The 72,089-nt window shown below is 38.4% G+C and overlaps 1 protein-coding gene across 1 annotated transcript; it reads right to left on the bottom strand.

Moving 5' to 3' along the window:
- Positions 1 to 33,739: 33,739 nt before the first annotated feature.
- LOC101834373 (T-cell receptor-associated transmembrane adapter 1) lies at positions 33,740 to 68,380 on the bottom strand. The gene is made up of 6 exons (XM_021229919.2): positions 68,207 to 68,380; positions 56,955 to 57,065; positions 49,342 to 49,381; positions 42,859 to 42,920; positions 40,751 to 40,839; positions 33,740 to 36,356 (listed from the first exon to the last, which is right to left on the bottom strand). The coding sequence occupies exons 1-6, from the start codon at positions 68,211 to 68,213 to the stop codon at positions 36,099 to 36,101; spliced, it is 567 nt and encodes a 188-aa protein (XP_021085578.1). The 5' UTR covers positions 68,214 to 68,380; the 3' UTR covers positions 33,740 to 36,098.
- Positions 68,381 to 72,089: the final 3,709 nt, after the last annotated feature.

Raw genomic sequence — 72,089 nt, 5'->3', positions numbered from 1 at the left:
AAGCAAAGGCACTAGGTACTAGAAAATAAGGACATAATATAAAGGAAAGCATTTCTTTGAATGACTAACAAGAAAAACTAGGACTTCATACAGGAAAAAGATGTGAAAAACCATCAAGGTCAGAATGAATCACACTGGGAGGCTGTGAAGCAGCAGAGAGAAGGAATGGGCTTCCCCAGAGAAGCACCTGCAGCCATCAGAACCCGGAAAATGCTACTCTGTGCCTAGAGCGCCACCTTGCTGATGCATATAAAACTAAAGTCTTGAAATCTTCACCAGCACCCTCCATGGCTCCTGGCTCCTTCCAGATCCCATCTTGGCTAACTTCCCAGTCCCAGCACATGCTGTCTTAAAGCTCTTGTGAAACAAAATTGTAACTGAAAACAAAAACTTTCTTGAAAACTCAGGTGACTTCTTAAGAGTTCATGCGGGTGTGAGCTTTTGGGAGCAGATTTTTTTGTTTCATCATAAAAGGTGAAGATGCTGATGAGGAAAATGTATGATTCAGACATAAACTGAAATCAGTGGTCACAGGTAGCTGTCCTATTACCCATCATGCAGCTAGATCTAGAAGTCACTTGTAATTCACCAGATGGTCCAGCTCTGAAAGGGAAATATGGATTCATCACATGGTTCAACAAGGTAGATACCCACTATATACATATATGTATTTCAACATATAAAAATAAACTAATTCCTAAATTATATCATATATTGAAATGTACCTTCATCTATAAAACAAATAAGTAGTTAATAGCTACTGTGAGTCCTCCTGATCCTTCTTTCTGTCTCCCTCATTCCTTCCTTCCTTCCTTCCTTCCTTCCTTCCTTTCTTCCTTCTTCTCTCCCTTTCTCCCTCCCTCCCTCCCTCCCTTCCTTCCTTCATTCCTTCCTTCCTCCTTTTTAAGTCAGTGTCTCACTTAGTGAGGCTGGTTTCAAATCCACTGCATACCAAGAATGACCTTGAAATTTTTTTTAACTTTTATTTATTCTTTGTGGATTTTATGTCATGCATCCCTACTCTGCCCCCCGCCCACAAATCTGCTCTCTACCTTTGCAACTTCTGCCCCCAAACAAAACAAAATTTAAAAGAAAAAAACAAAAAACAAACCAAACAACAACAAAACAGAAAAACCAAAACCAAAAGAATGTCTCCATGGAAGCTACAGTGTGGTCCTTTGAGTCATGGTTTAGACGTCAGTCTTTTCGTCTTCATTTGCAGGTAAGTGTTCACTGCCTGTGTCATTGGTCTGGTGTGAGGCCTCTGATTCTGCTACGCCATTAGTCACTGGGGCTCCTCTTGAATGACCTGTTGTTGACCTGTATTGAGGGATCCAGCAATTTTGGATTTATAGGTTCATTCCCTTAACAAGCTCCAAGAGATCATAGATAAGGTGGATGTTGGGATGAGTCAACTCACAGCCCTGGTTCTGGGCCTGTGTGGTAGCTGGGCTTGTCAGCCCACCCACTTTCCCCAATTGTCACCACCTGGGTAAGCCCTGCAGCACTGTCCTAGCCAGCCTACCCGATGCATCAGGCAGCAAGGAACTTCATGGGAAAAGATCAAGATCGGCTGGAGACAGTCTCTAAGCTCTTCGGCCTCTCCCATAATGGGAGACAGCCAGATATCAAGGCCAACTGCTACAAACATCCAAGGCAGGATGAGCTGGACAATGGAACTGCAGTGGCTGTGAGACACCCTTGCATTCCCAGCTCTTAGAGAGCATGACATGTGCACGAGGGCTTCCCCAAGCACCAGCTGTTGGCCTCACTTTTTTTTCATCATAATTGAAGCAGTACTCTGAATGCAGCATTCATAGCTTCTACAAAGATTTTCACATATGAATCATTGCTTTTTGGTTTGTACATTATGCAGTTCTCTGCAGAATACAACAAGATCATTCAATTGAAAGTATATCTCCATACCCAAAGGTTCACAACAGGGCTTGTATGCATGTTCCCTTGCACACTTAATCTGTATCTTGAAATACAACTGCATTATCTGGAGAGTCTCCAGTGTTCAGCATTCTTGGATTAAGCATACTTTTGCGCAATGTGTTTGTTGTCCCCTGGTGACTGGATTCTGGTCTATGTGAGAATTTGTTTTTCTGCCCCGATTTCTCACTCCTTATGTGGAAGGCTGTCTTGAGTTTGTAGTAGTGTTTTGTTCCAAAGGAAAAGCGACTGTGTGGGAAGAAGGAGAGAATGGGCAGTGAGAATGTTTTTATCAGACTGCTTATGAGCCTGGGTCTAACCACACATGCAAACCTGTGTATCATCTGTAATTACTAAATCAGCCAGAGGTTTGAACAGGAGAGCAGACAGGCAGGCTGGGCAACAACAAGCACTTGACATTTTAAATGCTCCTGATATTATAGCACTGACATTTCATTTTTCATATCCTTTCCCTCCAAAATGAAATGATGAATGGGATTTCTTGCCGGGTTAGAACTTTTAAGTTTTGTGTCCTCTCTCACAAGCCCATTAGCTGTCTCTCAAAGAATAGCTTTCTTATGGAAACACCTCAGAGGCTTCCCAGACCATGTGTGAACCATCTTTGTGTCAAAGGCTTCCTGATTAGGCTTTCATATTCAAATGAGAGTTAAAGCACATCACTTGGGAAAACTGAAGAGACAGGCCTGGCCTGTCTTTTATACTACTGCCAATGCAGACAGAGATAAGGGTGGAGGTTTAAATGAGAGATAAGTGGCAGTAAAATGAACTATAAGGAACAGAAATATTTTAGAGATTTTCTTTCCTCAAATATCCTATGAAGATTCACTATGATGTCCATACTGTATAATAAAGTATGTCGACATGAAATGATCACAGGTAAAATAAAGTGAGGAAAATCACTGCAGCCATATGATGAGATTCTACTTGCTTTGTAAAAATGTAGGTTACTTGCTGGATTTTGTGCGTCCTGGCAGTGGAACTTAAAAGGGAAACACTATTATAAAAGGTAGACTACCATCAAGACAAACAATCACAGAAAGTCACCGTGTTGTCAGATTTCAGTGTCTCGAATAGTCTGGGGCTCCATGAATTCCAGAGATTTGCAAATACAGGGTTTTAGGTAATGTTAAAGTAGACAGTTTTATCTGTGGCAAGGAGACAGCCGACCACAGCGCAAATAGAGAGAAAAAAAATGGACTCAACCATCCTTGCTGGGCTGGGGCTGCTGAAGCCAGGTGGGCAGGAGCAGGAAGACACACCCCTCTGCCTGCACTGAGGAGTTTTCTTCAAGCACCCCTGTGCCCCTTGGGCTGAATGGGACAGGGAATGCCTGGCAAAGGAGAAATGTGAACAGATGCACCCAGGCCAGTCTCACAGGGTCAGTGTGGGAAGTAGGGCTGTGACTGAGAGTTTGTCCTGGGGTGGTGGGGTTGATCAAGTAGGTTCAGTAGAATCCTTTACACCCAGAGCTACAGACTAGCGGCATCTAAGCGTGCTTCAAGCCCAGTCTTCTGTCCACTTTGTGCGCTGAACCCTGGGTCCCAGTGCACCCTAGGCTCTAGCATCCATCCTAGCCCCTTGGGACCTATTCCCTTGGAATCATAACTGGCTCATGAATTTCACTGAGATTCCTTTCTGGTTTTCCTTAGGTGTCACCTCTTGGATTTCTGATGTCTATTTAGTGTGTAGTACTGAGGCTCACTGGGGGTCTTCATCTCCTCAACTGAGTTGAAGCCTCTGTGGAGGAGAGGCCAAGGGGTCCTCACTGTCTATCACAAAGAATAACTTCGTGTTGTCAGTGAGGAGGGCCAACACACTCCACATAGGACTCCTGCGCTGGCTTCCTAGCAAACTGCTTGAAAGAAGTTCCTAGGAGTTTGTCAAAACAAAAACAAAAAACAAACAAACAAAAAAAAAAACAAATCCACAAATTACGTCTATTTCGTAAGTCATCATGAGAGCAGGCCTAAGATAAGTTTGAAATTTATTTTACAAAACTCAAGTTAGTTCATGATTAGAGCAAGACTGCATCTCCCCCCACCCTATATCTCTTATGAATCTGCACACTCATCCCACCGCCTCCCACCTCCAGACACCACTCCACTCCCCTGTGCTCCAACCTGTGCCACACCACCCCATGCTGTCTGCAATTTAGCTTTGGGATACTGAGCCTAAGGAAACACCCTATAACTCCACGGGACTCCATGCTGCTTTAATGATCCAGGATCCCTTCATTATTTTCTTGTTGTGACCAGATGCTGGCAGGGAGCAACTAAGGAAGAAATGGCTTACAGTTTGAGAGGATCCGGATCATCATGGCAGAGAAGGCATGGTAGCCAGAAAAGGAGGTCACTGGTCACACTGTAATCACAGTATGTTTGCAGACACCAGACAGGAAGTAGGCCCTCCCACAGTGATTCATTTCCCTCAGAGGCTCTACTTCCTTAAGGTTCCACAACCTTCCAAAATAGCACCAATAACTTAGCACCAAGTGCTCAGGCACACGAGCCTATAAGAGACTTTTCACATTCAAAGCAGCACACATGCTTTACAGTGTTTTCCTCGCCTTCGGATTGTAAGCTTTGAGTAGAGCCTACTGCCCAGTGACTTAATGTTTATCTGGTGTTACGGTGCTTAATCGGAACTCTATGAACTTGCTTTCTTTATGGTTCTTGAGTGACAGCTTCACCAAGAGCTCCCATGTGTATGAAGGGCTCCTGGTGTAGGAAGAGTTCAAAGTGACCTTAATTACCTCTGGCCTCCATTTATCAAAGAGCAGTGACCCAATCAGAATCATGTCACCATCTGATAAGAACCTAGACTCTTCAATGTATTTGCTTGTTCTTTTCCCATAATTCATTGGTGTCTGCAGAGGAGATTATATTTGAAAAAGAGAAAAACGAAGATGGTGATATTAAGGGGTCTGATAACATTTGTTTTATGAAAATAATACTCTTAGAAAAAGCAATAACTGTATCTCTGAAGTTTCTATAGAGTTGAAGACACACAGGAATCAGATAGGCTGGTTCATTGGTCCAACAGGTAGAGAAATAAAGGAATAGAGATGGCAAAAATGAAGAGGCAGCTGGCATAAGATCAGGACAAGCAGTGATCCATTTTTCCCCACCCAGGTGTCTAATAACCAGTGGGCCCACAGTTAAGTCCTGACTCCTCCCAGCACCAACAAAGAACACTCCAAAACCAGAGTGGTATCTACTGCAGTTAGAACACTGAAAGTGATTTAGGTGGGGCCAATGCTGCATTGATTTTCCTTTCCAAAATGAATTGGGATAAAAGTAATTGGGGAAATATATAAGAAAAATATGCTTTGTTTAAAATAGAATTTATGGCTAACAAAACATAATTTAAAGAAATACGCAGTACATCAGAGAAATAACATAAGGGTTGGGTGAAGTGACTTTCCTCTTCCCCAAACTTATATTAGAATAACCTTTAAAAGTGAAAATGAAATACAGGAAAGCCCTGACATTTAAAACCAAGCTAGGGTTTCATGCTTGCTGGGGAAATCTAAATCATTAAAACCCAGTGGACAGGGAATAGATTTTTCAATACTCAGAGTTTGTTTCTGGGGACAGCTGTAACTAGACAAAACTAGATGCTCAAATTAAACCAACAGACAAAAAACTTTCTCAGTGAGAGGACTGACAACATTGGGAAAAGTACATAGGGAGGTAAAATTGCTGGAAAGCTCTGAACTTCAGGTCTGGGTTCTTCTGACCTTTGACCCTGAATGTTGATCTTCTTATTTCTAAAGTGAACTGGTCAACCAACCTCTGAGATTCCTCCTCCTCTGATAGTCTGATTCAATGAGACATTTACAGTGTAAGATATAATGCAAATTTAAGAACAATGCTTTGTTCATGTTTGAAAAAAAATTACAAAGCCAAAGTATTGGCTTTCATTTGGTTGTTTTTTTGTTTCTTTGTTAGTTTTGTTGTTGTTGTTGTTGTTTATTTGTTTTTAGAATCCTTTAGATTTTAATTAATCAATTGATTTTCATTTACCTATTCTTTATGAATTTCATACAGCTGTATCATTTTCTATCCCCCAGCTCTTTTCCTATTTCTTACCCACCCAACTTCATGTTATTTCTCTGTCTTAAAAAACAAAAACAAAAGAGAAAAGTTGTAAAAAATGTGGAGTCTGATTTGTGTTTGTCAATTACTCCTGAGAATAAGCCTGCTCTGGAGTGCAGCTGACATACCCAATGTCACTCCATTGAGGAAAACTGATTTTCCCTCGTAGCTGGACAAATTACAGTACACGGGATTAGGATGAAGTAAGTTAAATTTATTGAAGAGAAAATCACTTACATGAGAACTCAACATCCCAGGGTCAGCGCTCCGAGCACGCAGTATCAATTCTCTCTGAGACCCCCCTGGAACCCCAAGAGAGAGCACGGCCAGCCTCTCCTCCATTCTATATCACATCATGTACCCACCTGTGGCCACACCCAAATAGGCATGGTCCTCGTCATATGTACCTAGTAAGATCTCCCCCTACATCCCTCTCCTAGCAGATATTACTTGGGACTAGTTTCTTGCCTAGCTGTGGGGCTTAATGCCTGCTTCTCCTCCTCCACACTGCGATTTTGTCTGGATTTTCCTTGTTTAGGTCCCCTGCATGTTGTAGCAGTCTCTGTGAGCTCATATGTGAGCCTGCCCTGTTGTGTCTGGAAAATGCTGTCTTTCTACCTCTTTTTCTATACAGATCCCAAAGAATTATCTTATTGTTTTAGAATCTTGTGACCAATGACTCTTTGCTTCTTAAGATCTCTGTACCTGAAACTGCTAGTTGCTGTCTCTACACATAAGTCTGCTTTGTTCTTTATTGTATATGGAATGCTAAGTGACAGGTTGCCTACACAGAAGATACCTGGAAATCTTTTTCAAAATAAAAAGAACATGCATGGCCCCAATATGCAATGTGACTCCAATGTTTAGTCACCACATGTTCTTCATGACAGCCCTATCCTTTGGTTGCTATGGAAATGGCTACAGCACATCAACACTCTATCTCTTGGCATTGACCTTTAAAACACATTGAGACCATGGAGTCATGAATATTTCTTTTGCAAGATGCAGAAAAAAAATGACAGGTGTACTTGTTTGCATTTATCCCTACATGTATGACTATAGCTAAGTCACTTTTGCCAAGAAATGAACCTAAGTTTCCATGTGGATGAAGTCAAATTAAAATGGAATTACCGTGGAATCATGGTAAGGGTGGCATGAGATAATATATGTCTCCGTCAGCATGGGCTTGGCAGGCTGTCACTGTGTGCTTAATGAATGTCATATCCATCAATTTTAGGACCTTTAAGATCTCAACCAGATGAAGCTACAGGTGCTTCCTGGGGAACACTTCATCATCTGGGCAGAAGGCCATCTGCGGACTTGTCCCGGGCACTTTAGTCTCTTGTACTGAGCCATTTTAACTGGCCTGTAGGGAGCTTTGAGTAAACAACAACCTGGTAACTGTTGTCTGTGGATAGACATGTATGTATGTATGTATGTATGTATGTATGTATGTATGTATAAATGTAATGTGTTCATTAATTTTTATGTCTCCATAAGATGTATTTCTCCAGATGGGAGCATGGCCTTTTCTCTCATATCTTTCAAACTTTTGGTCAACTGTCACATTGTTAGTGAGGCTTTTCTTTCTTTTTTTCTTTTAATGCAAACCTTGTTAGGAGTTTCTTTACTAATCATTTTCTTGTGCAATTTGTTTTGGAAGAATTATAAAAAAATAAATAAATTCTTGCTGGAAAAACAAGACAAAACCCTCTAATACATTAAAACCTCATGAATGGAGTTTAACAGAACTATAATTTTAGCTTAATGTTTTCAAAGCAGTTTAAAAATTACATGACTGCAGTGAGGAGGCCTAGGTAATCTATTGAGCCTTGGGCAGCAGATCAGTACCCATCCCGAGTATACATACGGACTTTGGACTCCCATAGAACAATGTGAGGTGCACTCTCACCCTGGACTCTTGGGGAAGGGTCTAGGCCCTGCCCTATATGAAATGACAGACTATGCACACCCCCACGGAGGGCCTCACCCTCCCTGGGGAAATGAGGGGATAATGGGGGGGTTGGGGAGAGGGCACGGGAGGAGGGGAGGGAAAGGGAGAGGGACCTAGAACTGACTTGTGAAGCAACCTTGTTTCTTATCTAAATTTAAACTGAAAAATAAATAAATAAATAAAATTACATGACTGTATCAGTCAAATGAGAAAAGCAGGTGATGTTCCTTCACTAATGCTTCTGAAGGACCCTGGTTATTACTGACTCAGTAGCACAATGATAATTTGCAGCGATCCATTGACTTTCAATAAAAGGGCAAAGAACATGGATCAAGTTATCTCAGAGAGACTATGTGAGGCAGTACAAAAACCACACAAAAAAATGAAAGACATACAGTAAAATGTATGCAGTCTGCCCACTTCTATTCCCTAAGGAGGCACTAGCTTTTAGGATACCAGTGTACACTCACTCACTGTATTTCTTTTTTTTTCTGAAAGTTCACTTTAATTTTTTTTTCCTTTTTTAAAATTTAAATTAGAAACAATCTTATTTTATAAATCAACCCCAGTTTCCTCTCCCATGCTCCCCACCCACCCCCATCCCATCTCTCTTCAACTCCATAGAAAGGCTGAGACCTTTTATGGGGGAATCATCAAAGTCAGTCACATCATTTGGCACAAGGCCTAGCCCTCCCCCATGTGTCTAGACAGAGAGAGCATCCCTCTATGGGGAATGGGATCCCAATGTCCATTCATACACTAGGTATAAATGCTGTTCCATTACCAGGAGCACCAGACCTCCAACTGACACCCAGGTGCAGGGGGTCTGGTTCCATCCTATGCTGTTCCAAACTGTCAGTCTGGGATCCATGAGTTCCTCCTTGTTCAGGTCAGCTGTTTCTAGGGGTTTCTCCAGCCTGGTCTTGACCCCTTTGCTCATCACTCCTCACTCTCTGCAACTGGATTCCAGGAGTTCAGCTCAGTGTTTAGCTATGGGTGTCTGCTTCTGCTTCCATCAGCTACTGAATGAAGGCTCTATGATGGCATAAAAGGTAGTCATCAATCTCATTATAGGGGAAGAGCATTTAAGATAGCCTCTCTCCTATTATAGTCTTAGTTGGGGTCATCCTAGTATATCTCTGGACATTTCCCTAGTGCCAGATTTCTCTTTAAACCTATAATGGCTTCCTCTATTAAGGTATCTCTTTTATTGCTCTTCTGTATTCTTCTCTGGACTCAATCTTCCTTCTCTCTCCTCTTTTCCTTTCCTCTTTCTTCTAACTCCCCCCACCCCATGCTCCCAGTTTGCTCAGGAGATGTTGTCCCTTTTCCCTTCTTTGGAGGGCCATGTATGTCTTTATTACAGTCCTCTTTGTTTCCTAGCTTTTCTGGAGCTGTGGGTTATAGGCTGGTAATCCTTTGCTCTGTGTCTAATATTCATATATGAGTGAGTACACACCATGTTTGTCTTTTTGTAACTGGGTTACCTCACTCAGGATGGTTTCTTATAGTTGCATCCATTTGCCTTCGAATTTCAAGGTTCCATTGGTTTTTTTTCCCGCCGAATAGTACTTCATTGTGTAAATGTACCACATTTTCTCTATCCACTCTTCAGATGAGGGGCATCTAGGTTGCTTCCAGGTTCTGGCTATTATAAATAATGCTGCTATGAACATAGTTGAACAGATGTTCTTGTTGTATGAATTTTCATCCTTTAGGTATATGCCTAAGGGTGGAATTGCTTGATCTTGAGGTAGACTAATTCCCATTTTCCTGAGGAATCTCCATACTGATTTCTATAGTGGCTGTATGAGTTTGCACTCCCACAAGCAGTGGAGGATTGTTCCCCTTTCTCCACATCCTCTCTAACATAAACTGTCCTTGGTGGTTTTTTATTTTAGCCATTCTGACAGGTGCAAGATGGCATCTCCAAGTTGTTTCAATTTGCATTTTCCTAATGCCTAAGGATGTTGAGCACTTTCTTAAATGTCTTTCAGCCATTTTGGATTCTTTTGAGAATTCTCTATTTAGTTCTGTACCCCGCGTTTTAATTGGATTTTTTGGTGTTTTGGTAACTTGCTTCTTGAGTTCTTTGTATATTTTGGAAATCAACCCTCTGTCAGATGTGGGATTGGTAAAGATCTTTTCCCATTCTGTGGGCTGCCATTTTGTCTTTGACTGTGTCCTTTGCCTTATTGAAGCTTCTCAGTTTCAGAAGGTCCCATTTATTAATTGTTGATGACAATGTCTGTGCTATTGATGTTATGTTCAGGAAGCTGTCTCTTGTACTAAAATAATTCAAGGGTATCTCCCACTTTCTTTTCTAAGAGGTTCCATGTGCCTGGATTTATGTTGAGGTCTTTGATCCATTTGGACTTAAGTTTTGTGCATAACAATAGATATGGATCTATCTTCAGTCTTCTACATTCCAGTATCCAGCTATGCCAGTACCATTTGTTGAAGATGCTTTCATTTTTCCATTGTATAATTTTAGCTTCTTTGTTGAAATTCAGATGTTCCTAGGTGTGTGGGTTAATATCAGGTTTTTCAATTTGATTCCATTGGTCTACCTGTCTATTTTTATGCCAATATCAAGCCGTTTTCATGACTATAGCTCTGTAATAGAGCAAGTTAGGGATGCTGACGCCTCCAGAAGTTCCTTTGTTGAACAGCGTTGTTTTGGCTATCCTGGGTCTTTTGTTTTTCCATATAAAGTTGAGTATTGTTCTTTCAAGGTCTGTGAAGAATTGTGCCAGGAATTTGATGGGGATTTCATTGAATCTGTAGATTGCTTTTTGGCAAGATAACCATTTTAACTATGTTGATCCTACCTATCCAAAAACATGGGAGATCTTTCCATTTTCTGGTATCCTCTTTAATTTCTTTCTTTAAAGACTCAAAGTTCTTGCAATACAGGTCTTTCACTTGTTTGGTTAGTGTTACACCAAGATATTTTATGTTGTTTGTGGCTATTATAAAGCGTGATGTTTCTCTGATTTCTTTCTCAGCCCATTTATTATCTGCATATTATAGGGCTACTTATTTTTTTGAGTTAATCTTGTATCCTTCCACTTTGCTGAAGGTGTGTATCAGCTTTGGAGTTCCCAGGTGGAATTCTTTGGGTCACTTATGTAAACTATCATGTCATTTGCAAATAGTGGAAGTTTGACCTCTTCCTTTCCAATTTGTATCCCCTTGATGTCCTTTTGTTGTTGTATTGCTCTAGCTAGAGCTTGAAGAGATATGGAGAGAGTGGACAGCCTTGTCTTGTTCCTGATTTTAGAGGAATCTCATTGAGTTTCTCTCCATTTAGTTTGATGTTGGCTGTTGTATATTGCTTTTATTATGTTTAGGTATGTTCCTGTTATCCCTGATATCTCCAAGACCTTTATCATGAAGTGGTGTTGGATTTTGTCAAAGGCTTTTTTAGCATCTAGTGAGATGATCATGTGGTTTTTCTTTTTCCGTTTTTTTATATGTTGGATTGCATTGATGGATTTTTGTATGTTGAACCATCCCTGCATCCTCCATTCAGATCTTGCTTGTGTGGAGTCCTTAGACTCTGGTAGCATCATATTGATCTTTCTGTTGTTGAATGTGTTTTTATACTGGCATCTTCCATCCCTTCTTCTTGTGGGTGCCAGTGGGGTCTCTCCCTCTCCTGGTGTGTAAAGGTCCAAGGTTCTCTTCTGGTTGGTGCACCAGGTCTAATACTCTGATGGCTTGTCTCTTCCTGTGGATGGGGCTGGAACTAGCACTACAATGCCAGCAGATTCAGGATCGCCTGGTCTGTAGGGATGAATTTCCCTTTGTGCAGTCTCCAGGCCTCAGGAGGCTCCAAGCAGCTAGTAAGGCTTTTCTTAACCACATATTTTAAAATGTGCTTTTAATCAACTAGTTTGCTTGTATACTTCAAGATGATTATGTGGGTTTCATTTTATGGATATAGCATATCTCCCTTCAGGAAAAAATGTTGACAGTGCTTAGGCTGGGTGGGGGCTCAGCTTGTAAAAGTACTTGCTGTGTAATTCTGAAGACCTGAGTTTTATCCCAAGAACCCACAGCGGTAAGACAGAAAAGTGACTCCCAAAAGTTGTTTTTTGAACTTTGCCTACATGGTATACACCTGGAACTGGCTTCTCATATACATTAATATGAATAAAATAAAATAATATTTTAAAATGTTGAAAATTCTGGTGTAGAAGGAATATATCTCTAGATGGAACCCACTCCATGTAATCCAACTAATGGTGCTATTTACAATGATTTCTAAATTGGCATACGAAATAATGTTAATATTGTCTTCCAAGATGCTCTTTTTTGTTTTGCTTTGATTATGAATTTTCTCACCAAAATGTCATTTGTTCACCTGGTCACCAAACTTGACAGCAAATGATCTCTGACTATTTAAAGAAATCACAAACTGTTCTTAACAATAGAATGATGAGGCTGGAGAGATGCCTCGGAGGTTAAGAGTGCTTGATGCACTTTTAGAAAACTCAAATTTGGTTTCACAGTCATGTCAGAAGGCTCACAACTGCCTGTAATTTGAATTCCATGTGCTCCAACTCCATCTTTTGGCTTCTGTAGGCACCTGCACCCATATGTGTGTACATGTACACACACACACACACACACACACACACAACACACACACACACCATGAATAAAAATTAACTAAAAAAAAAAGAATGGCATGCTACCATTGAATGAATAATAGATAAAGACCCACTCATTAATACAAAGGAGAATCATTGATTTGAGTGTGTAGTTTTTATCTCTAAATGTTTTAAATTTAAATTAGAAACAATCCTAGTTCCCTCTCCCTCCTATCCTCCCATGCCCCCCCATCAACCCACCATCCAATCCCCCTTTTGCTCCCCAGGGAAGGTGAGGCCTTCCATGGGGGATCATCAAAGTCTGTCACATCATTTGGGGCAGGGCCTAAGCCCTCTCCTGTGTGTCTAGTCTGAGAGAGTATCCCTCTATGGTGAATGGGTTCCCAAAGTCCATTTGAATACTAGGGATAAATACTATTCCACTACCAGAGGCCCCATAGACTGCCCAGGCTTGAGTGTGTGTTTTAATCTGTTGCAAAACAAAATATCTTTGCCAGGAGATACTTTATAATTGCTCTATCCTATCTAAGTTTACATATAAAACTTGTTTTGAGAAAAACATTATAACACAATTAAATAGAACTTATATCAGTATAATATTAGCACAGTTAAATATAAAGGCCTAGGCAGATTTGTAAGCAAAATACCAAGACTTCAAAGATCAAAAGGGCAGAAAATTAGCAAAGGAAAAAGTAAAATTGATCTTCAAGGCCACAGATATTAGAAAAACAACACAAATTAAAACATAAAGATTATTTAATGTCAAATTTAAGGCTAAAAATAAGATTTGGCATTGGAGAAAGTGAGAAAGCAGATGTAAGAAATCCTTCATATCAGTTGTTCAGATTTCTGTAAGCCTAAAATTAGTTTCAGTGTTAACCAAAAGAATGAGTGCCTTGTTCAGTTCATAGTCTCCTCAGCTTGCTCCCCACCAGTGTTGTATATGTGATTACTACCATTGTCATAATCAGTCTTGGCATCTGTATTTGCATCTTCCTCATGATTTTCTTGGCTAGTCCTGATCTTTAATGTTTCTATACACAATGTAAAATCCATTTGTCAGTTTCCACAAGATTGCTGCTGGGATTTTCTGTTAGAACTCTACTGGATTGTAGATGAGTTTGAGAGAGCTAACAATGAAAGATGAGTATGTAGCTACAAAGTACTGCATATACTGCCCAATGTTAGCCACCATGCATACACAGTCTGTCCAGTTGGCACCAATGAGTAAGTTAGAGTGATCAGAGCTGGGATCCCCCATACTTACTGTCTATTCTAATACATGTCCAGTGTTTGCAATATCATTTCTGATAATATTATAATCTGCTGTAGAAATGAAACTCATAGGAACTGTCTTCTAGATTAAGTCCAACTTTAGCAGACATGTGTATGCTGGTTTGGAATTCATTGGTTACTTCTAAAAGCTCAGAACTCCAGGACAGGAATGCATTTCAGTGGAGTACTTAACTGCATGTAGCTCCAAGCAGCTTTAAGTAGAAATGAAAAAAAAATCTACTCCCTTATGTAACTGTCTGTTACCAGCTAGACATGAGTACTCATACAAGGGCTGATATCTCACCTTGCTGCATCTCCGATCCTATATGCCTCCCGGCATATTGACCATATTCTCCTCCAAGTCTTCCCTGAGGTACCAGGAAATCTAACAAAGTCAATTCTCTATTTAAAAAGAAGAGATTCCAGGTGGTGGTGGTACATGCCTTTAATCTCAGCACTTGAGAGGCAGAGACAGGCAGATCTATCTCTGAGTTCAAGGCCAGCCATGAGTACACAGAGAAACCCTGTCTCAAAAAACCCCACTTTTTCCTGAAGATGAATGGAGACTGCTTGTCCTGCTGGGCCTTGGCTGCCTGGGTCACTATACTCAGTGACAGAGGACACAACAAGCTTTGACCACATACCCACCCTGTTTTGTGTATATTCTGCAGTTGGAGTCAGGCCACCAAGAACCACCATTGGCCTCACCTGTATCTTAAGAATGGGTATTTCCCAGATGAGATGAGTTCTCTTTCCTGAAGGGGTGTGGGAGGAACTCATCAGACAGGAATAGCTCGTGTCACTGAAGTTACAGAATCTGGGGTATCGTTTCACACCTGTGATAGTGTCACCCATCTGCCCATTAGGGAGCCAAGGCAATGGATGGAGGCAATGTACCTCTCACGAAACACAGCAGAAGAAAAACTAAGAGAATCTATGTAAATATTAAGCATTATCAGAAAATATTTTCAAATGTGTGATATAAAATACTGTAGAAATTATTTCTTAGAATTGTCACAAGTATTTGTACATAGACAAATAAAATAAAATGATAAATATTTGAGGTATATATTTTGATAATTTGATATACATATACATTATTAACTTGTAATCACAATTAAGCCATTTCACTCATCCATCATCTTACATAGTCATAAGATTCCCTAGTCATTTTCACCACATAATACTGTATTATTAACTATAAAATAGAACTTTAGAATGTATTCATCTTATAATTTAAAGTTCCTACCCTTTAACCAATTTCTGTCCCCCCCACCATAAAGCTCCTAACTTTAATTATGCTTTCAGAAACTTGATTTTTTGCATGTCACACTTAATGAAGCCATGAAGTATTATTAGTCTTTTTGTGACTCGTTTAATTTGTCTAGCATTATATTATGTAAAGATTAAAAAAAAACAGTAAAACAACATATTTCTAAACTGAGACCTGAGCAAAATAAATGAACAGACCATATCACTAAACAAGATGAATAAATGGCAGACATGCACATGCAGAGGCAGTCATTGCTGTCAGATGCCAGGAAATGAAAACTCAAAACTACACGCAGAAGTTATATGTCTGTGGAAATGGCTGAAATGAAAAAGAATGACAACACCGGGACCGCGGAGAAGCTGGATCCCTTAAAGGTACAGTGGGACTGTGAATGTCCATATGGAAAACTAGTGTAGTGCAGTGGGAATGTGAATGCCCAAATGGAAAAGAGTAGGGTAGTATCTTTAAAAAATAAAAACAATAGCAACAAAAGCAAAACTAGAAACAGCAGCAACAACAAAACCCTTAAGTGTGTAGCTAGGCACAGTAATACGTGCCTGTAATTACTGAAGTAGGGAGGCTGAAGCGGGAGATTCATAAGCTGGGGGTCAGCCTTAGGTAGATAGTGAGTTGGAGGCCATACTAGGCAATTAAATAAGACCCATATACACTTTACCAAGGGATATGAATGTGTATCAGTGATAGAACCATGCCTAGCATGCAAAAACTCTGGGTTCCAGCTCCAATACCAAGGGAAACAAAACAAGTGTCATCCAATTACTTAAGCCATGGTTTCATGGGATTTTATAGTCACACTATTATAGATAGCAAAAAATAAGAAAACCATAGATGTCTTTCTTCTTTAGTGATTCAGTTTGAATGATGAAGCAAACTGTGGCAGATTCATTTTATGAAATACTATACAGTCAATAAGAGAAGCCAACTACTGACGCATGCAGTAACCGGGATAGTATCTCTAGAGAATCATGCTGAGTTTTAAAATGAAGTTACAAATGGTTACACTTTGTGTGGTTTTATTTATATAAGTTCTTGAAATGATACAAGTATAGACCTGGAGAACAATCTATAATCCTTATCAGGGATTAAGGGAAAGGCAGAAAAAGAGGAAAGAGAGTGTGAGTAAAGCAGAAACGTGAGGTGTGTGTGTGGTGATGGCAATGGTGGTGGTCTTGATTTGTCTAATCTATTTTGTGATTACACTGTAGACGAATTGTGGTTACCGTTAGAGATGTTGAATACAGGATTATTATATTTTATGACTCCTTTGTTTATGTGAATCTGCTATTATATAAAAATAAAATATCTAGTGAAGAATAAGCATGGTTGGGGTGGCATATACCTGTCATCCCAGCACTCAGAAACCTGTCAGAGGGCTGCTGAGATGGCCCAAGGGCAAAGGCCCCTGCATCCAAGCCTGATGCCCTTAGTTAGGTCCGGGGAACACATATGGTGGAAGAGAGACTGGACTCATGCAAAGTTTTCCTCTGTCCCTCAACCCCAACACACACACATATTTATATATAAATAAAGGTATAGATAGATGATAGAGATAGGTTAATACATAGATGATAGATAGGTACATGATAGATAAATAGGTAGAGATATGTAAATGGATGCAGACGTACATACATGCATACATACATACACACATACATACAGATGGATAGAAAGAAAGTGAATGATCTAGGATGCCTCTAATTTCTGAAACCATTTATTTCTAAGACAATGTAGAAGAAAGTTCTAAATGATTTTCAAAGCAGGAATTAAACAGTGTGTTTTTAATGGACAGTCTTGTCCTACTGAGGAGAAATATCATTTTCTTAACTTTAAGTAGAACTGAGGTTAGTGTGGAAGACTATCATTTCCTTGTGTACAGACACTAATTTCAGTGGTTGGACAGTCACTTACAATGTGAAAACTTCATATTTTCTTCAAAATAGAATTTGTGAGCAAAGAACATGAGGAACACTGTAGTGTCTCCATACAATAATTCTATTTCTTATGCAGGTGTTTAGTGTCCTCCAAGCCTTCCCTTTCTGCCTAACTGCCAATGACTCGCTTCCTCCCCAAGGCACTGACCTACTTTGAGTTCTAGCTGACCCCACACTAAACTGAAGAACCAATTTAAAAAAAAGCATTTAAGACTCAGGTCCTCAAAATTCATGGTTTGATCAAAATCTAACTTTAAAAAAATCTAAAGAGTCAAAATTATGTTTTGAAGTGAAATTATTGTGTTTTCAGTAAAATCCCTTTTAAAACTATTACTGAACAAATTGTCATATCTTACAAGCCTCATACTTTTTAATTAAGAAAAATATAAATGATCAGGAAAGCTGTTCCCTCCAAATGCTGTATTAGAAAAAGAATAAAGTGACAGATCTTTAATGTCGATGTTATGCCTTTTCAGCTGTAAATGAGCTATTTGCTAGGAATGTTCAGCATCTATACTTGTCTGTGGATTCTTGGCAATGCTGATTATGTTCTAAATAAAATGCCTATAAATAAAATATCAGCTTCATTTATTTGTTTTTGTCAATTCAAATAAACTGTAATGATTTCAGCACTAAGCTGTCCCTTAGCGTAGTCAACTTTGATTATAGCTGTGAGAAATGCTGAGGAAAGAGTGAGCTGTCCATGTCCAAATGGTTATCACCTGAAATGTTTTAGTTTCACTTCTTTTGTGGTCAAAATAATAAGCGTACACTATAAAGTAGTGCTACCAGAATGTCTAATATTTATTCTGGTCAGAATAAATAATATTCCCTGGATATTAGTCTTTGTGGTGGTTTGAAATAGGTATGGCCCCCATAGACTTATGTGTTTAAATGCTTGGTCCTAGGAAGTAGAGCTATTACGAGGTGTGGCCTTGTTGGAGTAGATTTGGCCTTGTTGGAGGAGGTGTGTCACTGTGGGCATAGGCTTTGAGGTCTCCTATATTCAAGCTATTTCCAGTGTGGTTCACAGTAGCTTCTGCTGTCTTTGGAGCAAGACAGAATTCTCAGCTCCTTCTCCAGCAACATGTCTGCCTGTACAATGCCATGAAGATAATAGACTAAATCTTTGACCCTGCAAGCCAGCTCCAATTAAATTAAACTCCTGTATAAGCGTTGCGGAAATCTCTTCACAGCAATAGAAACCCTAACTAAGACAATCCTGATGGGGTTTCTAAATATGTTGTTGAAAATATTATACTGAAAGTCAAAAGTCAGGAAAGTTTAATGGCTTAGATGTAACTATTCCTGATGTACATGAACAAGGAAGTTCTGCTTTGGTAGTATTTTGCAGCATCTAGTGTGGTGGTTAGCATTGGCTGTCATCTTAACAGAACTACACTCAAGCCTCTGAACATGCCTCAAAAGGATTGCATAGATTAGGTTACCAGAGACAGGAAGACCCACATGTCAACAGTACCAGTCCATGTGCTCAGCCAAGGCCCACACAAGAAGGAGAAACCTCACTGAACACAAATACTTATCGCTGTACTTTCTGACCGCCTGCACATTCCAGACAGCAGTTCCTGTGCGCCTGCCCCCATGGCACGCTCACTAGCTCGCTGTCATGTTTTCTCCACTGTCACGGAGTGACCCCCGCAAAATCCAAGCCCTGAAAACCTTGCCTTCCTCACATTATTTTTCAGGAGGTATTTTGTGGCAGCAATGTGTGGTAACTAACACACCCCACATGCTGAAACTGGGAAAAACTGCAAGGCAAAGGGTTTTTTTTAGAATGGCACCTGATCTGCAGATAGCCCACGCTTCAGAGAGCAAGAGCAAGAGAGTCTGTGATTATAAACTTTTGAGAACATCCAGCCAACTTGAATACTTGGTTATTGCATAAGAAAATTAGCTTCTATTTCCCCCTTAGTTGGTATGTTATTACATTAGCAAGATATACTTCAAATATCACAAAGGAGAATAGATGACATTTGATCGAGAGTAAAACTGTCACTGTGTTTTGCAAAAACTTTTTTTTTGTTTTATTTTGCAATTCATTTTGCAGTCTCTGACCCCAATCCTGAGACACAGCACTGCCTGGCAAATTCATGCTGCTCATTAAACAATGTCTGGGTGACCCTACAGGAAAATCATCACCACAGCCTGTAATTGGCCCTGAAGGAGAAAAAGAAGAAAAAGAAAACAAAAAACAACACAAACTTTCATCTATCTGCGTCTAGTGTTTTCTGGAAGCAGACGTTGCCATTAAAGGGGAAAGAAACAGGACACTAAAACGGGAAAGAGAAGGTCACCATGCACTAGCAGGCTTGGGTCTCGCTGCTTCCCACTGGGATGCTATGCCTATTCATTGATGCAAAAACTGTCTCTGTGCCTCACCCAATCGCCACAGGGACAAAAGGGGAGGGTAGACAATCTTACAAACAGTAAGTGGCTAGAAGAAAAACAGAAAAGGGAGTCTGTGAGGGAGCTTTGGGACACTTTTCCAAGAACAGTGTTCCCAAAGTGATAATAGCATCAGACAAATCAGAGAGAAAAAGCCAAAGCGGTTTCTGAGAAATACAGCCTGTGGTAAGCAGAAGTGTGGCAGAGACAAAGCGAAAGGTGGGCGACGTTTCCGGGATGGAAAAGAGTGTAAACTGAAGCTGGAGACAGAGTCAGGCAGCTGTGTGGAACCTGTGGAGCTGGGTACTAATGACCTCCTGCAGGGCTCTGAATTGCACTCACCTAAGCACTACCCTCCGATGTGCCACAGGGCTCAAGCACCTTCATTGGGAGATGGGACGAACTGATCAAAAGTTGATTGTCCACTCAGGGTGGCAGAAGAGCTACAGAAACCACAGTGGTCACAAAAACTCAAGTTTCCATTAGAAACCATGGTGTGGAGTTCTGCCTTTGGGCAGTTAGTGTGGTGAGCAGAGGAGAATGTCTGATGGAGGCCTGAGGGTAGTGATTCTATAGAGTGACTGGGTGCTTTGTGTTCCCTTTAGTTTAATATTCTCGGAAAATTCATTTCCATCCAGGGAAGTTCTGTAGTGACACCTTTCAAATCTTTGTAACCAGTTCCTAATGGAGCAATGCAAAGATAGGGTTGGACTTCAAGAAGACTGCTTTTGAACCTGAGCTGTTTGTGCAAAACCCAAAGGGATGGGCTTAGGTACCCAAGCAGGTATGGTGTATGAATACTGAAGTGAAAAAGAATTAATACATGTTCTATTCTCAGTGTCATTTATTATCTAGCAAATTCTCTCTTATTTAATCAGTAGGATTTGCAGCCCCAGTTAGTATCAAACAACAAACCAGACAAAAAATTGCTTTCTATTGCCAAAAGCCAAGACCAAAAAGACTTGAGAAGTTCAGACCATAAAATGCTCAAAATAATCTTCTCATTCTACAGGTGAGAATATATAAGACAACCTAGTCAACAGCACCCCTGTTAGATTCTTTAGGCTGAAGGAGGGGAGGGGAGATATTAGCAGATCTATTTCTGAAAATTATCTGCACTCTAACCATCTTTTTGTCTCTGTTACCTCTAACCTGGTTTGAAATGAAATGAAGCCTGATGTGAATGAGATGAATGGGTGATTGCAGAATGTTAATAGCCCTCTGATGGCTCCAGTGTGGGCTGCTCAGTGGAACCCATGAAGATGGGAGAACCATGGTCTTGTCGGTGTCCTAGGGAACAGAAGTGAATAATGAGTAAAAGATAATGAGTAGAAGAACGAGTAAAGATGCCTTACAAACAGAAATGGGGCAGGAGATGTGCATGGGATGGATGCATCGAGAACCTCCTGGATAAGGTACAGAATCCTGAAGGATTTTGGTTCCTTGATGGGGATAAAGTTGTGGCTTGTGTGAACCAGCACGTCCGTGGTGACTTTTCGTCACCACGAACTTTTTGAGGGCAGTAGTGCTAAAGCAGAGCTTGGTTTACCGTCTTTATTAGTTATTCTTTTTATTTCTGAGACATAAGGGAGGAAGGGCTTAGTTGACTTACCGTCCTGGGGGACGCAGTCCATCATGGCAGAAAGGCATGATGGCAGGAGCAGGATGGGGCCGATCACATTGTATCCACAGTCAGAAAGCAGAATGAGATAAACGATGCTTCTCAGTTTTCTTTTTTCCATTTTATTCCACTGGGGTCCCAGGTCATGGAATGCTGCCACCAACATCCCTGGCTTCCCATTTCAGCTAAGCCAGTAAACCAGAAGTATGCTCATGGAAAGTGCCTAGAGGTCTGTCTCCTAGGTGATTTAAATCTTGTCAAGTTGAAGATCAAGATTAGTCATCATGCCATCTAAAACAAAATGGTATGTTCCCTTAAGGATAGGAAGAATTAGTGATCTAAGAGCAGTAAATTTAAAGTATAAATTTTGAGATGTGAAAACCCAGGGCTGAACCAACTTAAGGAGTCTTTTGATAAGTGTCTTCTGGGTGCCAGGATGCAGTGAGGATGTTATTTATTTTACACAAAATTTCCATCAAAGTCATAGCCTAAGTCTCCTGGGTTTCTCAAAGTTAATGAGCTGCTCATCATTTAGAATGCCTTTAAGAAGTAGCCACCCCTCCCACTCCCACGCTACCCCCCCCCCCCCCCGCCGAAAGTGAATGTAGTAACTTTAACTCAGAGAACAGTGACAAGCTGTGCTTTTCCTCTGAGCCCAGCTGTCAGAACTTCTTTAACCTAAACACATTCCCAAAGCTGGTACACACATGTCTTCATTCACATCTGGTTGGCTCTCATGCGTACTTCCGGTTTTTATATTTGTTGTCTTGTGGTTAAGTACTAGGGGAGGAAGCATGGGGAAAACCTGTATGGATTCAAATGTTTGGTGAGATAGCCAGCCCCAATTAAATGTTTTCCTTTATAAGAATTGCTGTGGTCATGGTGTCTATTTACAGAAATAGAAAGCCAAAGACATCCTTTTTACTTCTCTTGGGGTGGGAGCCAGAAGGAAAAACTAGTAGAAGGCTCTATGAAACCTTCATCTCCAACAAAGCAGTCCTTATGGTCTAAGATCTTAAAATCCCTAGTTCTTAATCACATTGACAACACCTAAATTTTGAAGGGCATCCATTCAAACCATGGTGGTAGTGAAAATCAGCTCAATTTCTAGCAGATCAATGAGCCTGCAAATAAGAATAAATGGATAGATAAGGACAATTCTGTCCTCAGAGATTGGCATCCAAAGAAAACTCAGGAACTTGAAATTGAACTATGCCCATTAAGTTCAAGATTGTACCAAAATATCATTTTACATGGCTTTTCATTTCTTTAAAATGTATTCATCATCCATACGTGTGCATATGTGTTTCAAACCTCAGTTCAGCTAACAGCATACGGAGGGTTCTTTTAGAAAATCCTGGCATAACCTGTATCATCTCTTTTATGCCTTGCATTTACAATAAGAATCAGTATTTATTCCCTCCAGCACCCAGATTGAAATTTTCAACCCTATTAGTGTTGTAAAGTGGTCAGGAATAAGCCTTCCACATCACTGAGAATGTTGCAGTGACACATGAAAAGCTTAGCAAGAAAAAAATCAGGAAGTCCTGGAGGAGTGCCTCAGTGCAGCTCCAAGTATTCTAGGCCATCCGACAAGGTTGGGAATACAAAGAAAGAAATTGTAAAAGAATATGCTGAAGTGGAAGAGTGGTTGAAGTAGTTGCTATATGTGCATGAAATCAGGAATCCAGATCTACAGTGACCATGTAAAAATCAGGTACTTTTCTGTAAAGAAAACTATGAACAAGGGCAACTGTATGTTGTGTGTATGTGAGTGTATGTGCGTGCGTACGTGTGTGTGTGTGTGTGCGCGCGCGCGCGCGCGTCCATTCCAACCCACAGTCAGATTATAAGGAATCACAAGCCAGTCTGTCTAGTCAATGGTGAGCTCCAGAATCAGTAAGAGAACCTGTCTCAAAAAGATAAGGTGGAAAGAGATGAGAAAGAGAAAGATACCTGATGGTGACCCCTAGATTGCAACAAAAAATGATTGAAAGAAAAAGCAACCCATTCTTGTTCATTAAGATGAGGCTAGTCCCTCCTGGTACTATGTTCCCTGAAGAGTCACATTCTGAAGGGGGATGCACGAGTCAGGAATTAAGGCTACACACATCTGGTGGTTAAATCCACTGCACTTTATGTTGTCTGCATCTTACCTGCTTTTAAACTTTGCCCCAGTCCTTGTATTTTGTGGTTTTGCTTGTTTGCCATAAGTTTGGTTGATTTTACTGTGCAACTTTGCAGAACATTCAGCTTTACAGAGATAAGAGATCACTGTCATTCTCTAGGTTTGGTGGGAAGCAACTTCTGAGACAGAAGTTCCAGTGTAGAATGCTTACTTGCTACAGGAGCTCTTTGCCAACAATGAAAGGGAGAGGAGAAAAGCAAAGGGAAGGGAATGGAAGGGGAGGAGAGGAGAGGGAAGGGAAGGGGAGGAAAGAGAGCAGAGTAGAGACAAACATCATGACAGAGGCTGAACATCCTCAGCTGACCTCATTGGTCACTAGAGTATCCAATATTGCTTTAAAATGTCTAGCATCTTGATAAATTATTAAATGTAGGTCACTGACTTCTGACACTTTGTATGACCTTATGCAAAGCAGTCCTTTGAAATTGAAGCAGTTCAGAAAGGGCTAAGAGTTGAATGTTGTCTACTGACAAGAGATCAAAGAATTGTTCTGTAAAAAAGTATTCAGAACCAACATCTTCAAGTCTACATTACCTTGATTTCATGTAAATCTGGAGCCATTAATAATTCTTTGACTTGTATATCCTTTAAGTGTTTTCTCTAGAATTGGGTTGATTTGCCATTTTCTTTGTGTTTGTGTGCATAGATATGAATGTAACAATGGAATTTTACAATAGTTTTCATACCAAAATTATTTCAGCTGCCAATACATCTAGGAGATGTTTCTAGTTAATTATTTCATATCTAGCATATTCTTTCTTTAGCATGTGTAAATATACAATGCATGAGTGGGTGTATATCTGCCACAATGTACCCAATTCTGATGTTTGGTCTGAGATAAGTCCCTACAAAGTAAAAGGATAGTTATGTGTTTAGAAGAGATGATAGCACAGGGTGGATGTTCTCAAAGGCAAAAACTGGAGCATAGAAAGAAGGGTTTCAACTGAAGCAAGCATAAAACTGTGCAGGAAAGAACACCAATCCTATAGCTCCTTATCTGATGTTGGGAGGCATGGTAGGAGTTCAAAGGCAACAGGAAATGGTCTCATAGACTGAGTGAAGCTTAAGCATAGGAAAACTCAAAGTTCACCCCTACAGTGACACACTTCCTCCAACAAAGCCATAAGTACTCCAACAAAGCCACACCTCCTACTAGTGCCATTCAGTATGACCTTATGGGGACCAATTACATTCAAACTGTCACAGCAGCTCTTAGTGAAAAATATAGTCTAGGGGTACTTGCCTATCAAGAGAAGGTCTTTCATATGAATTTACACTTTTATACCCTTGACTTTGTGATTGGTGGTGACTCCATGTGTCCTCAAAGCATCTTTCCTATTATCCTAAAGCAAAGTACCTGGCTTCCTTTGAATGATACTAACCTGTTTATGAAGCCCTTCTCATACTGAACTTTAAGCATGCTCCTTTACTAACCAATCTGCAAGATTTTCTAATCCTTGCACTCTGCCCTTTTTTGCTCCCAATTCTCAATGTAAGTCAGATTAAAAGCAGACAGCAATACTCATGCCATAGACCGAATGCTGAGCCACCTTTAAATTTCACCTATCAATTAGTCTATAACCTTTAAAAATTTATCCTCACACAAATTCTTGGAAAAGGTACAAAAGACTTCAACACAATTGGTCTCTGGTACAATTGCCAGTAGGGTACGTGCTTCCTTCTGAAACCTAATGAGTAGTTTTTTACTCTCCCCATTTGTGTTACCCATCATCTTCTATACTTCCAGGATAATTTCCAATTAAAGTCTTCTGGCAGCATTCCAAATCTTTATACGTTACATCTCCAGACATTTAAAAAATCTTCCTGCCTACCACCTCAAGGATTTAGGAACCACATGGTGAGTGCTACAAGGATTCCCCTTTTCAATGCTGATTTTACTGTGTCAGTTTTTGGTCAACACAGCAAAGTACCCAAGGAAAGTAGTTTAAAAGGAAGAAGCACATTTTATATCATGGTTTCAGTGAGTCATCTGTGTTTGGCTGGCTGCTATGCTAATGGGTCTGTTGTGAGGCAGAGAATGATAGCAATGGGAGCATGTTGCAGGTGGGGACACTGTAAGAGACAGCAAGTTGACTACAAGCATGTATTTATTCTTTCATGTAATGAGTGAGTAAATGTGTTATGACTTAGACTATAGGAGGCAGGATACAAAGGATGTATTTGAGGAACTTATTGAACTAAATACCTTTTAACAGTACCTAGTTTCCAATTTCTTCATTTAAAGAGTAAATTATAATAAAGTCTTCATCACATAGCTTCAAGCACCAGACAGATAATGAATTTTAAAAATGACTTTTGAAAAATGAATCTGATTGTCCAACAAATTATCACAAAGCTTTGACTTGACAGATTACATCATAAGCCTATAGTCAGTGAGGATGCATCATCAGACCAGGCGTGGCCACTTCTGCAGGACAATTGTCTACAACAGTTCTATCAGAAGCAGCGGGTAGACAGGGAAATGAACTAAAGAACATGGGAATCACCTCTAATATGCTAAATAGCTCTGTAGACTAAGAAAACAGTTTATAAATTTAAAAATAAAATAATCAAATCCTTCCTTTAACTTCCATTAATATGTGTAGATGCTAATGAGCATATACCTCAGAAAATAGATTTGTGGTTCAACACAACAAAAAGGGTCCCTGGTCTTTTAGACATTCTGGCCAGAGAAGGCTGTAGGTCCCTGAAGAAGTCACAAATAAATATGATGTTATTTTGCATCTTACATAACAGGAAAACAGTTTGATTTAATTCAACTTTTATTTTTAAAATGAAACTGAATTTTAATATAGAGCAAGTGGAAGGGCTTTCCTCTGGGGTTTAATGTCTTGTCAGAAACGTTACAAAGCCCCTTGCCTTGAAACATACTCTTGAGGGACCGCATAAGGCTCTAAAGAGTCCTTGGGTGGCAGGATTTGTTCCAGCTTCACTACGGAGCTGTTCTGAGATTTTTGGAAGTATCTGAGAATAAGGGGGAAATGTCAGAGTAACTGCTGTCCAGTATGACTGATCTGCATCATAAATTCTGATAGGAATTCTCTGCCTCGTCATATTGACTGAGAGAAGAACTGTTTGCAACATGCTGAGCATGATTAAGCTCATTGTGTAATCTCTCTTTCTTATGTAATGTGGTAAATACATCATAAATAGATTGTTCAGTGACAAGAAGCTTTCAAGACACACACACACAAATGAGAAAAATAACATTACTTGTATTTTATTCCTTAGGAAATTTAGGGAATAACCACAGCTGTTTGTTATTATGCAATTTGGAGGGCTCCTTCCTCCCTTCCCAAATCTACAGATGAAAGTGAGGGAAAAGCTATTATAAATAAACTGTGATTGAAATACTAAAGTCCAGAGACCCAGTAGAATGATTTATTGTGAGTACATTTAATTTTGGAGGAGTGGAATGAATTTTAAATTTCAGCATAATCTTTTTCTGCACTTTTCTTCAGCATGGGTCCTTTCTCTGTTCAGAACACAAAGTATTGATCATCACACAACATTTAATTTCCTTTCATTTGAATTCCCATGAAAGTAGTGTTAGAGTGGGCCTCTTGTTGCTGACATATGTGCAGGTGCTATTGAACAAAATCCACATGTGAATAGCTGAGGTTCTTGTGTTCTGTCTTTTGGAAGCTTCCTTTATAATCGAGTAGGCGTTTAATTTCCCTGATTAGAGTAGGACATTACCCAAATTGAAAGGAAGTAGATTAAATGGTAGCATCAGAACCAGATGAATTATCAGTTGATGAGAACACAATGACAAGTGATTAGCATGCTTTTTTCATCTTAATTTGCCCAATTATCTTTATTTGTTTAGTTATCCTGGGTAGAAAATGAAGCCAATAAAAATTTCAAGACAGAAATGTGCATCATTTTAGTGGAGCTAATATGGGCAAACAGCAGCCAATAAAATAATCAAGACACAATGTCAGCATCCACTAGGTCGGTTTGGATGCAGGGCTTGGGTAACAGTGCCCTTACTGCTGCAGCCACAGGAGCACCCCAGACAGGCATTAATCCAAAGACTTGACAGGAATTTTGACTTCCTTCCCCACTCTAATTGCAATCTCACCCAGGGCTCTAAATTTCTGAGAATGAAACACAAAGTTGACCAGTGGCCACATCACAAAAGACATAGCTCTGTTAAAGCCTGCTAAAAAGATTGCCAGGAGGTTCTGTAACACTATGAAGTGGTTCAGAGTGATGGGTCTGTAAGGAATCCAGAGCTCTTTCAGGACACAGGCCATGCCTCTCTCCTCTTCTAAAACTCAGGATTTAGGACTGTGCCTGCCACAATATAGGTAAACAATTATGCTTTGGTAAATTTCCTAAACACTTGTATAGGAATGAATGAGCGTTCTCATTCCACACTGTGTATTCATTCACTAAGTATGCTATTCTAACACCTTTCCTCCATCAAGAAAGACTCATACAAGTGCTTCAGTATAAAATAGGAGGCTGGAAAGCCAAGTAGACTTGCCAAAGTACGTGGAGGAATTTATTTCAGTTGGAAAGACCTTGCTTATTCAGTAGGATGTTATACATAGACAAGAGAGTCTTAGGTGCCAATCTCAGCAGTAATGGGTAACAGCTATTATACATGTTCTTGAATAAGATGCTAACCTCTCTCATGCTCAGGTTTCTTGTATGAACATTCCAAAGTAAGGATGACCTTCAAATAAGAAGAGATAAAATCAAACAGTTACTGAAAATGTTAATTTACCATTGTCATGTACTAGATATGAGGTTTTTTGTGACACTTTGCTCTAAGTAATTCTACATGGCTTTATTTGTGCAAATCAAATTAATTCTGTTTCATGCCCTCACCTGTCAAGCTTGAGGGTGATATCCAATTATGAGTGTGTTTTAGGAGACCATTCCATCTTTTTAGGTTGTCTATTATGGGGCCCAAAAGATGAGGGTCAAGAAAAAGAGCCAGTGAGGTCATAGCTTGAAAGATGAAAGGAGGGCCCTGTGTAGGAATAAAAACAAAATTAGATGCTATTATTAAGAGAAATCAAGAAAGACAGTCAAAATGGGTCCTGGGCTGGTTAAGACACTAGAATAATGATTAACACAGGGTAGGTTTCTGGAAGTATTTGCTAGAAAAATACCTTATGAAGCCATTTTGAAAATCTCAGCATTCCCCCTTTTGCATAGTGCTTCCTTCTACATTTATTGCCTTGTCTGATCCCCTTAATAGCCCTACATGTAGATTTAAACAGGTATTTTCTGGATAAATTAGACCTCAATCTACTTGTTTTAACAAGAGAAGCTGCAGTTGTGGACTTTAACTTTTCCTCCTTTGCCTATAAAAGAAGAACAAAAAGTGCCAAAGAGTCTTTTCTGGTTAACTTACTAATATTGCAAGTATTTATATTGTCTAAGAGCAATGGGTCAATTATAATAATAATGTCAGGTCTAGTAAGATAAGCAGAAAGAACTGCATACTTCCCTGGGTTTTATCAGGGGGAATGGCAAGAATCTTGAGTCTTGTAAGTCTTTGAGACTTCCAAGGACAAATTTATATTAGCAAAGAGACAGGAAGGAGCTGGCAGTGGTTATGAATATTCACACGGGTCTCCTTGTTGTGCAGGAAACAAGATTGATATTCTTGTGAACGTTCTCAATTTAAAACCTTAGCAAATCAGACCATCTGAATCTGTTTCACGATGCAGAAAGCTTTATCTTCTAAGTTAAGGAGAGTGGGGACATCACTCCAGCTTTCTTAGATTCCTTTGTTAATTGTGAAGACTTTCTTTTTTTTTTTTTAAGCCCCGGCTTGGGAAATTCTGTAACTAAGCATGAAAAGGTGAATAAAAATCAGGCCCAAGAATTCATTTGTATTTGCAGATGTAGAATAAGGAGTGAGTAGGATTTTCCATATTAATAGTGAAAGGAGGCATATGTGGCATTAATCTTGGACACATTCTGGTTATCCAATGCAGAATGTGTCATTATCACAGAATGGCAAATTTTGTGAAAGAAAGAGCTGTCAATAGTTACAGGTAGGATTACATCTTTCCTAAGGTAATGGAACATTCAGAAAATGAGTATTGGACAGCAACTTAGCAGGGAAGATGCACATGCCTACCAGATAGCAAGCATTTCCTCTCCCAAACCCTACAGCTCCTGCCTCCCAGCTAAAACCTATATCCCTGACCCCTTTTTGTTTGTAAATGTATGTGTGCATGTGTGGAGGCCAGAGGTCAGCCTCTGGTGTTGTTCCTCCTATGTTACCAGGCACATTTTTTATTTGTTTTTTATTTTGTTGTTTGGGTTTTGTTTTGTTTGCTTTGTTTTTGAAATAGGATTTCTTCATCTGTTGATTAGGTTAGACCAGCTGGCCACCAGCTCCCTTATCTATCTCCCCATCCCTGGGAATACAAGTACTCACTATCACGCCAAGCTCTTTCATGTGGTTCTAGTGAGTGAGCCCAGGTAGGTCTTCATGCTTGCCAGGCAATCAGTTCACAGACTGAGCCATTTCCCCAGCCACTGGTACTCTCCATACCTCATGAGAGATGAGTCCATTATTAACATTTCTGCTGGAGTCTTGTCTTCCAAAGCCTGCTGGATTTCTGTGAATTATGGCAGATCAATAGCAATTTGGTAACTAAATATCCAGAAAGTGAAATTGTTCTCAGAAATATTTCCTCCATCAAGGCCTCACCTCTTGAAGTTCCCATTATTCCCCAGCCTTTAAACAGTGCCACCAACTGGAATCAAGGGTTCAAATATCTGATCCTATGAGGGACATTTCTGATCCAAATCACCATAGAGATTAAAACAATTATAAACAATTCAGGAGAACATACCTCACTAAATTTACATTCTAGATCTCCTGCCTCTAAATTTTCATCTTCTCTGCTTTGTATGTCTTAATATAAGTTGCCTGTCTTATTAATCAAATGAAAACAAAACTTCACAGAGAAAGACTTAAACTATGTGCCTAAATTAATCCCTCTGCCTTTATTCTCCCAGAAATAAGCTATTAAATACTTCAAGGAAATAAACAACTGATATTTGAGTTGGACTCTTTTTTTCTTCTTTTAAGATAGTATCAGTTAATGTATAGCAACTTCCTTTGAACTGAAACACTCCCTCCAGTGGGGAGGGAGTAGACGCATGAGGCTCAGGAAGTAAACTGATAGTAGAAGCCTAGGAAAGCTGAGCCTGGCAAGAGCCAGGAAAGCCCCTCCCCAGACTTATGAAGCACTAAAGAACAGCCAGGAAGAGGACTCAACCCAGTCAGTGGCTGAGAAGAAATTGAACCCAGTTAGCTGCCTGCGAGTCATGCACAGAGCTTAGTGCTGCAGCTTCTGAGAGACTTCATCCATGTTCTGCTGGGCTTTACAGTGATGAAACTGTAACCTAACAAGAACTCACTGGTTCTGCAAGTTGGCCTTTTCCTACAATCGTCACTTTGGTTTGTCATTGGCTCACTATTTGAGGTAACTAGATGTGTATATTGTGTCACCCCAAGAAAAGGTTCTCCAGCAACATCAGTGAGAAACTCAAATGTTTAAAAAGTCATCTGTTTCCTTCTGTTGATTTTCTCTTTGCCTTTCTCTGTACATTTCAGCAGAAATGGGAGCATTTACAATGATACTCCTTTTGGAATATAAATTCTTCAAGCTTTCCCAGGTGAAGTAGTCCCCTAATTATTGCCTGACGACTACTGACTCAAAGCTTATCATCATGCCCAAGAACGAGACTAAAATATATGTATACTGTAGAATTACAGTAATGTGACGTGAGTGCTTTGGCATCTTGTTGTGAAGATGAAATAACATATAAAACTTGCCATCTATTTTAGATGAAGAGCTAAACTCCAGACAAAATAAGTAAATCAATGGAACTTAAGGTGTTGAACATTAAGCAATGAAGGACAATGATCCAGGAATATGGAAAACAAAAACTTTGAACCATGTTTCTACATTATTGTCTAGGGTATGTTTTTAGATATTTTCATAGTTGGAGGAAGCTTAAGCATCATGAGAAATAAGGAAACATGTCAAAATGGAAAAATGTTGTATGAGAGAGTGTATAGTGTAAGTCCTAGAGATATGTAAAGGATATTTCTCAAATACTGAATACTAACCACAAAATGCAAATAAGAAAATGGTCTTTCTACAAATTCTTGTTCAGGGATGTTCCAGAAGACTCCAAAACAACATAGGCTATTGCCATAATCTTGGTTTCCCATGGTAACCATGTAAAAGACCTCTACAATAAAAGCTTTAAGACACCAAAGGCAGAAATTTAAAAGACACCAGAAGATGGAAAGACAGTCCTTGATCATGACTTTACAGAATTAATATTGTGAGAAGAGTTATATTGCCAAAAACTGTCTTTCATATCAAACACAATCTCTATCAGAATTTCAATGTCATTCTTCACAGAACAACAGCAAAAAAGAACAACAAAAACAGAAAACAATTCTGTTATACACGTGGAAGCACAAAACCCAAATAGGTAGACATCCTTAGCAGAAAGAACAATACTAGAGATATCACAATACCTGATTTTAGAGTATATTACAGAGCCACAGTAACAAAGCAGTATGGTCCTGGCACAAAATCAGACATAGATAATAGAATGGAATAGAGGACTTGTAAATAAACCCTCACAGCTATAGCCACATCATTCTGGACAAAGGTTAAAGAAAGAAAGAAGAAAGAGACTCTCTAAACTGGGAAAACTGAATTTACACACATAGATATCTATCTCTCACACTATATGACAATAAATTCAAAGTGGATCAAAGAACTTATTGTAAGACCTGAAACTTCAAAATAAACAAAACACCTTCAGATAGAGGCATAGGCAAGAACACAGGGCAGGAAATAAGAATTAAGTGATGGGAGTAGATGATGCTACAAGTTTCTGCATGGTAAAGGAAATAACCTTCTACCTGAAGTGGGTAGGAAATGGTCTTTGCCAACCACATATGAGAGAAGCGATTAATATCCAGAATATACAAAGAACTGCAAACAAGTTAATAAAAAATGAAATCATCTAGGTAACGATGGAGTAGTGAACTGAATAGACAGTCCTCAAAAGGAGAAATGAAAATGGACAATAAATATTCATCTTACCTGTGAGGAAAATGCAAATGAAAACTGCCTTGAGAATCCATTTCACTCTGATTGGAATGGCTATCATCAAGAAAACAAATGGCCTCAAATACTAGAGACAATCTTCACTCTGGTAGGCCTGTAAACTTGTGTATCCATTATGGAAATCAGTATAGATGTTATAAAAAATTAAAATTGGAACTAACATATGAGACAGCTATTTCTCTCAGGGGGATATACCCAAAGGATGCTACATCATTATACCTTAGAGATACTTGTGAATCCATGTTTAATGCCAGATCATTCACAGTACACAGGAAATGGAGCCAGCCTACTTGTCCATAAACAAATGAAAATGTGGTACATATACAGAGTTTTATGTCACAAAGGAAAATGAAATCATGACATTTGCAAGAATCATTAGGCAAGATAAACCAAACTCAGAAAAATGCTGCATGCTTTTTCTATTATGCAGAATCTAGATTTATAATCATATATTCATGTGGCTCTGTGTGTGTGTGTGTGTGTGAAGGTCATGAAGTAAGAATTTCTAAGGAAGTCAGGGGAAAGATGGTAATGGCACACATGTAACATGTAAACAGAAAAGGGAACTATCTAGGGGAAGGAAGAGAATCAAACCACAGTGGGTAGGTGATATAGAGTAAGGTAGTAGGGGGAAGGAATAAATTAGAGCAAAGTATAATCACACAGGCATGCAAGCATACATACACACACACACACACACACACAATGTCATAGAAAAACTCGTTACTCTGTGTGATAACTAAACAGTTAATAGAAAGGATCAAATTATGGTCAAATAACTTGACTTTATAAAAAATGTTCAAAATAGTTTAAAAATAACCATCATTAAGTAAAATACAATTCACAGTATCTCTTACTGAATAAAAATATTATCTTTCAGCAGAAAGCTCCTTTTTTGCCACACCTACTATGAGAATGAAGACCATTCTCAACAGTCAGACTGTCAATGTTTCAGAAAACGCTGACATTACTCTGAGGGGGAACACAGGTACCGTGAAGGGCCCCAGAGGAACCCTCTGGAAAGACTAACCAAATCAGTGTAGAGGTGAGTCTCCTTGAAAAGAAAGAGACCGGTTCCAGGTTGACAAATGGTAGGGAAGCAGAAAGGAACTGGCCCCCTGCCTGAACTGTCTATAGTCAGGTTCACAGCATGTTCACAAGTTTATCACAGTGGGTCTCCATGATGAAGTCTGTGAGTGCACACTTCCCCATCAACGCTGTTATTCAGGAGAGTCTCCCATTGAAATTCACTATTTATTAGGTGAGAAATAAATCCATGTGTTCAGATGGGGACACGTACTGTTTGTTCTGCTTGTCAAATCTAGAAGGATGATTTAACCTTGAAAGAAAATTATACTCAAAATGATATTTCAAACCCAGCAGCTTTGATTTGGGAAGCCACACAGTTTAAAACCAAGGGTATAAGGAAATTTTTGGATGGCATCCATGTGCCCAAACAAGGAACAGTACAGATTGTTCAAAGAAGCATAGTCAACCCAACCTTGGGACTTATTTACCCAGAGACAATATCTCTAAAGATTTAAACAATGGCCTTTTTCAGATGCACAACATGCGGAGGAAGCTTTTTCACTCATTGGCCTGGACTGCAAAAATAGCTCAAGAAGTCCTTTAAGCTGGAATGTAGGGTACCAGACAGAATTCTGCATTGATACAAAGAATGGCAGAAGTCTAGACATTCTAATTACATGGAAAATTATGAACGCACTTTTTATTATTTTAATTTTTAAATGGTAATTTAAATAAAAGTGTGTGACATCAGAGAGTCTCCACCTATGAAGTCTCCTCAACATAACTAGCTAAACAAGATCTGAACAATGAGGATGCCAATGGACATACCAACATGGAGGGAGCAAAAGCTTGCAGGACCTCAACTCTAGACAAAGAACTATCAGCATCTGGGGAATGTACAGAGTAGGAGAAATGGTCTTCTCCACATAGCACTTTCCCATTATACAATACATATATGTAACAACAATTAAAGAAAAAGAGGTCACTGACAGAAAGCAAGAAGGAACACATGGGAAGGTTTTAGAAAAGGGAAAGGGCAATTATATAACTATATCAAAAACAGCCATAAAGAAAACAACAACAACAAAAAAACAACACAAGTTACTCTGCCGAAGTAGCCTTTTAAAATACATATAATGATAAGTTAAATATGCTTATTATAAACTACCAATAAGCTTCCTTTCTCAAAGGAGGACAGCAGAAGTTATTTTATTTCTGATAGTTTTCTTTTTTGAAACATGTTTTCACTTTTAGCTCAAGATGATAAGAAATTCTCTCCTCAGGACCAGAAGGCCTGGAAATCATAGGGCTCTTCCTGCCTCCATCTCCTGCATACTGTGATCACAGCTGAGCATCTTCACCCTAAGCTGGAATTTACTGAGTTAACTGTTTAGGAGACAATGTGGGATAATCCTCTAGAATTTAAACTGTATGTGTATTTTTGACCGGAATTCTGGCCTTTTGGAGATCTGTCTCCTGGAGATTAATAATATGAACACATCTCTTTAAATATTTAATTTCCTTTCAGGCACTTAACACAAAGAAGAAACTAGAGAAGTACCCAGATATGTCTTGGAATATCCTCATTAAAATATTATTTATGAACACATAAAATAGAAACTTGAATGAATTTAAGTAGTCTACAGAATTATTTAGACAGACTCTGATTTAATCATGAACGAGATACAATGAAGGCATTAAAGTTATGAGATAGAACTTGGGAGGAAGCTCAGTGGTAGAACACTTGCCTTTCATGTGAAAGATCCTATGTTTGTTCCCCAGCATCACCAAAGACAAAACAATATATTTGATATAGTTAAATGTAATAGAAATAAAGCCATAGTATCTTGATACATGAAGAAAATTTAAATAACATCTGTAATCCTCTACTTTTAAGTTAAAAAAGAAAGAAGGAACAACTGGTATATATACCTGGTTATGTCCAGTAAAATATCCTCAAATGCATGCAGAAAGTTATTCATATTAATTATCTCTGGCAGTAGAATTTCTAAGCTTTTTTTGTATTGTTGTAAGGAGCATGTATTTATTTTTATAGTAATTTTAAAACTAATTTTGCTATTTACATCTTGGAAAAATACTCCTCAAGATTATTCTGCTTTTCTTTGCAATGTACATTCAATTATTAGAAATTATTGAAACTTCTAATTATTTCACATTGATGAAAGAGGAAATGTTTGATTAATATTTTAAGTCATTGGCTTTTATCTTCCATTCAACATGTTCTAGGGCACATATGCACTTTACATTTTTTAAAAATTCCTAGGTATTACTATATATTTTGACTTTGTTATCAAGTAATTTAATTTGTAAACTGGATTTTCTTGTTTTACTTTTTCTACTTGGGTATTATTAAACTGAATTCATGTAGCTAATTTTAATGGTATTAGGTTTAGTGTGTGGAGGTACAATTTCTGGAGAAAAAGGAAGATACCATCCCATCGACGAATAAGCAGACTGTTATCCTGCCAGTCATTGTTCGTCACATGAGGATCCTGTTTTCTTAACCATCTCTGATAGGGGCATTATCAGTGAGCTGGGTCATCATCCAGCTAGACTGCAGGCTCTCTCTTGGCACGGATCAATCCAAACAGTCTTGCAGGATCATCATGAACACTTTCCTCTACCGCCTGGTTATCTGGTGGGAAACTTGCTACAGAATTGATCTGAGTAATGTTGGCATCCATTGCACAAACTTGTGCATCCTCCTCCCTGTCGGAAAAATTAGCATTCTGTTTCCTGGGCCTTCTGCGTTTCCCCTTGAAGCTGTGATCCAGTGTGGCATAGCACATCTGATTTTCAACAGGTACCTGAAAAGAAAAGTATATTAGTTATTCTTTACTTCCCAAGACTTCTATGAATTTCCATGGCCTATGAGAAAAAAAATTATTTTCTGCCTTTAGTTACCTTATTTTTTCAAAGTTGACAGTTAAAGATGACAACAACCAATCAATAGTTAGTACAACTTTTGAGTTGAAAAAGAAAAGTATTTAGATGAAGCTTCATGGATTGCTTTCCCCATACTCAAAATTTATACGAACACATTAAACCATTTCTCACCTGCTTCTATCCTCACCTTTACCCCAACAGTTACTACCTTACATCATGTCTACCAAGAAACTGTACCTTCATTTGTTTAGGAGGGAAAACACATGTGATAGGGAGGAATTTAACAAATATAAGATGTGCTTTACATATGCTTAATAAATGGTAATTTAGTGACTTAAAGGGACCCACAAATCCTTCCTCTGCCTCTTTACACTTTTAAAGATTCGTAAGAATAAAGCAAACAGATCTCCTTGCACAACTGACATCTAAGACAGAATGGAAGCTTCTGTCCTAGAGCTGGGTCAATGTAACAGTGGGGATAGTAGACTAAGGTAACATGGGGAAAACAAGGTCTGAAGCCCAGATCTTGAATGCATTGTTGGAAACTCCCCATTAAGTCTCAGTTGTATTATGTACACCTTGGGCAACATGGGCTTAGGCAGCTTCTTGAAAACCATACTGAGTCTCAGTATTCTTGCTTTTCAAATGAAAGTGGTAGTATTTCTCTCACAGTGTTGACATGATTGGTAAACAGAGAAAATTCCTACTGAAGCTGTAGTTGTTTAATAGCAGATGATATTATGATTAGTGTATCTATCTATGTTCAGGATTTTCTTCTAAGACCAGGCAAAAATCATATCTATCAGTGGGACCAGACATTAAGGAAGTAACATTTGGGTGAAAAAACTTCCCATACCTGGGCAAGTATCTTCCTATTGGTATAAAGTAAATGTCTTGGGTTTTGTTTCAGGCAGAAGAGATGGCTCCATTTATATGCTCTTTAGTTTCTTTATCAGACTTGCTATTGTTTAATCATTTTTCACAGAACTGCAGTATCTGTCTAACTGACATTTTCATCTTTTCCCTCTACATTCATGCCATATACTGTTTCAAATTTTCATTGTAAGCTACAGCCCTTGTATTTTACTATCTGTCCTTCAGAATCACAGCCTATGGACTAAAGACTGGATTTCATGTCCTGCCCTTCAAGGTTTTCTATTTGTTGCTCAGTACTCCCCTCCTCTGCTCTCTATCTAGCAAACTTGGAAATTAACTGTTGCACATATTTAGTATTGTCATCTGCCTCAAAATTCGTTAGACTGCTGAAAAGCTGTCAAAGTTCACTTAGGACCACAGAGCAGTGGTTATTTGTTGGTCTTTTGGGAATTTGTTGAACTCTCTTATCTTCTTTGGCAGATTCTGCCCTACCCTGTTCTAGGGACTTGGATTGCTTACCCAAGGTCAGCAAGACTAAGCAACTGACCTATGCTGAACCAAGCACCTATTGTCTCCAATCTTCTTGGCAACAGGGCCCAAGAGAGTGGCTCAGGAATGGGCATATTTGGTGGCATTTTAAAGCTGATATTTATTATGAAGAATAGAAAAGGTATCTTTTCCCTTGAGTTGAAAAGAAAAATGTGCAAGCCCTCAGTGACTTGTCCAGCCTCACTTGAGGAGTCTGCTGATAACAGGAGAGAAAGAAGCACAGAGAAGAGAATGAGGAGTGCTTCTCTATGCAATCATATCAAAAGCAAAATGCATTCTTATCTCTGTCTATCATATGAGGCAATAATGTCCCTTTAGTACAAAAGTGGTTGGAATTTGATTTCTGCAATTATAGAGAATTACTTCAAATGATATGTGGCAATAATACTGCATTTTATCAGGTAGTGCCAGGGTAAAACAATATGAGTCCCAAGAAAGGACCATGGCTGTACATTAAATATTCACTTCAGACTCCCAGTGTGCTGGCTTAGTTGAGAGAATTGGTGGTGCATAGAGGAAAGGATAAGGAATGTGCTTCACTAGAAAGAAACACAAACCACAGGGGATGGGAAGAATGCACCCAATTTCCACCTAGTTCAGAAATCAGAGGGAAAAAGAGAGCAAAGGAAGTTTTTGTTGTTCTGTTTATTTTGTTTTGTTTTAATAGAGATCATTTGCATATATGCTAGGCAAAGGATCATGGTCATATCCAGAAAGAAAAAGAAAATTAGTAAGTTGTAAGATCCTGAAGGACTCGGGATAAATAGTGTAGAACATAATTAGTGTTGGTCTTAGAAGGAGGAGCATGCTCTCGATAGAGTAAGGACATTGATCCAAGATCAACAAATAAATAAAAGGAACATCCCATGTGTATATCCTTACTTATAGGATATGGGAATACTTGTGGAATAATCTTATTTCTAGGTTTTCTGAAGAACTCTTAAGACTTAATTTTTTGATGGTAGATCAAAATACTCAAATTACAGTCTCTGAACCACACACATCGTTTTCAAAGGGCAAAGAAATGACCCATATGTTTTTTAGCAAACACTTTCTTCCTTCAGCATATGCATGTTGTTGCAGATTTCCTGTGGGTCTGTGACCAATCAGTGCATGAGTATTAGGGTAGCAAATGGGGCAGGTCGTGACTATGTTGATAAAGTGACTAAGATGACTTCCAATGTGTGACACTAGATTTATAAGAACATAGTAGAATAGAGACTAGTTTTCTGAATACTATCTTTAAATAAATAATTCATGAAAGAGTGGGTTCAAGATGTTACATGACTTCATATCATTTCCACTTGAGTAAAAACCAGATGCAGCTCAAACAAAGATACCCATGCAATTCCCATGTGCTTACTCATAGTTTATATTCACAATTCTTGGTATATTTACAGCTACAATGGTGTAGGTCTCTATATTTATGGATGGTGTAATTACACCTTAATCTCCTTCCGAAGTTCTTCTTTTATTGTCATGCATTTAACAGGAGATATTGTGTCATGTAGTTTTTCCTAATTAATAAAATTAAAGTGTTTTATGTGTATATGTGTCTGCACGTGTATGTGTGTATGTGTGTGTGTGTGTGTGTGTGTGTGTGTGTGTGTACATAAGCCTACAGCATGCAAAGAGGATGTCAGATCCCCTGGAGCTTAAATTACCGGTGATTGTTGACTGTTAAGTGTGGGTTCTAGGGACTGAACCCCAGTCTTACATAAAACAAGTGTTCTTAACCACTGAGGCATCTCTCCAGTTCCAAAAGCATATTTTATAATTAACCAAATATCTGATTGTATATGTTGTTATGCTGGTCTACCCCTGTCACCTGGCAGAATGCACTCAGGCAGTACCCTGGTCAGCCCAGGGTTCCATGACCACTAGTCTGCATGCAGGGGCAAAGGACCCCTTTAAAAAGAAAGACCTCTGCCCACCAACACTCTTTTTGCTCTCCCCCTCTTCCTCTCTCTCTTTCCCGCTGTTCCCCTGGAGCAGACAGGACTTTTCCTGTCTCCCTCTTCTCTTCTGTTCTCTCTGTGTCTATTTACCTCTTCCCCAGACTTTCCCTTTCTAGTAAAACTTCTCACTAAGCTCCGTGTATCTGGAATGTTTGTCTCTCTGCCTCAGTCACCCTTGCCTGCCATGGAATCTACCAAGGTCCCCCACGTGCTTTATCATATCTGGTGTCTTTTTCCCCTTAGATACCATTACATTTTTATTTCTTAATAAAATTGTTAAGAACTTTGATTTTTTTTTACAAAATTCGTGTCATGAAAAGGAAAAAAATTCTACCACAATGGGAAATTCCCAAACTGTGACTTATTTTAGAATAAGAATATTGTGTCTTCTCACAGTGTCTGGGTGCTCCAGGATAAGCTTTTCTTTCTTTGTAAGTTTTTATAAAATGGGAATTTTAATGCTGTCTCCTTCATGCCTCCTCTAAGCAGGGAATGCATATGGGACACATGAAACAAAACCTACATGATTACCCAGAAACTGTCATCCCCATAATTAGTCTAGGCAGTAGTGAAAAGATATAAGAGAATAGATTTTGGAGACAAAAGAATAAAACTTTAACAGAACTTTTTGATGGTTTCAGAGCACTATGCAAATCTGTTGCTGTACATGTATATATGTGTATGCATGCATGCACAGATAGGGTCTATTGTTCCTTGAACTATGCCTAATTTTGAGTCTTCTGGTTATGTTTGAGATTTGCTCTCACTTCTGTATCTCCCTGTAGAGCTCTTCTCAGAACTTGACGTGTGATAGTTGCTGCAACAAATTTTAACAGGCTGCTCCAAATACGTATCAGAAAACACTCTTTGTGCTCTTGAAACATATCCAGGGGCTTTGAACTAGACAACTTCACATGCACAGAAAACTTCACCTGTGCAGACGCAGTGGCTTCCTGCATGTCACCTGCAGATTTTTGTGGTCTGGCTTTCATTTGTTCATAGCAGTCCTCGTCCTTTGGTTCTTGGGAGTAGAGGTGATGGAGATTTCCGTGGAAAAATGAAAAGTGCTGGTATAAATAAAATGTATGATCCAAACAATATTTAGCTAAGAATACATAGCCTCAAGAATTATTTAAGTAGTCTCTTAGATAGACATGCAAAGAAGTTACGGAAGCACAAACTGTTAACCTGCAGATGTGACACAGAAGTCGTGCCCACAATATTATTGACAGACAATAAGAAGCTCAAGATGTAGACTGTATCCCAAGGATTTTCGGTACCACAGTAGCATGTGTAAGTCTCATCTAGACTACTGTTTAAAATGATCTAGAGATCTAATGGAGTTAAAGGGCTGCCTGTGTTATGTACTACATGGGTGTGACTGCACATGTGCACCATGGCATAAAGCATGGTGCTTGCAAAGTCCATCATTGATTAAAGTTTTGAAATTCATTCCAGAAACACTTAAAATACATCATTCTAATTTTGAATAAAGTAGCTTAGATTCTGATTTGTGTCCCATCATTCAGAGGCATCTCAGTCAGCTGGGACTGTCTTAAACCCTTATGATTGTCCATTACTTTTCTAAGGAACTTTTGTGCAGTGTCTAAAAGCCTACAGACACGTACCCACTACATTCTTCATGCTAGTAAGCCATCCTATTCTGTATCTTTATTATTCCAAATACATGACTACTTAGGGTGGCTAGTTACCTGGCCAAAATGTACAATGCATCAATTTACCTCAGGGAAGAAGATTTATTTACTGTACCAAAAGGTACCTAATAATCTTTATACCTATCTGAAATACAACATGGGAAACACACCATAGAGTGGTGTTTCTCAAATCATGATCCATGGAATACTAGAATCAGAATCTTGTACTTGCTTGTTAAGTAGCAGATTTCTAAACCCAATCCAGAGCAGTCGGAATCCGGGAATAAACCCCTGGCATATTTTATTTTAGAAGTATAGATATGATGGGCTCTGGACCATCAGAATTTATAAGGATTTAAATATGAGGTATGAGATCATAATTCTGCCACATGAAACAGAAGGGACATTTTTTGCAGTGTCTTCTCTTTTTTTGACATTTTAAAAAATTTTTCAGTTTAAATTTAGATAAGAAACAAGGTTGCTTCACAAGTCAGTTCCAGGTCCAGAAGGGACATATTTTAATATATTATTTCTGGCATATTACAGTGCAGAAGTTAGAAGATTTTAATAATGGAAAGAAAGATAGTTAAATCTTTCAATCATTATGTAATTCCCACATCTCTAACTTTATAGTGCTATATTGCTTTGGGTATGTAGATATTATGGTGTGTTTAGATCACAGAAAACCTTTGTGTTGGAGACAGATCTGCAAGCAGAATAAACTCAGGGACTCTGCTCATGAACAGAGGGACGGCTCATAGAGGAGTGGCAGCTTCTCTCATCAGCCATGGAATCAGATCACAGCTGCTTGCTCTGAGGACTTTAGAGTGTTTTGTTTGGAGAGAAGGTTCAAGTGACGAGCACTTGCAGAAGAATAAAAGCACAAACCACTTAGCGATGACTTGGTTTTGCTCTCTCCCCACTTGCTATCAATCCAGCCCCAGGTTCTCCACTTAGAGAGAACAGGCTAAAACACAGGAAACAAGAGAAAGTGTTCATTGGTTTGGCCATTAAGCCTGTACACAGCCTTATACATACGGATCACAAAATGCTGTATCAGTGGATCATATTCTGTTCTAGAAATGGCCTTATTTCATAGAATTCTCTGTGTCAAAATTCGTGGGAATAGAACCTTCTATTGCTGTTCTACTGGTGGTGTATTGTTGTTGCTACAGGAGTGAAATGAAGCACACAGAAAAATGGGAGCTGCAGGCTTGCACTGATAAGTGCAATGTACACTGTGACCCTTGCAAACATAACCTATGCAATATAGTATTTATAACTTATGGCTTTTAGATTACCTAACTGTGGTTGTTTTCAAAATGACACCTCAAATTGTTCGTGGGTTTTTTTGACATGGCTAACTAGGGAAAAATAAAACTTACCTGGGATTATATTATTTAAGTTACCATAAATTGGAGTATCTTCGACATAATATTCATCAACTCTGTAACAGGGGAAAATAATTTTCTTTATTAGATAAAATCCACTTTATGCTTATAAAATATAATTATTAGGTAATAATTGGTCAACTAATAGCTAATTTTTCAGCTAACTACAATATCTAGTAAAGTATCATATGTTCTTGTTCAGCCTCAGACTCCTATGGTAGAAGTGATCATATATGAATGAGAGAACGCATAAATCATGCATTCGTATGTGGGAGTGTCCACGTGTGCATCTATCTGTGTATGTGCAAATTAAAAGTTGAGGTTAGAATCTTCTTTCAGGAGTGTGTTAGGAACTTTCTGAAGCACATTTAATATATTTTGTTTGTTTTTTATTGGTTTAATTCTCAAAGCAATTGCAACAGACTAGGACTATATCACCTTGATTTCATAGATAAGAAACATGAGCCGGGCGGTGGTGGTGCACGCCTTTAATCCCAGCACTTGGGAGGCAGAGGCAGGCGGATCTCTGTGAGTTCGAGGCTGGGCTGGACCGATAGCCTCCAAAAAAACAATACAGAGAAACCCTGTCTCGAAAAACCAAAAAGAAAAAAAAAAAGGAACATGAAGTGCACAAATGTTACAGGACTTCTCTATTTCAAGGTCACAAGGTCAAAAAAGTAGAAAAGAGCAGAGCTAGGATTAGAATTCAGGTTGTCTGTGTTCTTAGCTCTACTACCTGTTTGCTTGCTACCAGTACAGCTCTGAAAGACCTTTTGAAGCTACATTTGTTAAGTAAATTCTATATATTCAGGGTAGTAGATGGAATATAATGATTGACAATGTACTACACTTATAATGCAACTATGGGCATGAGAAGCCTGAGACTCAGACTGGTTAATTTATTAACTTAGTTTTATGAGAAATATAAGAAATAATTATCAATTATGAGAATTTCCCACTCTGTCAAGGTTTATTAAACCATTGGGCCAGCCCTATAGAAGGGTATTATTCCCTGTATTGTACACACGAGGTATCTACAATACATAGGAGTTAAGTATCCAGACACACAGTCAGTAATTGTAGAGCTGGGGTCACAAGTAAATTTGATTGCAAAGTCCTATGCTCTACCCATATCCTAAAAAATCATGGAGAAAGATACTAAATATAAAGGTGTTAGGGAAAGTCCAGAAGATCATATAAAGACCATAGTTTCCTGCCCTTCTATTCAAAAGAACTAACAGGGATACATGAATATTGGTTTCTGTTAAATTTCCTTCTTGGTTTATGTGAATAATGCTATTGTCACAGTAAATACCTTACCAATGTCACCAAACTATCCTATTGATATCACTCTTAAGACAATGGCCCTACTGGCTAAATTTTACATTGGCAGGGTAGGGACAGAGGAACATATCACTTGGTAAATAAAATTTTATGAAATAGAACCAACTGCTTTCACTTTGAGATTACATGTCACAGAGAGCTGTAAGGAATTATAACCAAAGAAAAAGGGAGTCATCCCAAGGCATGACACCAATAGCGCTTCCCATACTTTTTAAAGAAGACAGAGTATATATAAATACTAAATAGGTCTCCTTAAACAACAATTCAAAATGTGGCCCTACAAAATGGTTTGAAAAGCCCACATTTCACTTATCTGATAGTGAAAGAACTCAGCTACAATATACCTTCCATCGAGTACACCTTAGTACTGGAGCCAATGGTCTTGATTCTAGCTTTCCTCTGAATATGCAGAAAATATTATAGCAAAAGTTGAAGACTTTTAATAAGATGAGCCATCCATTTTCCTAGCCCATAGAGATAGCAGATACAGCCTGCAAATGATAAATCATGTCCAAAAATGAATATCACTCTATTCCCTATGAATGAAAATAAGATGTGATTTATAATGCAGTGCCCATGTCTTCAGGCTGGTCTCAAGTGATTAATCACCTCAAATAAACTATTATTCAGAAGCAGCTGCTTAACGAACAAATTAAAAAACGTGTTTTTACTTAGCAATGCCAAATAGCTGAAGCTTATTGCAGACATGTAATAAACATCAACAATCAATGTTTGGCAATGTTTTATGTGGAAGATTACAATAATTGCTGCTTTTTTTCTTCTGCAATGCTTAGAATCAAATGTCAGGTCTTGTGCATGCTAAGTAGGTATCCTTCCTCTGAGTTACATACCCAACTCATACAGTGATTGCTTTTTAAAAATTAATAACTGAGTTCATAACTGAGAGAATAATATACCCTGAGTTTGGGGTCAAGTCAGACTCTCAGTGTGGGCATGTCTAAAGAGGGACTCTAGCCATTAGGTACATTTGAGGTCGTCTATACTCCAGCTAGGCCTAGTGTGGCAGTCTCATTCTTCTGTCTGTGGATCCAGGTGTAGAATTCTCAGCTTTTTCTCCAGCACCATATCTGTCTGCACACTACCATGTCCTGTTATGGTGATAATGGACTAACTCCCGCAGCGACACATTTCTTCAAACAAGTCCACGCCTATTCCAACAAGGCCACACCTCCTAATAGTGCCACTCCCTATGGGTCAAACATTCAAACACTGGAGTCTGTGGGGAGGGGCATTCCTATTCAAACCACTACAGAAAGCAAAACCAAAAGGGTCTCTTGGTGACTCAGAGCCAGAAAAATGAGCATTTCAAGTAGGAAATGCCAGGGTCCCCAGGGCTCTACAGATAGGCCAGCAAAACAAAATTAAGACTGATCCTATGAAATTCATTGGTCACCTTGGCAGGGGCTGATTCAGTGAATTGGAGACCCAAAGACTGAATGACATAGATTCAAGACTTCCAAAGAGAAGGGGAAGCCAGCAAATATGATCAGAGCACAGCTGTAAAAGGTGTATAGTAGACAAGCAGCTATGTAGCATCAGGCCAGCATTTCTCATTTGTAATTTTTTAAAGCATGGGCAATACAGTCTACTTATGGATTAAGGCAAGGATACAAGTGAAGCAGATAGAAAAGTGAAGCAGAAGAGAAAGAGCAAGATGCTATGGGTGTTCCTGAATGTGTGATTGCTGAACTGTGCCGAACTGTGAGACAGGCATTAATATCCTGGAGTGGGAGAGGGAGGACCCCAAAGAGAAAGCCCTGATCCAGAAGAAGCATGTAAACCACGTAATCCAACAGTATCAGAGGTTTTATCCATTACCCTTGAAAGTAAAAATATCACCATATTTTTTAGATGCTAAACCTGAAGTTTACAGATGCTGAATATTTTCCCCAAGGGTGCAAATGGAATTCCCACTAAGTTTCAGAATTCTTTGGATCTCAGACCAATAATACATCCACCATGCAGCTTCCTTACACAAAGAGGAAAGACGTAAGGATTATATATAATTTATTTCAAGAAAAAATGAGGCAGTCCAAGAATAAATAACATGGTGCGTGAATTTCATTTTCTGACCTGTAAATTCAGATGTTATGCTGTCTTTGGATTGAACATATTTCTGATCATCTGGTACAGAAAGAGCAGGGGCTTGGGCAAGCAGGAAGAGCAGAGAAGAAATTTCTTTCCCTCTAGCTTACCTTCCCAGCTTAGCAGATGCTGCGGAGCCAGGTAGAGTGAAAAGACTGAAGAAGCTTCGGTAATTCTAGCCCCACCTCAAAGAAACTGGTTTCTACTTGTTTTCTGTTGATGTTTTTACATTTTAGTGAGTGAAGATAATGGTAATTTTGTTTTTCTGAGTCTCAATGTCTCTTGCAAAGTTTTTTGATCTTCAATCCACACAATCAAGCAAAGTGGACTAGTTATATGTTCAAAAGTTTAGGAATTAAGGTAGTTTCTGTAGGTAGCATCTGCATTGTATATTCAATTTGTGCCTAAATGGGGAATTATTACAATAGACAATAGGTATTTAAGGCATTTATTATCAGGCAATAGATGATTAAATCTTTGAGGAAAAGATTATGCCTTTCCATTTTGTAGTTTTATTTTTGGAAGACTGTTCTCCAGGTAACTTTGGAACATCCCTGTCTCATTTGTAATGCTCAAGGGTAACCAGAGTATTAAATAGTGGATGCAACACCATCAGATGAAGAACTGGTTGGAAAAGCCCAGGCTTGGCTCCGGTCTCCATAGAGACAGGAGCTTTAACAGATTTAGCTGTCACTTTGTCTCTGGGGTACAAAAGCCAATGCTGGCTGATTTCTGATTTTGCTCACTTACAATGCAAGTAAGACACATGCAAGTGAGATGCTGTGCCCCAGGCACATCCAGGCAGCATCTGTCCTAGCCTCAGAAACAATTCATGATGAATGTGAGGTCTCTTTGTTACTCACTGCATAATTGTAAATTATAAACTTTCCATGCAACACATTGTGTGCATTAGTGTCTTCCTCACTAGACACAGCAGATAGAAAGGTGAGCTCAAGATGCAAAGCATTTAAACTCCTATATCTGATGGTTGGCATTGATGATGGTCTTTGTTTTCCTTCACATAGGGCAAGTTTACTCTTTGAGAATCAGTGCTCTTACTTTATAATTTTCTAGTGTAGTACTTATTCTTGAGGGATTATTTGCTAGATGAATGAATATTACATAAGAACCAGCCTTATTCCCATATCTATAGTATAGACAAAAGCTTATTTACTTTGAGATGTGTATTGTACCAATTTTCCTTTTCAACTTTTCTCATGGCAATTCCAAAACCACCAACTTAGTCTTTATCTAAACAATAAAATTGAAAAACTTTTTAAAGCACTGTATCTTTTTGTTGTTTTTTTATCTTTTTTTTAATTTTAAGATAGGCTCTCTTTATGCAACCCACGCTAGCCAGAAGCTCAGAATAGACTTTCCTGTCTTGCCTTCCTAGTGCTAGGAATACAGATTAATGCCACCACTACACCTGGCACGTCGTATCTTAATTGCCCTTCAAATGTCAAGAATCAAGTTAATCAGAAAAGAGATGAGTGTTCTCTTGTTTGTTGTTAGCAAGTCATTCTTGATGGCCTGAAATTATCTCACACTGAAGATTCCAGTATGAAGAATAGTCACAAAAATTTGTATGCTGAGAATCTATGTGCAACTGTAGCTTGGATTTGTAAGAGACATTTTTAAATAGAGCAGAAATTATTATCAGAAGTCCTCTAAGAGTCCAAGAGCCTGTCTTGCCCTGCCCATCCAGTTACAAAGTTCATCCAAATATTTCTCAGTCCACCATTTTGGAAGATTTGAAGAACCCTACAGGAAATGCTCCTTATTTGGATGTTTATTCCTAAAATGGAATATCAAATATAATGATACATTTGGGTTATAATATGCTATTTAGAAAAATGAAATTTCATTACTATGATTCATGCTTTAGACTTTCTTTTAGTACATGAATGGACTTTGGGAGCCATAGAGGGATACTCTCTCAGCCTAGATACACCTGGGAGAGTCTAGGCTCCTGCTTCAAATGATATAACAGACTTTGAAGATCCCCCATGGAACGCCTCACCCTCCCTGGGGAGCAGAAAGGGGATGGGATAGGGAGTTTGTGGGGGATAGGGGAGGAGAGGGAGAGGGAACTGGGATTGACATGTAAAAGAAGCTTGTTTCTAATTTAAATTACAAAAAAGGAAAACATATATTGTACAAACTGGGTATGGTGGCACACATCTTTAATTCAAGTACTTGAGAGGCAGAGGCAGGAGGATCTCTATGAATCTGAAGCTAGTTTGGTCAACATACTGAGTTTCAAGACATTCAGAGAGACCCTTTCTCAAAACAAAAAATTAAAAAATATATGCTATACACTTTCTCTATAACTAAGCCAGGAAGTATTAAAGATATGAATTTAAGTATTATTTTAGAGTATAAATTCATCATATTTCACTATCGATTGAAATCATCTTTAGAAATAACAAGCCACTAACCAAGTGTGTGTGGGGGGTGGGGGAGTGCCTGTATTTTTTCTATTTGTTTTGTTTGCTTTTTGAGACAAAGTCCCCATATATCCCAGGTGGACTCAAAGTTCACTATGTAGCCAAGGCTGGCCATAAACTTGTATTCTTTTCTGTCTTGCCCTCTCCATTGCTGGTTTTACTGGCATGGACCACCTGGCCTTGTAACTTATCCTAAGTCCTATGGTGTTTTATAGATTTCCTTCTACTCTATATTCTGAAGTGTCATAAAATCCTATATAAAATTAGACTGTACTCTAAAAGTTTCATCTTAGTTGTGATATAGATATCTGTATCAGATATTAATGAGAGTTTTTTAGATGTCAGGTTAGACTCTCTTTTACTCCTTGCTCAGCTCTTTGATTGATTTGATGTATTAATAACTGGATGATAATATTATGGCTCCTAATTTGCAGATGAGAGTAAAGCAATTATAATTTACTTTTCAATTTCTTTCAGATCAAGTGGTAACATTTCAGAGGCAAATCCATAAGCAATATAGTATTTGTTACTTTTCATATTAGTTGGAAGTCATATTGCATTATTCATTTTAACATACCTTGGAATGTAGTCATCAGGGTATCTGTACATCATTTTATCTGAAAAATATTAAAAATATACAAATTAAAAGAATTGCTTACACATTTAAAATATTTAAAACATTTAAAAATATTTCATGAAGTCTTCTGAGGGGAGCAAAACCTTGGCATAATTTAACAAATTTTGTCAAGACACAATGGTTCCTACTAATTGAACTGGGAAAGATATGATTTGGAGGTGATTTGAGGGTACCCAAGAGGTCCCTGTGCTAGTGTTTACTCCTTAGGATGGCAGTATCATGGAGTCACTGGGACTTTTAAAAGTGGACTTTAAGGGATAACCCTATCATCACCTAGAATGTTGTTGTCAGAAGGGATTAACCTCATTCTCATGTAACTGCTTGGTAATCATCTAGGAAGATCATCATAATAGGAACAAAACTGACTGTTCCCCTCCATCTCCCGACTGGAGATGTGATCAGTTACTCTAACATATACCCAGGCCTTTTCTATCTAATAAGAGGTGACATAGTCAGTGGTAGAGCCTATGCTATAGATGTTCAGACTTTGAACTTCCTAGAACTATAAGCTAAAGAAAATTCTCTGTTATAGAGTTAGCTACCTTTGGTGTCTTGTAGTAATCTAATGGATAAAGACATCTTCCTTTTTGAGATAATCTAATTTGAGATGAAAAATCAGACAACTTAGGCATAATATTGAACTAGATGCATGACTATTTTGTGCATAGAAAACAATGAGAAAAATCTGGGACTTCTCTTCCTGTCCCCCTCATTTCTGGTGAAACATGAACATAGTTTTTTTTCTATTGAATTCCACTAACATGTCTGTGTTTTTCTGTTACTTCTGTTTTTGGTCATGTTGGTTCTAACAGGCTTTTGTAACAACAAAAAAATAATAGCTCAAAATAATCTTGAAGGTGGTAGCTCAAAGGTAAATAATTCGCTAAATGCATCTGTTTATTTAAAAGAAATTGGGAAATGTAGTTTTTGAGGAATGCTTTATGAAAGTAAGAGATTCATACTGTTATTGAAACTAATAGATTTAGAATTATTCAGGATACAGTTTTGATGCTTAATATCAACTTTATTTTAGAAAATTTATTGCCTATTCATCAATGATTTATATACTAAACTAGAAGGATGCATATAAGATGACATTTATCATATTTGAATTTCTTACTATTAAAGAGGCATAGAATAAAACAGAACTTTTGCTGAAGTTATTCGGTAAAAATATACTAGTGTCATCTCAGTTTCTGACATCAGAAGCTAAAGGGCCTCAAAACTTTAATATATGGAAAGCACTGTGACCTGGGAAAGAACTAGCTGGAACCATTTAAAATACTTGAGTTAATCACCAAACAACTGGGAGAGTTATTTTAGGTAAACATATGATAGTGTAGATGAACACTAGAGAGGTTGCTAACTATTACACAACAATTAACAGAATTATTTATGCAAGTGATCATATTAGTGAAGGAAATGGACATGTCGGTGACTGAGGAGGAATTCTGATGTTCTTACAGAAGATGTCTTAAGCTGCCACAGAACCCAAAATGATGGAAGTAATTAATTTGGGATGTCAGAAATACAGTTGTTCTAGCCTTTAGGAAATGCTCTACCATGAAACTGTATCTAATATGAAGTTACTTTCAGCTGCTTCCAGATTACTCTTTTGAATATGAATTCTGATGAACCCTGGAGGGAGCCTGGAAGGGTCAAAAAAGATACATCACAGTAGTCACCTTAAAGTGCGACAAAATCAGAAAACATGAAAAAAATAACATAAGAGTAAAGCAAGGTCAGAAAACAATAAAGTGGAATAAGCATGATATGGTATGCATTTATATCTATATATAGAAAAAGGAACCACATATACTCAGATTATTGGGTGCTTTTAAGATTTGCTTGGTGTCATTCTTTGAATGAGGAATGTCCCCCAAAGTCTTGGACTTTGACCTCTTGGTCTCCAGCTGGTCATGCTGTTTGAGGAAGTTTGTAGCATCTCTGGAGGAAGTATGGCACTGGGAATGGGCTTTGAGAGTTAATAACCGTTATCTGCTTCCAGTTTCCAGTTCTCTCTCTCTCTCTCTCTCTCTCTCTCTCTCTCTCTCTCTCTCTCTCTCTCTCTCTCTCTCTCTCTCTCTCTCTCTGCTTTGTGCGTGTGCTTGTGCTTGACTCTTGTCCTGCCATGCCCCATGTCTCCTATCATGATAGACCTGTATTCCTCTGGAACCATAAGCCCAACTCCTTCTTTCAGAAGTTTTCTGATAATTATGCTTTATCACAGCAAAAGAAAAGTAACTAATGCACTTAGAATTTAAGTACATCTATAAGAATATAAACTCTAGGATGATGTCTCACGGAACATATGAGGTTGGGAATTAGCTAATGTTGGATTTGGTACCAGCTCTGCAGGGCACTTGCTATGTGACAGTATGAAAACTATTCTAAAGCTATGCTTATCAGAAAAACCCAGCATCATGGAGTAGATATGGAAAATGATTAAAATAATGTCGAGATATTTTATAAAATGGCAAAGCTACTTAGCAGTATCATATGGTCTAAATCCTTATCAGATAAGCCACAATTTGTACTCATTGAATTAGAAAGTTTCCTCATAAATGAGTTAACTGGAAATAGGCATATTGTTCAGTTAATAAAGTGAAAAATAGAATATAAGTAAAGTTTGACTTAGAAAGAAATCACTGAAATTTCACCATTACACTGGGGATTTTGCCACCTGTTGAACATTTTTGATTATAATAATTTGAGAATAAAAATGAAGAATATCTTTTAAAAACTAAAAAAAATAAAGACTATTTGGCTATGTAGCTCCATTGACAGAGTGCTTGTCTAGCATACACAAAGCCCTCAGTTAGATCCCCAGCACCATATGAACTGGTCTTGGTGGTGCATGTCTCCAATCCCAGCATTTTGTAGGTCAAGATAGGAGAAAGAGAAGTTCAAGGTCATCCTCTACTATATAGTGAGTTTGAGGCAATCTTGAGATATATGAAACCTGTTATCAAAATTACACTAAGACTAAAAAGAATATAATTTAGCAATAAGAATAAGGAAATTATGTGTCTCATAAAATATTTTCTCAAACTGACAAATATTTTTTATGAGATTATAAGATAAGGACTTTCAGGTAAAAGCAATTGTAACATGAATGCCTGGAAAATATACTCATGTAATGTTTGAAAGAGTAACTGTTGGATGTTTCATCCCTAGAATAAAAAAGAAAAAAAACACTATAAAGTTTTGTGAGAAAAGTTGAATAAAAGCAATTATGTACAAGATATTATATAATAGCATGGGGTCCTTAAATAGAATGAAAGAGGTGGTAAAAACAAAATAAAATAGCAAAACAAAATAAATGCATAAAGGACATTATACATCAGAAGAAATGCAGTGCAGAGAAACACTGTGAAAGCAGACTTTAAAAGTCCAAGGGCACTACATGCTGCTCTGGCCTTAGAAAATCAATGTGTATTTGGATGCTAGCTAGCCTATCACTGCTTGGGTAATTTTAGTTTATCAGTTCTTCCTAAGTAGGTTAATAGCCAATTATCTCTTACATCAAGGGTAGCAAGCTCAGGCTCCTGCAAAGACCTTCTCTGTCCCAGAGGCTCAGAAGTTTATATATGAATAAACGGCATGATTTAAATGTTGCCTAGTCATCTCAGCGCTGTGTGGCCAGACTGAAAACTGCTCTGCTGCAGAGCAGCAAAGTGTGCAAGATCACGATCAAGAAGAGCGGGTGAGGTTCCCCACCCTCCCCTGTGATGCAGATGCAAGGCTTGTGGTTGGTGTGTATGTGGCAGGCTATGATGCAAAGACATTTGCTTTTATGTTTTCCTTTTACAGTGTCCACTCCTCTTTGCACACTCTGTTATGGCAAGAAACAGCAGCACACGGCTGAAATGCGAACACTGAATTCTTCCTTTTGATTCATTTCAGTCAAAAGCATGCCAGTGAAAAGAAGCTTCACTGATAGGACTGATACACACACAAATCACATGCTTGTTTATTCTTCTCAAATCAAAGAGGAAGAGTTGAATAAATAACCCAAATAGTCTTTGGGTTTAATGAAAGAAGAAAATACATTATTAGGAAAAGAAATGAGTGCACTCCTCCTAAAGATTTGGACAATGCACTGAATAAAGACTTATTTTTGAAAGCAGATAAAGGACTCATTTTCAAGGCTTCCAGCTAGCTGCCACATAAAGCATGAAGACAAGGCTTTTCTTGTCTATCTGATTGAATATATAGATATTATGCTGTCTCTGGAAGGAGAGTTCCTTTTGTAAGCTATTTAATACACCCCCAAGTTGCTTCAATGACTGTTGGCCAAGTAGGAGTCATATTGTGCAAGTTTCTCAGCCACAAAGAGTAGCACAAAGATGCTAACATAAAAGTGACACGAGGCCAATAGCAGAAGTATTACAGTTACAGACCACATGGAGAAAACTGGCTGATGTGAGAAAATCACTAAACCCATCTTGCTGAAGAAATAGAGCAAGCCCAAGTCTTCAGCATTAGGGAGGAACTGAGTGCTTAGAGAGACAGGTCCAACTGTCTAGAATCTCTGAGACAAAATTTGTTAGTATTTGTTCCTGTGAATTGGAAAAGATGGCAGGGTAAATATTCACACTTGAGGAAAGCTGTGGGGAGCGGCTGGGCCGTCAGAAAGGTGAATGAGACCATCTGGCACTTGTACAGTGCCGGTGAAGCTGCTGTTAAGGCTAGTCATCTTACGTTTGCACAACAATCTATACAGGGTGCTCCACCTAAGAAATGCATATCAAATCAAATGACCTGAAATCCACTGATGTCTGAAACCAATCTCACCAAAGACTCAAAACACCCACTGAAATGGAGTTGAATGTGACTTGCAGGAACACAGCAGTGACTGCTAAAGACCTGGATATTGTTAACTTCATAAATAATATAAGTATGGGGACAGGATGTTAGCTAGGAGCTACAGAGGATCTCCAGGGCATGAACATGGCTAGAGCAGCATAGAGGCTGGGAACTGATGCCTACAGAAGTGACATACTAAAGCTAAGTGAAGTGATGTGGTCCACAGGCCCTTGGTGGTTACCATGGAAAAAAAGGAAGTGATTACTGTGGAAAGAGGGCAAGAAATGCCAGGTCCACATTTGTTTGTGGATTTGGTTTGTGATGTGGACTATATCAGATACACAATCAACCTGCAAAGTCCCAACCCTGTGTTAAGGTATATGCAGGGTTTTTTTTCCCTCACAAGACCTTTATGGTCTGCATGGTGTTTTCCATTGCTGCAAAAAGGAAACCGAGAATCAGAGAAGTTGCTACTTGTGCAAAATCTGTCAACTGAAATCTAAAATCAGAGTGAATTTTAATTCACATCAGATTTGATTTGCTTTAGAAGTTATGCTGTTAAAAATCGATGGCTGGCATTAATCAAAGGAAAGACATCATGCATTCAATTTATTACTTCCTATTTTCATTTTTTTCTCCACAACACTATTTTAAAAAATAAAAAAATTCTCCTTTAAGGACAAAAAAATAGAACAATTTATGGTAAGGCTGAGGCAATTATGGCTTGTATAACTGAAAAGAAAATCAAACCTACATGCAAAACTAAATGCAATGGGATTGCTTGTTTGTTTGATGGAAAATGATATGGATATGGGAAAATAAAATCTAATGCACAAAGCCCCAAAGGTGAAAATTATAAAAGCTGTTCACACTGAGATCTGAAAAGCTAGTGTTATGTCCACCTTGGATGCTCAGGCACGATTTTGATATTGGATAGCTATGTGACCTCAGATATGTCACTCATTCTCAAGTACCTCTCAGTTTTTAAAATCTGCATGACAACGACTTCTCCACTCTTTATGCTGCATTAGAAACACTTGGGAAGCTTCTCCTAAGTGGATCAAGGACACGGACTACAATTTGATCAGTGTTTGCATTAGCTTCGTGCAGGTTTTCTTAGACATATGCTCTCTGTTTTACCCCAGCTTGCTAACTTAGTTTTAGCTCTTTTCATGAGTTTGGAGAAAGTACTTTTATCCTTTGTTCCAAAACATCTTTCCTGACCACTTATAACTCGAGCTGAAGTTTCTCGGTCCTTAGAATATTAAGGCACCTCCCAGAATAGTTGCGCTTTGGGTCTATTGGGCGCTGATCTAAGTATTCAGTGCGCATGTGCCAGATGCCTACTGTGTGGAGGTTGTGTACATTATACCATTTTATTTTATTTTTCATTTTCCGGTTTAAATTTAGATAAGAAACAAGGTTGCTTCACAAGTCAGTTCCAGGTCCCTCTCCCTTTCCCTCCCCTCCTCCCGTGCCCTCCCCCCAACCCCCCCCTGTTATCCCCTCATTCTCCCAGGGAGGGTGAGGCCCTCCATGGGGGTGTCCATAGTCTGTCATTTCACATAGGGCAGGGCCTAGACCCTTCCCCAAGAGTTCAGGGTGAGAGTGCACGTCACATTGTTCTATGGGAGTCCAAAGTCCGTGTGTATACTTGGGATGGGTACTGATCTGCTGCCCAAGGCTCAATAGATTACCTAGGCCTCCTCACTGACACCCAGATTCAGGGGGTCTTGATCAGTCCCATGCTGGATTCCCAGGCTGATGCCTGGGATTCAAGAGTTAACCTTTGTCTGGTCAGCTGTTTCTGGGGGGTTAAACCTGCCCAGTCTTAATCCCTTTGATCATCAGTCCTCCCTCTCTGTTACTGGCTTTCTTGAGTTCACCTCAGTACTTAACCAAGGGAGTCTGCCTCTTCTTCGATCAGCCGCTAAATGAAGTTTCTGTTTCCCAGACTCTCTGGCCATAGGATTGTAGGCTGGCACTCCCCAGATCTATGTCTAAAATCCATATATGAGAGAGTACATGCCATGTTTCTATTTTTGTGACTGGGTTACCTCACTCAGGATGGTTTCTTCTAGTGTCATCCATTTGCCTGCGAATCTCAGGATTCCATTACTTTTTTCTGCTGAATAGTACTCCATTGTGTAGATGTACCACATTTTCTCTATCCACTCTTCGGTTGAGGGACATCTAGGTTGCTTCCAAGTTCTGGCTATTACAAATAAAGCTGCTATGAACATAGTGGAACAGACATCTGCCACCTGGGCAAAGCTAATAGTGGTAGTGACGGGCCCACTGATCTGTTTTCAAACCTGCTGTGTAGGAACAGGCCCAGGTTCAGTTTGTGGCTTTTCCAGTCAGTGCTGAGACCCATGGCCAGAGCCTAGGAGGACTGAACAACTTCAGTAGAGCCTTGAGGAGCAACTCTTCACTTTTGTGACTGCCTCATGATCGCCATTTCCTGATTCGCTCATTTAGAAAAGCCTGCTTACCAGGCTAATTCCTCCCAGCTGTCATGAGACAGAGATAAAGCTAAGTTCGTTAGCTTCTTCTCACATCTCCAATGCTATTTCATTCTTAAAGAGAGCCCTCAGGGTGAAAAAATACCATATGGATTTCCTGTGGTTACAAAACGCTGTTAATGATGTTTCATAGCAGTGTCTACTTCAGAGTTTTTTTTTTCCAGTGACACCACAGTCTGCATTCAAGCAGGTACCATACAACAATTTGCCAGGTCTTACCTCGTCGCCGCTTCTCTACATAGTGGGAAATATTGAAGATCACCGATATAACCAGAGCCAAGCCCAAGAAGGCTAGAAGTCCCCAGAGGAAAAAGGGGCATTCATAGTTTCCTGGAAACAAAAGTAGATATATCTGTGATATAGCAGCTTAGCACACATATGTTTTACATCAGCAAATGCCAAGATTCAAACCACTATGTTTAGCTGAGTGTGGAGTTCACACTGGTGAGTGTGGAAGTTCACACCAGTAACTGTGTCACTTGAGAGGCTAATAGAATGGCTAGGAGGCTGGGAGAGCCTGGGCTTCAAAGTAAGGGTTTGTCTCAAAATTAATAAATTATTATTTCTTTTACTTATAGTTAAGGACAAATCTGTCAGAAAATTAATAAACATTGACAATAAGATATTTTCAGATTTCAAAGTGTTGATAAGTCTCTGGATTCAGTGTGATTAAAGCAAGCTTTTCCTATTTTTAATATTAGTAAATTGAAAGATAAATTCAGCTACTGAAGGGTGACAAGTGGTGACAGATTCTAAAATTTCAGCTCAAACTCAAGATTACCCTGATAGCCCTGAACCTTCATTTCATAGACTCTTTCAAGACTTTATTCATCAGACTAAATTTTTATTTGTGCTTTTTGTTTCTTCATGGAACCACTTGGTCTTTTTCATCAGCCCTGGGACCGTAACACTTTAGATATCGTGATGAAACAGTAATTCTGCAATCATGGTAGCACAGTTTTATTAGCATGGGTTACAAGGACCTTTCCTCACTACTGAGCGTCCTATTAATGGACAGGGGAGAGTTCAATGCTGTGAAGGACTCTCTGTTCATTTTATTTCTGAGCAATAAAAGGAATTAGATTGGCTATTGCCAGTTGATTACCCCAGGTGATTTATTGTTACCACCACACATTGATTAACAACTATGAACAACAGACTAGAGTTCATATATCTTGGTAGTCATGCCATCATGACCCATGCCACACAATGATCCTAGAAGAGTAACTTCTAATTCTCTGATACAAAACCAGTGTCAGTTAGATACTTGTCTCGCCTATGCCAGAGTCCATACCCAATACTAAAGAATAAAAAATTTAAAACAAAACAAAACTAACCAGCTAACAAAGACATTGTCTTCAAGGAACTTCTTTGTGGGGAACAGATATTACACGTGTAATTAGAAATGCAAGCTGTAAATAGCTTACAAGTGAAAATAGCTGTAAGAGAGACCACAGTCCTTCAGAGTGTCTACTCTCTCACCATAAGACCAAGTCAGAGACCATTTTAGAACCTTTTGGAAATATCACTTTGTCAAACACAACAAGGAGAGTGTTAAAAAGTTAACAGAGGAGAAGTGTGATTGCTTCCCTCATCTGTCTTTAAGCATTAAATGAGAATATGCTAGGTGTCAATGGAAACTACTTTGCTCTTCTCTACTGTTTCCTGAATCTCAAATATGATGCTTGGATTGTGACTGTTTCTGTGACTTCTTGTTGTTTTAGTTGCCCTCAGATGTTCCTATGTTCAAGTGGGCATTGCTGATTTCTAAATAAACACACTCAGGCATATAAAGAATTAGTTGTACTACATATGTATTTATGATGTAGACATGCACATTCATAAGCAATATAATTTACATCATTTGGTGGTATGAGTGTGAATGTGGTGTCTGTGCATGAATGTGTGGAGGTGGGCACATGAAGACAAGAGAGGGTGTTGGGTATCTCATTCTCTCACTCGTTGCCTCGTTCATTTTAGGCAGAGTTTCTCACTGAACTATGAGCTAGGTTGGCAGCCAGCAAGCTCCAGTAATGCTACTTGCCTCAACAATGCTGGCTTTACAGACTCACAAGAAGCCACGCCCAACGGTTTGGTTGTTTCGCTTCTTAAAAGTGGATGCTAGGATCAGAACTCAGTTCTTCCTGTTCGCACTCATACCCACTAGTCTGGCCCTGAACATTATATATTCACACATATATTGTTCCAGCTTAACTAGTTTGAACTTCATTTGAAGCCAGAAATATTTATCTACTTATAACTTGATATTTAATTTAATTCTATTATTATTTCTATATCTTCAGGACACCATGAGCAATTGAGAATAGGGTTATTTCTGACTTCTTTCTGTGAAAACACATAATGTGTTCTTTATGAAATAATTTTCAAGAGTTAATTAATAATGGAAAAAACTTATAATAATAATACAATGTTTGAGTTTTTCTTTAAGGGAATATTTATGTTTTATAAAATGCAAAAGCACTAAAAGCCTTAATAATGCCCTGTGCAATAGTTTTATTAAAAACAACAAGTTTTTTTAAAGAGGCAGCAACCCATGTATTCCTCATGAACAAAACCCCACCAAGTATTATGAGCATTCTATAATATAATGGCTACTAACTATATCAAATACACTTAGAAATTCTGCACACCACATGATATGCATATATACATGAAACTATTTGATTACTCGTTTGCTTTTGTTTGTTTGAGTTTGCGTAACTCAGTCTGGTCTTGAACTCACTAGTGCTGTGTAGCATGAAAAATAAAGATCCAAAGACAGATATTGGGGTTCGAGATTCAAGATGAAGATCAGGGAAGCAAAACAGCCAGCCCCTAGCTCTTAACTTTACCTTAGACCAAAATGGCAGATCCTGTTTCCATGAATCCTCAGAGGCAAAATGCTCCAAGTTCCTGTATCCTCTTGCCCTATATTCCTTTCTTTGCCCAGTCATCACTCTTGCCTCCAACTCCCTAGTGCTGGGATTAAAGGCATGTGATTCCAAATGTTGAAATCACCTTTGTGAGAGCTGTTCTGGGTCAATTTCATGCAGCTCAGTGTGGCCTTGAATTAACAGAGATCCATCTGCCTCTGTCTCTAGAGTCCTGGGACTAAAGGTGTGTACCACCCCCGCCTAGCTCTATGGCTAGCTACTACTGCGGCTGAGATTAAAGTTGTGTATCATCATTGCCTGACTTCTGTAGCTTGTGGCTGGCTTTGCATCCTGAAACCTCAGGCAATCTTATTAATCATAAATTATGTATCACCACAGTTCTGGGATTACATGAATATACTATCATGCTCAGCATTTATTGATTTCTGTATAGGCAACTGCTTGAAAAATAAAACCACAAGGATCTTGGGAATATTGGTAAAGTACTGGCTGCTAAGACCACACACCCTTAATGCTTTTAGGTTAAAAATTGTGAAGATGAATGGCCAAATGAATGAGTATATAATATTGAGTCTGTAGAGATTGCTCAGTGCGTAAAGGTGCTTGCTGCCAAACCTCACCATCTTGAGATAGATCCCTGGAGTCCACATGGTGGAAGAAGAGAGCCACCTCCTGCAAGATGCCTGCAAGCCTCCATATACAAATAAATAAACATAATTTTGAAAAGATATATGGATATACACATATATATTTGTGTGTATATATATATAGTAAAGGACTTTTATATCTTAACACCAAAGGTTTTAAAACATAGTACACAGTCTTGTCTGACCAGCTTGGCTCTGTCTCTATGTGCTCAGTGGATGGCAGCTTCGTGTTTATTCCTGTTTCAGTTGATCCCATCGCATTACCCAACACTCCCGGAACAACCACCATTTCCCATCCTAGCCCCATACGTTCTCCTGCCCTCTGAACCCTAGATAATGTTGGTGACGCCCCCCATGGGTGTGTATGCATGCTGCATACATGTACATAGATGTATATGCTGTACTTGCCATGTGGAGGATATGATGGTGAGAGGTTGACTTTGGTTGTTTTTCTCTTGCTTGTCATTATTTTGTTGTTGTTGTTTTGAGACAGGGTCTCTTGGTGAAACTGGGTGTCACTGTTTCAGTTAAACTGGCTAGCCAGCAAGTCGCTGGGTTCTGTCTCTCTCTACTGCATAGTGCTGGGGTTACACATAAAGGCCACCAAAACTTTCACATGGATAATGGGGATCCTAGCTCAGGTCCTCATTCATGAGCAGCATGTACTTTACCTTCTGAGCCCTCTCCGCAGCCCCAAGCTTTTCTTGTTGAATGCTCTCCACATCCTATGACATCACTTTTTATGCCTTATCTTAAACTCTTTCCATAAAATGCTTCTTCAGATTTTCTGCTTATCTTTTGGGACTTAGCTGATGTAATCTCTCAACCATATGCTATGCTCTAGTCACTATGAAGTACGTATAGTCAAAAATAGATAGCATACCTTGTTATGTTCCTATGTCTCTGTTCATTGTCCTTTGCTTGAAATCCCTTTCTCCTTAAATTAACTCAAAACCAAACAGACAATCTTCTCTCTTTACACTTTAACAAGCATTCGGTTAATCATTTGTGTACTAATTTCACTATCAATCTAAACTGTGAACCTTCGAAGGGCCAGACACTCTCTTATTTATCTTTGCCTCAATTTCCTCATCTGTAAAAGGAAAGTAATAATAATGTTTTCTTATGGGATTTGGTTAAGGCTTTCAAAACAGTGATATTAACTACAAAAATGCTCGATAAATGTTATCTGTTGATACTAATATTATCTTGGTTACATTGTCTTCTCATCATTGGTAAATATTCAATTATTTTGGCAACAAATTCAGGAGATTGTCATTTCTCACTAACCACCATCAGCTCACTCAATAACTGTAAAATTGGATGAAGGGTAATTAATGTCTGAAGCCAAAAGAAAGATTCTGGCCAAGTATGAGGTCTAGACATATCCACAACCCAGGAAAAGATGCGACAGATTCTGGTTCACTTATCACTAACTCTATTAAGGAGAAGATACAATGTCCCAGCGTCTGGAAAACAGACTTCTGTGCAAGAGACAGTAATGCACGAGGCCACTGTAGCTTTGATAAAAGTGTGCACCAACAATACCCAGAACTAAAGACATCTATCTGCTCTGAAGCTATAACTACCAAGAAATGTGGTGGTCATTCATTTGTTTCTCAGAAAACTTGAAGCAAGTAGTTAGTGATAGCTAGTCCTTTCCTTACCTTCCTACCATCTTATGCAACAAAACCCAGATGTTTTCCCATGTGTTCATAGCATAATTCTTCCTTCAGATACCTCACCAAACAGCTAAGCTGACTCATTATTGTCAAAGAAACAGTAATCATTGCAATCCAAATTACTTTTTGACAACTGTCCATCATTTTAAAAGCTTTATTCCTCAGTTATATAGGATAGTAACAATTATGCAGTGTATTATAATTTACTATAAATTCTATAAATACACATCTTACAATTACGTTATTGTAAACTTGACCCAAATATTATACTGTGTAAAAGCACATATTTAATGGATATATTGATAATTTATTTTTAGTGAAACTGAACGTTAGAACTAATCAAACCTATAAGTTACAAACCAGATCTTTATGGGCGTTTGAGATCTTGACAATGCACTCATCTCAAGGAATGTAGAATTGATTTTGGAAATTAAATTTGACACTATCTAAATGAAAATATCTGGATTTGTTCATAGATGGAAAAAGAATGGGCTCAGATAGCTTTCTGCTCTACAATAGGACACACTTCTTTTCCTTTTTTGGTTTTTCAAGACAGGTTTCTCTGTGTAGCCCTGGCTGTCCTAGAATGCTCTCTGTAGACCAGGCTGGTCTCAAACTCATAGAGATTCTCCTGCTTTTGCCTCCTGAATGCTGGGATCAAAGGCATGCACCACCACACTCATCTCAGGACCCAGTTCTTAAGAAAACATTAACGGTCATTCATCTGACTAACCATTCAGGTGCACAACATACCTGGCAGCAGAGAGTTGGAGTTCAGGTTGTAGTCAGTAAATAAAATCTAGAATTCTCTATTGCTCTTTTTATATTGGTCTGTCTTCCATATTTTCTGACCTCATTATCAGGACAAAAGAAAACAGGTTTAAAGAAAAAGAAATAGCCATTTGAAACTCATCACTAAATTTATTAATTATAAAAATTTGCAGAACAGTTTATTTAAGAAACCTAAAATATAAGGATCCCAAGAATGGTCCACTCTTACTCTTAAAGTCTCCCTGGGTATTGGCTGTCACTGAATTCCCTTACAGCCTTTCTGAGACAAATTTCTAGAAATTTATAATAGTCATTTTGATGATCATGCACTTTAAGCCTTAATTTTTCCTCCACCCTGATAATGTGGTATCTTTTAATACTGCTATGTATTTCTAGGACTGCTTTGTCTGGGGAGTAACAAATACAGAAAACAATAATGAATCCCTGGCACTCACCATTTATTGAATGCTACAAAAATTAATTTTTCTACTTAGTGTTTTTCCATTTCCATTATTTTGTATACAGTCAATAAATTGCTATACCTTGAATAAATAAAACAAAGACTAATATAAAAAGTCATAGTTCAAAGAAGGAAATAGAAAGCATTTATTTTTAATTGCATTAAAATAACTATTATATTTCAAAAAGAAGTTTGCACTTTTTTTTGGTTTTTTGAGACAGGGTTTCTCTGTGGCTCTGGAGGCTGTCCTGGAACTAGCTCTTGTAGAGCAGGCTGGTCTCGAACTCACAGAGATCTGCCTGCCTCTGCCTCCAGAGTTCTGGGATTAAAGGCATATGCCACCACCGCACAGCTGGGAAACAATTATATTAATCCGTTAATTGCTATGGGAAGATAATTTTGCTCTCAGCTACAAATAAACAACCAAAACACCAATGTAATCTTATACTAAAAGCTTTAAGGAAAATCCTCACAGTGTATGTTAGTGGTACTGGGTGAGAACTTGGGGCCACACTGTACATCCCCTTAGGAATGTGTTTCATTGTTTACAAAACAGTAAATTTGTTTTACATGACCAATTATAGAACTTGACAGCACAACCTAAGCTGTAATATATAGGAAAATGTTTAGACTGTGAAGGGAGGTAATTTGACATGGGTTCTGTTTTCCCTCTGATTTTCAGACCTTATGTTTCTATTTTTCAGAAACCTTTTCACTCAGTAATGAGATCTGAGCCTTAAAGAGGATGACTCTTATTTGGAAGCTTTGTATTTTGTGATATTCTGAACATCTCTTGCATTTTTCTTAATTGCCAGCAGTGCCTACCCTCATATTGAAAAATAAAATAAACACATGAAAAGAAAAAAAAGATTGGGTGACCAAATGGAAGAACTTCTGAACAGACACACAGAAAACCACTCAGACACAGACGCACGCGCACACACACACACACACACACACACACACACACACACACACACACACACTATGGCTTCCCTCTCCAGAAGTTCTCTGTTTACAGTGAAAACATCTCAATCCTCTGAGTTTCTATGAGTGCAGAGTCCATCCTATTGTACTCATTAATGCTTGTTTAACAAGATCAAGTTTGAGTAGCATTATTAGTTAACTGTACCTTCATTTATATAGTTTTTCTTGACTTAAAAAGAACTCCTACACAATATAAATTTTGGTATTTATATCATTGAAAAGCCAAAGGGCTTAGGATATCATTTGTGAGGCAATGGCAGGTGAATTTCTATCTAGTTTCCACTTACCAAGGGTGGGTTTAATTGTAAGATCTCTGACTCCCTTAAAGTCAACAGGTATTGACAGGCACTGTATACGGAGTTCATAACTACATGTGTTATGGAAGGAGAGCCAGTTAAGCAAATGTAATACTTTCTATTAGCAGATTTTTTAAATGTAGAAACTCTCATTTTAGCCATTAATAATAGAAAACGGTAAACACAATCCTTTACATATTTCAGACTTCAGACTATCTTTAGTAGGACAAGTATATGGACTTACCACATTCTCTCTTGGTACCTTCATCTGACTTATAAACTCTCTTAGAGCAGTGGACATCCCTTTGCACTTTACAAATGTTCATTTTTATTAGAAGCACCCAAGTGTTTTGAAAGAAAATTGAATTGATATTACAATTCCCGTGTGTCTACTCATAACACATTTTTGTGAGTGATGGTAGTTGTATTGAACACAAAATATTTTTGATTTGGGGATTATAGCATGCTATCTCCATGTCCATATTTCAAACTGCTATCACCTAGGCACATCATCACCAACAAAAGGTGTGAGAATACTAGATGTTAGCATCAGGGGAGCTCTCACATTAATTCCCGTTTCCAAGTAAATAACTTATTTCTACTGCCTGCCATGCATAGAGGGTATCTGAGATGTGAATGGTATAGATCACAGAGTGATGGGAAGAGGCAAAATAGCAATACACCCTTTGATATGCCTATTTTCACACACCATGAGAATGAGAACAAGACTAGTCCTTCGGAAGTTGTGTAACTTCCTTCTTGCAAATCACTGATCCTCAGTTAACCAGCTGTTAAATCTGGAGCTCCCAACCTCATCCTTGTGGCATCAGGCCCACCTCCTTCTAAAGCATCTGGATAACTCTTAGTTTTTATTTAAGTTAGCTGGGAAAAAATGTAATATGCCTGTGAGATAGACAGCAGATTTTAAGGGACCATGCTACAGATGTCTCCGATGCTAGATTCCTTTGTTGCTTTTGCAACTAAACTTTATGTGAGATTAGTAAACTTCACAGATGCTGTTGGGATTGAAGGGCTGCCCAACTCCCCGATGTAAACAAAGCTGCTGCTCATCAGGGCTTAGCTGCTTGGTCTTAGGCACACACTGTGTCTTTTGTAAAAGAAGCAACCTGGCAGGACTATGGAGATAAGCATGGGCATGTGGAACCTTTCAACCCAAAAAACAGTGGAGTTAAATGTTTTATCAAGGCCTCTACTGTTTTCTTGAAGATAAAGAATATTGGGATAATTAAATAAAATTTAAATAGTGTAAGAATTTGAGCAATAATGACCTGTGGGCATATTTTTGTTTTGCTTTGTTTTTTTGTAACTGTGACCTTTAAGTGGTGGTGTATTTTTTCTTTTGATTAGCTATCTTATATTACTGATAAATGTTACTTAAGTTGCATGGTAAACACTATCTCTTGATCTTTAAAAGAATTCCTGAGTTTAAGAGCTAATTCATTATTAATCAATGCTAGTCTCTAAAAGAGTGTCACTCTGCCCATAAACATAACTGAATCTCTAGTGAGCAAAGACAAAGAGAACCCATAAAGCAAACAACAAAAACAAACTAAGTGTTAACTAAACGGTGAGCCATTATTTATTAAGTGATGGGCCAAAGGAACAGATTTCTCCGTTTGATCTGGTTAACAATTATTTTATGTGAATGGGGAAGCATGGCCTTAGTTATTGTGTCAGTATGCTTTTTTTCATCTGTTTAAGCATGGAAACTGTTATCACAAGATTCCCTGTGTTCATACTAAATTTTGTGTGGAGGGAATTATTTTGGATTTTAAGATCCAGGAAGCTTTAATGGCAAATACTTTCATCTCTGTTTTAGGAAGGCCTCGTTGGCAATGACATCATTCCTGCCCTGTGCCAAATTGCTGAACTGAGAAGTGTGTGGAGAAAGCTTACTGTGTCTCTTCTGATTGAGAATTAGTAAGTTCCAGAGATAGTTGAACATCACATTCATTGGCTTTGAACTTCTCCTTCCCAAGTCCCCTTCAGCAGCATGGACAGAGAACTGCTGTGTCCATTTCTTACACGATCCTAGCAAAACTAGAACTACTCCCTTTATTTTGTACTCCTGTGAACTTAGAATAGAGAAGGCATGTATGAACATCACATGCTATGTTATATTCCTTTGCCTTACCCAGACAAACGATTTTTTAAAATACTTTAGACAAAACTCTGGGAGGCAAACTGTCAGATATTATATTATGTGATATCTTTGCTCTTCTACTGCCCAATATGTATTGATACTAAACATGACAACATAACAATTAGGCATAAGACATGGTCAGACAAGGTACTAACCATAGAACTGCAAGCAGTTTAAAAGCCTGTGCAGAGTGTTTGGTGTCCAAGCCCATTGTAAGCAAAGTGAGGCAATTAAAGAAGGGGACTAGTATTTTGTCCTTATGAAGATTGCTAAATGAGGTCAAACATTAAAAAGAAACATTCCAGAAAGGAAGGGGATTGACATCAACCTTGGAGAACAACAATGAAATTCCAAATATCCATAGCATCTTATTCAATAATTTCAATTCTAGATATAATTTCTGAAAAATAATCCTCAATACACGAAAGCCTTCAAGCCGTTCGGCTTCCTGCCATTTAAAAAACAAAACAAAAAATGAAGCCTGGACACAGCAGAAGTGTCTAACAATAAATGAAGGGATGAACACATCAAATTAGTGCAACGGTTATCATTCTGTGTATCTATCTATAGAATATGACGAGCCAGATGCTATAATGAAACAGGAAATGGTTATGCTACAGAGATGGCAGAAAAGCTGGATATATGATTTAATAATGTTACTATTCCTGTTATAAAATGAAAACCTGGTAGAATGCATAGGAACAAAACTTTGAAGGAAATTTAACTTAATATTTTTCATTTTAAAGTAATTAAAAGTTAGCTTGTAAGATAGTTTTTCTGTTGGGAGGTGGTGGCACATGCCTTTAATTCTAGCACCAGGTGGTAGAGGCAGGTGGATCTCTTTGAGTTTGAGGTCAGCCTGGTCTACAGAGTGAGTTTCAGGAGAGCTGGGTTTATGCAAAGAAACCCTGTCTTGAAAAATAACAACAAAAGATAATTTTTTATTTAACGGTGCTCTTTCTTTATATAATGTACACTTTCTATTGTAAAAAAAATTTGTTAAATAAAGAGAATATCAAGAACGCAGGAGGAATGAATAGCAGTCTTGGATTCATAGCAGGAAATTGATCTGAGCTCCCCTAACAATCTATCTTGCCTTGCGATTTCCACTGGCATTTTCAAAGTTTTTCATCTCCACGACTATAGGCAATTCTACTGATCCCTCAGGGAAAACTATGCCTAATTGCTAGACAGTTACAATCAATTATTTCTATCCTATTTTCTATCTAAACCAACTGGAGTGAAATATGCATGGTTAACAAAAGATTCTGTAAAAGCAACAAATCTCCAAATGGCACAGTGAGAGTGAACATTCATCAATAACTGTGATAGCTTTGCTTTTAGGAAACACTGACTAGTTTTTTTCTTTCAAAAGCCAATAATCAATATACTCATTAATGCAATTCAGACACCTTCCTGCCATGCTAAACATCACTGTACATTTTTTAAAATGCCATGTTAACAAATTTGCTTTCCCACAAGTCAATATCTCTTTATTAAGACTTAGAAATTGCTAAATGAACTGCTAGTCACAGAAATGAAAACCAAAAGACTTGAGACTGCCACCCACCTGACATGCTTCTCTCTTCAGAAGAGCCGGCGTGCAGCCATGAAGCAGACGGATAGATTAAGAATTCTCCCACCAGCTTCTTCTCTAAGCACTGTTCCTCTGCTCTGTTAGAAACAACATAGCACCAACATATATCTTTATCAGTACTCAGGTTTTTTTTCTTCAACTCTTTTGTGTGTACTTTGTTCAGTTATAAACAGGAAATGTGGTGATGGAGGCTTCTGGAGCTTAGGTCTGAAACGGGTACACTTAAATAGTTGTGAAACGTGGGAAGAAAAAACTTCTGTGCATCTGTGTGCCAAAAGGTGAATTTTCATCACTCCCCGATTTAAAAATAAAGAAATAAAGCAAGGTGTGAATGAATCAAGGTGAAATCTACCATATCTTTTGAGAAAATCCAGGGGACTCCTTACTTCTGAGTTCACATGAAAATAAAACGAAATCTACTAAACCAATGGGCCAGTAGTAAGCAAGCCTTGGTGCATGTTCAGCTGCTTGCTTTGCCCTGTGAGGCCTAATGAACAGAGGAGAATTAGGCAATTCTGAGTGCTTAGTGAGTAATAAGCGCCTGTCAGCAGAACAGCATCCTAACAGGGGGCCAGGTGCCTTAGTACCACCAGCCATCACTGTAGCCAGCATGTAAGCCAGAGTCACCAGCAAAGTGATGGCTATCCCAGCGTCAGCACCAGGACTTCTTAAACATCTGTATGTAAGTGTGCTGTAGAGAAGTACTTCAGTGCACTTATGGATAACCCCAAACCCCAGAGAATCGCAATTTTTGGAGTGCAGCCCTGGCTGTATTGTAATTTTTATATGAGATTGGTGGCATAGACAAATAGAAAGACTTATTTTAAACGACTTTATTAATGTGTATATATAATCTAGCATTGTTTCTTCAGTTTTACAAAAGCAATGTAATTGACATATGCACATATTTAGGGAATATGGTATATACAATTCATCACATGTGTGCAATGCATAATGATAAAATCCAGGTAATTAGCTTTCATCTCTCCTAACACTTTCTGCGTGTTGGAATGTGGACTTGTTGAGATGTTTTAAATACATAATGAATTGTTAGAGAGTGTAAACATGCTGCTGTGATCTAGAACACAAACTAATTTCTCTTTAAATGCATCTTGCTTCTCATTACCTAGTTATACGCTGTCTACTCCCCTTCCCCTCCTAGCTTCCAGTGACCACTAACCTCTATTTATGTGAACTCTATTTTTACTTTCTATGAAAGAGGGGGAAATACATGTATTTGTCTTTCTGTGATAAAATTATTTAACTAAGTGTGATACCTCCCAATCTGTGTTGCCAAAAAGACAGTATTTCATTCTCTCTTTCAAAAGTAAAACTGGTTTGTCCACATACAGCATGTTCATTCTCTTTTAATTTGCTGAGATAACATCCAATTTAGTATATATCACACTCCCATATACTCTCAGTTGTCTGTAGAGTTATTGTCAAATTCCATATCCTTAGTAATTTGAATGCAGGTCCTCTGGGTGGTGTTTTGAGAAATTCATACATACAAGATAGAGTTAGTCTAATTAACCATTACAGCTTCAGAACCTAGAATTATGCTTGGCCCATTAGGCTTCAATAAATATTATCATGCTGCTGAAAACCACAACAAAATGGGTGGAGTCCTCTAAACATCTTTGTTCCTCTATAGAACATAACTCCAGAAATAGTAAAAAAAAAAAAAACAATGCTAAAAATTCTGCTTCTTGATAGTAATATCTTTGAAATGTGATCTGTGTTACATTTCCCCCATTCCTTAGGTTTATACAATAGGAATCTATAACAAAGTTGTGTAAAAATCTCAGGGAAAGCCTATGAGGGTTCAGCAGAGAGCTCCACAGATTTTTTTTTAATTTCCAGGAAAATAAATAGCTTTTCATTTAAAAATGGATGGCTAATGGAAACATTACTGGAATACAAAAATGTCTATGGATATATGGATGTTATGAAACACATTAGGACAGTCAGATTTGAATAATGGCTTCATGGGCTATGTCCAAATAATAAATAATCATGAGGACTCTGTGCTACATTTTAATGAGATGAGTTATCAAAACAAAATTTAAAAGATAGCCAGACTAAGCAGAAATGCCTTGATGCACTCCAAGCATGTTACAAATGTAGGAAATTTGAGAAGAGGTATGGGTACCTGTCAAGAAATGAGAATTTTAAGAGCAAGAAAATTGAAGTTTTGTAGCCAAAAGTAAAAAACATACAGTGACAACTGCCACTCAAGTTCCATATGTAGAAAAAAGGAAAACTAGGTCACAGTGTAAAGAAATGGGCCTACTTTGTCTAGATTATTTTAATGATTATCATTTCTATAATTAATTATCCCTTATTGGTATGGTATATTTATGCGCATGTGGAACATATACACATATTTACATATCATCTATCTATCCATCCATCCATCCATCCATCCATCCATCCATCCATCCATCCATCCATCTATCTATCTATCTATCTATCTATCTATCTATCTATCTATCCCAAGAGGCTCTAAACACTTAAAGCAGGCATTATGGTATATTTATAGTTTCATTTCTCTATAATCTGAAGAGTTCCAAATAAAATGCACTGTGCAATTTTAAAAGTGCCTTAATTCTCCTTTTTTAAAAGCTCCTTTGTTTTATGGGAATAGAACTTATCTCTGTAGAATTTTTTTTATTGTTGCTGCAAATCACTCAGGCGCATTGGAATGTGTGCAAAGTAAGCAAGCAGCTTTAGGAGAGCGCCCTCTACCGACAATCAGACAGTTTTAAAATGTCAAAATTAGCTACAGTTGTATCTGATTTGACCTTATTGATCATTCACGTTTCTATTGAACTTCATTAAATTTAGACAGAGATCCTCTGGCAAATTTACTTATTTAGACAGGAAAGCAAAACCAAGTTAAAAACCATAGAACAAAATGTGAATTTGGCGTAAGATTATTGAATCTTATGGATGTCCCTTTTTGTGCCTCATGGAAATAGAATGGGAAAGCAGAAGACTTAAAAAGAAAACAGATAACAAAGATTCAGAAGCAGTAAGGAAAAGTGTCTGATAGTGGATGTGAACTGTTTTCCTCCAAGTGAGAAACTTATGTCCAGGTTTTCAGGAAGACAGTAGTTTGTCCTTTACAGAGTCTTCTCTGCAATACCCTGGAGGAAGAGTCAAACAGTCTACACAGTCTGAGAAAATTTGTTGTTGTTTAAAGTATAAATGGCTCAAATTAACTATACCTATGTATTATAGGACTTTCAATAGCTTTAGTTACACATTGGTATGTATAATTATTTCTAAAAAGTGTTACCCTTGTTTTCTTAACCATTTGCATGGATATTGTTCTGAAGAGTGTATTTAAGGAAACACTAGATTGGGCAGTTTTTTTTCCTGAACTTCTTGCACATTCAGAACTTGGTTCACTTGAAGGACAGTATGATAATATAATTTAATCATCTGAATATGAGGCTTCCTCATCAAAAACAGTTTTCTTGAGATTAAAAGAAGAAGCCCAGAAACTCCAAATGCCTTAGGACATTTGCAACGCAGGCAGCAACTTCAGAACAGTTGACAAAGTGAATTTTCTTTTGGTTGATCTTACACCAAATAAGACATTTAGTAGGTTAAATTTTGATCAAATTAAGAGATGATAGGGGCTAGAGTGTTTGTAGGGACAGCAGCTCTAACGGGAGATCTCGTGAGAAGATGAGCAAAGAGCAAAAGCGGACGCATAGAAGATTGACGTGCTCACCAGAGTCCTGGCTGGTAAGAATGCTAACAGTCAAAGGGGAGTTGAAAGAGTTAAAGGAACAGAATACTCGCCTAGGTGTAGGTAGGGTGCATTAGTCAGTTTTATTATTACTAT

This window comes from Mesocricetus auratus, unplaced genomic scaffold, assembly GCF_017639785.1.
Source record: "Mesocricetus auratus isolate SY011 unplaced genomic scaffold, BCM_Maur_2.0 Super-Scaffold_100008, whole genome shotgun sequence".
Lineage (NCBI taxonomy): Eukaryota > Metazoa > Chordata > Mammalia > Rodentia > Cricetidae > Mesocricetus > Mesocricetus auratus.
Note: the sequence above shows the minus strand (reverse complement) of the source record. Positions and strands in the feature narration are given on the sequence as shown.

What these genes read in the sequence shown, in the direction of transcription:
- LOC101834373 (XM_021229919.2), bottom strand. An exon ending in TGTAGAGAAGCGGCGACGAG is followed by an intron (nt 49,382 to 56,954) that starts GTAAGACCTGGC and finishes AATATTTTTCAG; the next exon opens with ATAAAATGATGTACAGATAC. An exon ending in CCTGATGACTACATTCCAAG is followed by an intron (nt 42,921 to 49,341) that starts GTATGTTAAAAT and finishes CCCCTGTTACAG; the next exon opens with AGTTGATGAATATTATGTCG.